The following is a 72,089-nucleotide window of genomic DNA, read 5'->3' as shown; positions in this document are numbered from 1 at the left end:
ATCTCCCACGGGATAGACACCCTCATCCAGACGGTCAACATACCTTCTGGAATGGCCATCTGCATTATCGTGACTCTTCCCTGGTCTGTGCTCTATGGTGAAGTCTAGCCCTTGCAGGCTAATGGACCACCTGAGCAATTTCGGATTCTCACCCTTCATCTGCATAAGCCGCTTCAGGGGCTTATGATCTGTTTGGACCTTGAAGGTAGACCCCGTAAGGTAGGGCCTAAAACGCCTAAGGCTCCAAACTATGCTAAAACACTCCTTTTCAACAGTAGCCCACCTAAGTTCTCTACCCTTGAGTTGTCTACTGATGAATATGATAGGATGTTCTCTCCCTTTGTCATCTAACTGGGACAAGACAGCTCCAATTCCGGTGTCGCAGGCATCCGTCTGGACGATAAAGGGTCGGCTGTAGTCAGGCGCACACAACACAGGTGCCCTACACAGACTTTCTTTCAAGCCATCAAAGGCCCTCTGACAGTCTTCGGTCCAATTAACCTTCCTAGGCTGTTTGGGTGAAGTTAGAGCTGTCAGGGGTGCAGCTATGGTTCCATAGTCTGCCATGAAATTGCGATAGTACCCAGTGAGGCCCAAAAAGGCTCTCACCTGGGTTTGAGTAGTGGGAGTCTCCCAGTTCTGTACGTCCTGTACCTTACTGGAGAGAGGTTGGATTTGACCCCCTCCTACCTCATGACCAAGATAGGTAACTTTCCCCTGAGCTATCTGGCACTTGGTGGCCTTGATAGTGAGGTTAGCCCTTTTCAAGGCCTGCAACACCTTATCCAGATGTGTCAAATGCTCTTCCCAGGTGGAACTGTAGACGGCAATGTCGTCTAAGTAAGCCACACAAAAGGCTTCCAGCCCACTGAGCGCATGGTTGACCAATCTCTGGAAGGTGGCAGGGGCATTCTTCAACCCAAAAGGCATGACCCTAAACTGGTAGAGTCCCTCAGGTGTTGAGAAAGCCGTCTTTTCCTTGGCATGGTCCGTCAGAGCTATTTGCCAATAGCCTGAGGTAAGGTCAAAGGTGCTCACAAACTTGGCAGCACCTATGGTGTCCACGAGCTCATCAGCCCTGGGCAATGGGTGCGCGTCAGTTTTGGTGACGGCATTGACGCCTCGGTAGTCCACACAGAACCTCCAATCCTTGGTACCCGCCTGGGAACTTGCCTTGGGGACAAGGACCACTGGACTGGACCAGGGACTGGTTGAGGGTTCAATAACACCCAGATCCAACATCTTGGCGACCTCAGCCTGGATGTGGTTCTTGACGGTATCTGACATACGGTAGCACCTGCTTTTGACAGGTACCCTGTCACCAGTGTCAATTTCGTGCTTACACCACGGTGTAAGGCCCGGTGTCAGTGAAAACAGAGAGGCATACTGTTGGAGCAAAGCCCTGCAGGCCCTCTGCTGCTCTGTTGTCAACTCTGGAGAGAGATGTACTCCCTCCACTGAGCCATCCTGAGGGTTGCTATGCAGCAAATCAGGAAGGGGCTCACTCTCATCCTCTTCTTGCCCTGAAGCTAGCAAGAGACATGAGACCTCTGCTCGCCTGTGGAAAGGCTTGAGCCTGTTGACATGGAATACCTGGGGGGCTACCCCAGAGGCTCCCATGTCAACCAGATAATTGGCTTCGCCCATCTTGGAGATGATCCTGAAGGGTCCAGTCCACTTGTCTGCCAAAGCTCTAGGCTTGGTAGGCTCCATCACAAGGATTTCCTGTCCCGGAGTCCAATCCACTTGCGACGCTTTAAGGTCATGCCAGTACTTATTCAATTCCTGGCTGGCCTTGAGATTTGCTGTTGCCTGACCCATCATTTGTGTCATCCTCCACCTGAGGCCTAACACATAGTCCCCCACTTGCTTGGCGGGACCGGGAGGGGTGGCTTCCAAGCCTTCTCGGATCAAGGCGAGGGGCCCCCTCACGGGATGTCCAAAGAGTAACTCAAAGGGGCTGAAACCAACACCCTCTTGAGGTACCTCTCTGTAAGCAAACAGCAGGCATGGCAGGAGGAGATCCCATTTCCTCCTTAGGGGTTCTTCCAAGGCCCCTAGCATGCCCTTGAGAGTTTTATTAAATCTCTCAACCAGACCATTGGTCTGGGGGTGGTAAGAGGTGGAGAACTTGTAGGTTACCCCGCACTCTTTCCACATGGTTTTCATGTAACTAGACATGAAGTTGGATCCTCGGTCAGAGACAACCTCCTTGGGGAATCCAACACGGGTGAAAATGCCTAGGAGAGCCCTGGCAACCACCTTGGCAGTAACAGTCCGAAGGGGTATTGCCTCAGGGTACCTGGTGGCATGATCTACCAAGACCAGAATGAACCGATGTCCACCTGAAGTGGGAGGGTCAAGGGGACCGACGATGTCGATGCCCACCCTCTCAAATGGTGTGCCAACCACTGGTAATGGCTGCAGTGGGGCAATGACCCTGCCTCCAGTCTTGCCAGACAACTGACAAGTGGGGCAGGTCCTGCAGTGGGACTCCACCTCTACTCCCATCCGTGGCCAGTAGAAATGGGCAGAGAGCCTCTGCTTAGTCTTCTTGGTCCCAAGATGACCAGCCAAGGGCACCTCATGCGCCAACTGCAGAAGGAAGGGCCTGTAAACCTGGGGTACCACCAACCTCTTGCGGGCAACAGGTTCAGGCTTAGTGGGCTCGCTAACAAGGAGCTCACCCTCCCAATAAATCTTGAAGGTCCTAGGCACTTCACCTTGTGCCTGGGACAGGGCCTGTTTCCTCAGACCCTCGAGAGAGTGACACTCTCTCTGTCCCTTACAGAAGTCTGCCCGGGAGGGTCCCCCTTCAGCTAACAAGCATTGAAGGTCGGGATGATCCTCCGGGTTGAGAACCTCTCCCACAGGAGAGTCTTCTGCCTCTTCTCCCAAAGGAGTTGAGTTTGGGTTTTCCACTGGACCCAGCCCGTCCGGAGCATGGATCCCAATGGGTGCAGCAGGAAGAGAAGGTGCTCCCTCCACAGAGGTGGCCTTCTTGGTCTTCCGCCTTCTTGCCTTAGGCCTCGCCTTTGGCTCGGGTACCTGACTCACAGCCAGACCCGGTGTCACCTGTGACCTAGTGACCGCAGCCGCAGTCATGGGAAGACCATCCGAGATCAACCCCAACTCTACTAGATCATTCCCTAACAAAATGTTAGCAGGGACATTGTCCTGAACCAGGACAGGAAGCTTCGCTGTCTTGTCTCCAATCATGAGTGTGACTAAGGCTACAGGTGATAATTTGGGAGGCCCACCAGCTAACCTGGTGGTTTGCAGAGGAGCACCTACATAGTCCTCTGGCTTGAGCAGGGTCCTGTCCACCACTGTCATGCTTGCCCCAGTGTCTCTCAAGCCAGTAGAAGGCTGGCCATTCAAGAGGACACTTCTCAAAAACCTACGGGTGTTCTGCGGGATAGTCGCCAGTACTTCTGCGTACTGGTCCCAGGCCCCAAGGGACACTAGGGAAATCTCTACCGGAGCACCAAATGTGATCCCGGTAGAGGAGGGGAGGACAGTGGCCTCCACCTCAGACACGGGGTAAGGGTAGGTCAGGCTGACAGCCTGTACTCCAAGTGCCTTACCTTTACACCTGGAGTCACCCCTTTTGTGATCCAGGGCCCCACAGTCCCAACAAGTGCCAGGAGTGCGGGGTACGGTACTGGAACCACTGGGAGCCTGCTTTGCAGCAGGTGGACCACTACTCTTATTCCCACCCCAGATGACTTATCCCCACTAGATTTTTGGGTCTTAGGAGAGGAAGGTTTTGGTTTACCCGACTGTGATTGCTTTTGGGACTCCTCAGCTTTCTGAGAGGTCCCCTTTTCTTTGTCCTTGTCCTTCCCACTGGAGTCCTTAGGGGACACCCGGTGGGAGACCCACTTGTCAGCCAACCTAGCCAGCTTAAAGGGGTCCAAAATGTTCTGGTCAGCCACATACTGACGCAGCTCTGGTGAACAGGCTTCAGAAAAATGCTCAAAAAACAACAGGTGGGATAATTCAGCAAAAGTTTTCACCTTGTAACCATCAATCCACCCCATCATGTTCATGTGCGCAGCACTCACCCAGTCAACCCAAGACATATTCTCTCTTTTCTTAAAATCCCTGAACCTTTTAAGATATTGGGTAGGTGTCTTGCCAAACTTGGCAATTAAAGCAGACTTCATACACTCATACTGACCCCTTTCTTCCACACTCAGCTTCAGAATACAGTCATATCCAGTTTGAGGCACTCTGCTTAACAAACACTTAGCCCAATCTCTTTTATCCACATCATGAATTGCACAAGCCATTTCAAACGCTTCAATCCATTGGAGGATATCTGAACCCTCCAAAAACACACCAACCAGGTCTTTCATAAACTTGGTGGCTGGGGACCTGACACTCTCACTGGTTTTAGCTGAAGTCTCCACTCTAGCTTTCTCTAGCTGGATTCTCTGACATTCAGTGTCCTTGTCTTTGAGCGCAAGATCCCTATTCTTGAGTTCCACTTGCTGTGCCAGCTCCTCTTTCTTAAGCTCAGCTTCTATTTCCAACTTGCGATATTCAAAGGCCAATTTCATCCTTAATAACTCAAGTTCCATGGAATTGCTGGGGTTTGGAACAGAGGCAGCAGGAATGGTGGCATTCCCAGAAACAGATTCAGCGACAACCCCAGGGGCAGAGTCCTCACTGGTTGCATCTCCCCCTTCATCAAGTGTTTCACCATCAGTATGGTAGTCCACCAGGGCAGCTATTAGCTCAGCCCTAGACTTATCCACAAAGTCTAACTCCCTGGCTTCACAAGCACTCTGGAGAGCCTCTAAGCTCATCCTAGTCAATTTACCATTCGCAATGGGCTCCATTGCTTGTAATGCAGTTATTTGGAACACACCCAAACCTTAATCTAATAAAGTGCGGATATTTTGTAAGTGGCACGGTTATACACTGAGTCTTAAAACCATAAGCATCCCACCGCTGCCACCAGCTTGTCAAGACCCGTGGGGGGGTCTGTACTTCCGCTCTCTATATGGTAGAGGAGAGGCACAGAGGACCCCAGCCAAGATTCTCAATTATGGTAGCTATGGGCGAGCAATCAAGGCCTAGCTTCTCAGGAGGTGATGCAGGCTGGTTCTTAAGTACAGTGTATCCCCAAGCCCCCACAAAGGAATGTCCACACACTGTATTACTGAAAACACAGTCTTTATATAATTAATATTCAAGGGTCATGTACACTTATCACAACAACGCACTTTGTGCTCAGGAAAACCAATAATGGTAAATATCTACAATTCTAAAGTGGTACCACTAATATTAGACCTCATTAAAGTGCATTCATAATACTGTATCAATGGCACGCAGATCAATGAGAAGGAAACCAGCAATAGAGAGAGGAGAGATAACAGATGGTTGAAACAATAGGCAGAAGACTGGCCCTCGCTACTGGACACAGTTCTGTGTGGAGATCCCCCCACCTGGGCAACCTGTAAAATAAAGAGATATAACACAAGCCCAGTCCATATATTATTCAATAGTCTTATTCTCTCCTACAATGTTTTTACCCCCCCCAATGTACCTGGTGGAGTCGAGTTCTTCGAAGAGGCGTCGACAGATCCTTCTTGAGCGACCCCCTTTCAAGCGGGAGTCACAGATCGTCGAGAGGCGTCGGGAAACGTCGAAGACCTCGGGGTTCGGCGACGGGGAATCGACGGCCCTTCTTGAATGCCTTCCCTTTCAAGCGGGAGGCACGGGGCGTCGAACGTCCGTCGACAAACGAGGTAGAACGATGTCGAAGAGGCGGCAGCTTCGTCCGAGCGGTGCTCGTCGGCGTCGGGGCGTCCTGCAAGGCGGAGGTGTGCGGGGCACCTCGATGACAATAGTTCTGGACCGCAAAGATTGTAGAGACGGGAGCCCAGCAAGGGCGTCGGGTCGTCCGAGTCTTTGAGGTCGTTGGGTGGCGGGAAACCCACCGGCAGGTTTCTCCTCGGCGCGTTGGTCGTCCTCGACTTTCTCCGGCAGGATAAGCGGTCGACGATGCGGTCGAGGGAGTCCTTCGATTGAATGTTCTTAGGCAAGGGAGCGGACGGCTCCGGTCGTCGGCGGCACGGCGTCAAGTGGTTCCCACGGCTGGGCAACACAACTTCGACGGGCCTCCAGCGGTTACACAAACCTGCGAACCCTGGTCGACGGCAATGGACTTCGACGGCGTCGATGTCCGGGTGCTTCACTTCGATCTCCTCGGCGGTCCCGTCTCGGGTCGGCAGCCTTTCGAGGGTCTGACTTCCAGGGCGCTTCGGTGAAGATGTAGCGGTGCTCGATGATCCCTCGGAGCACGGGAAGAGGGCGCCTTACCAGGTCCTCTCTCGGGTCAGTCCTCGACGAATTCGGCAACCTTCAGATCTGTCGAAGCAAATGCAGCAGCAAGTCTTCTTCTTCCAGCTGGATGTCGAGGATCAGCAGTTCCAGTTACTCTTGAGTGGAGACTCAGCTTCTGAACGCTTCTGAACAATTTCCAGTGGTGAGAGGTCCCCAGATATACTATTCCGTCTCTCATCCACACTGCTGGCACACACACAGCAGCCAATCACACAGAAGGGCATTCATGCAGTCAGTCAGCCAATCAGGCACACAGTGCATTCAGGCCACACTCCTCCCTTTCAGACACTCACAACAAGGAATGTGGATTGGGACAAGTACCCAGCCATTCAACACTACACACTGCATTCAGGCCAGTTTCGGGCAGGGCTGTCTCAGTCTTTGTCTCACATGCCAGAAACCAGACAACCACAACAAGGAGTGCATATTGGTCACACACTCCATTCACCCAGGTCCCACCCACAGGAGGTACCCACAACATACAGGGAATGGGAAGGCTCCAGTCAGTCTAGCTGGGCCTTCACAACAACACCATATATGGAACTTCCACCCAACAGCCAGTCAGGGGGAAGGGACAGAGTCAGGGCTTCCCAGGACTTTGGGAAAAAAAGGTAAGAGGCAATAGAAAGCAAGAGGCCACAGGGGCCATCTTGTTTTCCATCAGGAATCAACTGATTCCAATGGCAGGGCCTGGGTATCCCAAAATGGAGGACACCCAGAGCACCTGTCAATTTCAGCATGGAGCTGCCACCAGCCCATACCCTGCTCTGTGGGCCACCCACAGGTGCCCAAAAACATACACTAGGGGCACAGGGTTGTACCCCTACCCATGGGTGCCATAAGGGTATCCCATGGGTCTGTTCACCAAACCAAAAGAGAGAGCTGCACTGCCAGGAGTCCCAAATGGACTCATGGGCAGAAAACATGACAGAACACACGATAAGAGGCAGTAAAGGACAAGGATTCAGAGGCCCTGTCCCCCTGATGCATTTCCAGCATCACACCATGCAATCGGAAAATCGCCCCCAAAAAGACCTCAGCCATTTCCGAAGCAGTGGGCACTTTCTTTAGGGTGTCAAAGTTAGCCATCTTAGTGTAGCGATCCACTGTCACCATAACAGTTGTCATGTCCTCTGAGACAGGTATTTCCATGATAAAGTCAGTGGTAATCGCTTTCCATGGTCCAGAAGATACTGTAAGAGGGAGCAGTGGCTCTACGCTGGGGTGTGTGGAGTATTTATTATGAGCGCAGACTGAGCATGAAGAAATATAATACACAAAGTCCTTCCTCCACGCAGGCTACCAGAAATATGTTGATACAATGTTACAGGTGGACGTTCTTCCACGTTGGCCAGTGGCCAGGTAGTCATGACAACGATATAAGGCTTGTTGATGTAAGACCTCAGTGGGAACGAACACCTTTTTGTCGTTAAGGGCATAGTTATGGTGATCCAACAATTGCTGTACTACTTGATGTAGAGGCTCTGTGCCGACTCTAGCCTCTTTAGTAGCCTGTAATACTTGATCCAGAAACGCATGCAGATGAAAAACAAAACCGTTCACGGTTAACAGCAGTACAGTAGGTTCAGATGTTTGGGCCTGAACCATGCCTTTCCTAGAAAATGATGTTCTTGGAACCAGGTAAGTAGGTTAGGAAGAAATCAAATTGCACAAGAAAATAGGCCCAACTGACCTGTCTGCTGTTTCTACACTCACATTTCTGGAGAGTCTGATGGTTCTTGTGGTCAGTTTGAAATTCCACTGTGTAGCAAGTCCCCAGTAACAGGTGTCTGCATTCAAGGCAAGTTGATTTCAATAGCCGGTCAGACAGCACAGTGGGTAGAGCGCTCGCTTTGACATCCGTGCAGAGCTTTCTGGTGCAGGTTCGAATCCCGGCAGGGCCAAACTCAGCCTTTCATCCACCGAGGTCGATAAATGAGCACCACAGACAGTGGGAAATAAACAGCCCTCAGATACCTGAGGGTTCGTAGCGCTATCTAATTGCCCAAAACAAACAATGCTAAAAGCTCCCTTTCTAACCCCAAAGGGAACGAGAGTAGAGAGTAATAGGGTACAGGGTATTCCTGCTGGTCAGCATTGAGTTGAAGGAGAACTGCTCCTTATTTGGTGTCTCAGGCATCTGTATCTAGGATGAAATGTTCAAATGTGTTGGTTTGACACAGGATGGGACTTCAGTAAAGGCTTTCTTTAAATGAACAAAGGCCCTCTCTGCCTCCTTAGTCCTTGCTGAACCAATTGGGGAGTTTGCCAATGTACTATTTCACTGATCTTGTGGGAATCCATGTGTGGGCAATATGAATCCCAGATAGGGAACAGAAGATACAATGAACAGACGTTTTTTTCTGATGTCATGCTACTGTGTATAACGTTGAAGCTGACGTTGTGCTAGCGTGTATAACGTTGAAGCTGATGTCGTGCTAGCGTGTATAACGTTGAAGCTGACGTTGTGCTAGCGTGTATGACATTGAAGCTGACGTCGTGCTAGCGTGTATAACGTTGAAGCTGACGTTGTGCTAGCGTGTATGACATTGAAGCTGACGTCGTGCTAGCGTGTATAACGTTGAAGCTGACGTTGTGCTAGCGTGTATGACGTTGAAGCTGACGTCGTGCTAGCGTGTATGACGTTGAAGCTGACGTCGTGCTAGCGTGTATAACGTTGAAGCTGACGTCGTGCTAGCGTGTATGACATTGAAGCTGACGTCGTGCTAGCGTGTATGACATTGAAGCTGACGTCGTGCTAGCGTGTATAACGTTGAAGCTGACGTCGTGCTAGCGTGTATGACATTGAAGCTGACGTTGTGCTAGCGTGTATAACGTTGAAGCTGACGTTGTGCTAGCGTGTATGACATTGAAGCTGACGTTGTGCTAGCGTGTATGACATTGAAGCTGACGTTGTGCTAGCGTGTATAACGTTGAAGCTGACGTCGTGCTAGCGTGTATAATGTTTGGCATTCAGGGATGTGAAACTGAAAAATGTACTTCAGCATTGGAAGAAAGTAATGATGGTAAGTCGTATCCCCATCCTTCACCATTGTTCAATTTATGCTTGAATCTCAGAAATTCAAAGTCAATCTCGAGAACGCGCAGAGTACACTTTTTATTTTTTTTATTCCCGCCTACTGCGCATAACGCTTCTTATTCTTGATTGTTAAGGCTGAGTTTTTCTTTATGGGTGCATTTTGGCAGTGCATGCTGTTTCTCCCATCTTACATATACTGCCCATTTTTAAAAAACATTTTATTTATTGTGTTTTGTTTTCAAAATAAACCTTACACAAACCATAACATTGTACACATGATTACATAAAAAACAATAAAAAGAGATTACATTTGAACAATAATTATTATCATTTAATTCTTATACAGCACAACACAATATATATATACAAACATAATAATTTCAAGGCACATAGAGTATATCACCGCCCCCTTTCATTTCCCCCCACGTGTGGGATCGATGGTGGAGCCAAGGTTGCATATAGGGGCCTATAGTGGTCATCATTAAGAAGGGATCGAGGAAGTTTGGTGGGCTCACCGCTCTGTCCATGGAGATGTAGTTGGGTCATGAAGGACCACAGGTTTGTGTCCACCTGTGCAGACTTCTTACAAGATTTGCCTGGCGTTAATATTCATTGTAGGAAAACTTTTCATATTCGTTCCAGGACTTGCCATGTGCCCTCATTGCTTCTGCCTCATAAGTTGGAATAGAATGGGGGGATGCTTGCTGGTGAGGTCACAGATTAATATGCAGCCTTTTTGTTCCTCTCCGTATCAGAATCAACCCGCTAGGCGCTATAATCTTGGCGTATCTGTTCTTGCCACCTTCATTTCAGGAACAGGGCAGATCCCTACAATCTGAATGATTTGATCACCACTGCCCCATCAAGGCCTAGACCACACAATGCTCCCACGTGTGCCTCCCTCATCCGTCTTTTGTCACAGGTTGTGCATACAACAGAGCCTTCACTATTCACTAAGTGCATAGCCAGAGCATCTTCAGGTGGGCGGGGCACGTTCTCTGTGAGCTGATGGATGAGAAGGGCCTTTAGAAGGGCCTTTATTTGCAGTCTTACAAATAAAGGGCAACGTTGATCTTCTGGTTGACACTTGGGGCCTAATTCACAGAACATTTTCCACTGGGCTTGTGCCATTACACAATTGGACCCTTAATGAGGATTTCGACAGTTACTGAATATTCTTCTCCACATTTTAGTTTCATTGTATGGTGTGTATTTATTGAGGGTAATCAGTGTTTTGGCTGTATACACTTGTAACGAGATAAGTTGTCAATAGCGCAATAGAGGGTCAGGTGCCGTACATTAGCAGCGGGAAGTGAGCAACAGACCAGTGGATAATGTTGAACGCATGGTAGATAAACCAGGGACAGAAGAGACATTATATAGAGTGTATCATTGGGGGGCGGGGTAGGTTGTGTTGGTTTATGGTAATTCCATCGAATTTTAACCATCGAACGAACATTCCATCTAAAAAAAATGCATCAAAAAAATGACCATTGAATGCATGTTTTTTCCTTTTTTTTAAACCCCCCAATGACCAGATACCGGTTCTGTTGGTATATGTTCTATGTTTGTTTGTCTCTCAGCACTCTGAGGCCTTCGGTTGTGTGGCGTTCAACGGTATCGCGTTTATTTTCAGAGAGCATATTTCAATTTCCAACTTCGGAATAAAACTCAACGAAATATATGGGGAGGGGGTAAAAATGGGTGAGGAAGGGGTTGGGTAGAGGTCAAACAATAGAGAAAGGGGCTTTTGGGGGGAACCCCGCAAAATTAAAGAATAATAGTAGATGTCGGAAAGTACTTTGAAATAAGTCAGTCGGAAAATTAACACAGAACCCGCTCAATAGATATTGAAATAAATAAATAATTAGTCTGAGACGACTGGCTATGTATAGGTTATTTTGCATCGCAGAGTTACAGTGTGGTTAGAGAGGGGAGGTAAAGTGAGAGTGGGTAGGGGGCGCTCCTACTTCTCTGGTGAGGGGGAGCATTAGGGAAAATGTGAAGGAGTGGTCAGTAGAAGCGTTCTTCACATGAGACAGAAGGCAGTTCCAGAAGGAGCGGAAGGGAGGGAGCTGCATGGTGGTCCGGGGATGGAGAGATTATGGAGTGAAATAAAGCAGAGGATTGGCAAAGGCGCATAGTGGGAGGCAGGGTCACCTACGCATGAAAGTGGGGCTGAAAAGCCATGCGAGGATTTTGAGACAAGCAGTAGGAATTTAAAGAGGGACCGGTTTTCCATGGAAACCAAATCACAATGGATGCAGTGTTTAGAGATGGGAGAAGAGCTGAGGAGGTTTTAAAGTGTGCTGATGGCGGTGATCAGTACTTTGCCAAGTGGGAAGAAGGTGTAGGGGGGAAGGGCAAGGCGAAGGCTGGCAGAGTGTTTAAGGTGCTTGAGTACTAAGGTTAGCTTGTGTGTGTGGACATGGAAGTGAGAAGGAGTCACATTATTTTAAGCAGCTTAATCCTTGCCACAGTCCTGGGAGAGGTAATAAGGTGATGCAAGTTATGGCCGCTGCCAAAAAGGACCCCAAGATCATGTGCCTTTGCTGGTGGGGAGTCGGGGGGTTGTCAGGCAGGTGGAAACATAGGTGTGTTGACGAGGAGAGGTGATTACTGACGGGCCCATTGGTCAGCACTCACCCTCGAAAACTAGTAATACAAGATAGCTGCACCATGCAAGGACAGAGTGCAGGATTCACATACTCCAGCAAGATTTAATAATCAGGACTCAGTAAATTGGCAAAGGGAAGTCCGTTTAATGATACATACATCAGCTTATGCAAATCAGCAGCATCACGAACACCGGCCTCACCCCGACTTCCCCGAACATTAGTCCAACAGCCTCTTTTATGGGCAAAGTCTGTCATCATTGACGTCTAATTCTACAAAAAATCATCATGCAATACAATTGGTTGCGAAAGGTAACTTAAGTATAGGTCCTATAACTGTATATGGAAATAATGCAAGTGGATTGGATAACTTTTATCGGGTGGGCTTCTATGCCATTCCCTCTACACCACACGTGATTGACGTCACTACAAGTACGACGTCTCATTGGTTACAATGTCTATAGTACCCTAGATTACATGGTCCCTTGTGATTGGGCAAGTTACACCCCTAAACATAAATCTCCATTTTAATTAGCAGCATGCAGAATAGACACCCAGGTGCCTAGTGTCCCAAGATTCACCCTGCCTCCCTTCCATCAATCAGTGGTTTAGGGCTATGTGTCAATTAGTTGGCTGGGTATGGCCTCGGATCTGTAGTCTCTTATCAGGAAAAGTTATGGCACCTTCTGGCTCTGGATGACATCAGGTGGTGGTACATCTTCGCACCTGTCTGGTCACGTGTTGGTCCACCATGAATCTGCTTCAGTTCCAATCCTTTGTGCATTTAATTCTGTATGCGCTTAGCCACCTGCATGGGCCTCTCTTATCTTGACCTTCACGGGCGGGCTGGCATGCTCTAAAGTTGGAGCCTCGTGAGCTCACGCTCACCTCCCCTTCTCTGGTTGACCTTGATTTCCCCGGCATGAGCCATCCTTTGTTAAGTTTCGATCCCTCTCCTTTCCTCAACTTGGGCTTGGATATGAAGCTTGGCCAGTCAGGCCTTGGCCGCTTGGGAGTACTTCTGTTTATACAAAATGGAGTCGCACGTGTACATTGTGCTGTGTTGAGGTAGATGAATACAGTCTAACTTCTACTAAGCATTGCAAGCAGAATCGATTACTTAGCATCTTGCGTTTCAAGCTTATTTACACACGTTCAATAAGGCGGTTGCTTCCATCTTGTCTCATGGCACCATTCTCATACGTTTTTCACAGTGTCTCTCCCCTTTGTCCTTTACAATTATCCTCGCAGTTGTCAGTACTGGTATGCATGCTTTCAGTACTCCTTCAGTTTGTTCTTGGAGCTGCTCTGGTCCTTGTTTCATCTCCACTGGCCTTCCATTATGGCTTTTGGAGTCTCTTCATGGACCGTGTGTAGGCATTCCTCCTCGTTCTGTATCAACGGCTGGTATGGTTGTCTGATTGGGTACCGTGCTGCCCAGGGTTGCATGGTTATGGGCATTTCAACAGGTATTGATCTCCTAATGTACACAGGGCAGAGGCCCATTGCAGCACTTTGTTGATTCAGCTGCTCCTCGTACGTCACATACCTTGGCGAGTACTTTACTGGCACCTCGAAGCGAGGGGCAGAGGTGCAGGCCACATCTGGGGTCTCCTCTACACTCCCCCCTCTGGTCGGTTCATCGACCACTCCTGCTTCCTCCTTTATATTCAGTTTCTTTGATTCCTCAGCTTCTTGTTCATCGTCTCCTGGGTTTACACAAGATGGCATGAATGTATGCAATTTGGATGTCCATATCTTTATCACTCCTTTCAAACTTCCTGCTGTTCTCACATGCCCATCTTTGTTCCAGGTCATCAATTGGCATTGTCCATTTGGACTGCAGTAAATCCATTTGCCTTCATACTTTCTTCGTTTCTTGGGATACGTGAATTTTGTTCCCTCTGGTGCAAATTCACTGGTCTTCACAAAGTCCTTTATCTCCTTATCTGTCAGGTCTCTGGGCTTTCAGCCTAGTTCGACATCGACCATAATTTTCATCCCGATGGCCGTCTTTGCAGTTTTCTGGCACTGTGGGATGATTACCTTGATAACACAGAATCCTAGCAGCACCATTGCTAGCAAGGCTCCCAGAAACATGAATATATCGGCCTCCATTGTGGGACCCATGAGAATAGGTTCCCAAACCAGCTGTCATCATCTACTTCATCTGTTTCCTCGGTCATCTGGTTTTTCAGGGTTGTTAACATGCTTATGGCCTCTGTGAGGGTTCCATTTTCTTCATCGTGTGATGGTATGAAAGTGCAGCATGATTCTCCAATTTTTGCGCAAACACCACCATCCATTGCGGTGATCATGTCAAGCACATATCTGTTCTGGAGGGTCATCAGTCTGACTGCTCTCAGCTCTTCTTTGATTGCATTGAACCCTTTTATTGTGGTGTTGATAGCCTGCAGTAATTCCCATCTCGTTATCTGCAACAACTTGGTGTTTGCAGAAACTTGGATATGCGGCAAGAGTATTGTTGTAAATACTGATGAGGTTAGGCTAAACAGCCTGTGTTCATAGGGAATGGCATAGAATGCGTCCTCTGATTTGGAGGAGAAATAATTCTCCCTCTTCATTCTTGACTTTAGTTCCACAGACCTCCTTTTCCTCAGGTGAGCATCTGCTTTCGGAAAGATGTCCAAATTCAGTTCACTTTTTGGGATCATTAGTGCAGGAACATGGACGTTCACCAGTGTGCATCGGCCTCCCCAGTTCTTTGGTAGTCTTATGTAGGCCTTGGATCCACATGCCCAATAATGGTCCATTAGGACTGCGGTTCCTTGTGCCATTCCTGGGGCTTCATATATTCGTCCACAGTTTTGATTCTCCCCCATTTTCCTTGTGCCATTACTTCTAAAGCATAGTTACGGGTTTTCCAGCGGTACTATTTGCAGGGGGCCTCCTCTGTCTTCGACCCACGTTAACAACTTTACCAATTTTGGCCAAAGTGGTTTACAAAGTCTTTGTGAATTTTCTATTGCTTCTTGGCAGGCTCCAAGGACCATCCAAGCTCGGCAGATTATGACTCCTTCTTCCCAACCGTCAGGAGACACTACTTATCCCCAGATCTGCATTTGGCCTCGGTTTTTCCAAATTTGAGCTTCTTCTACCGTTTTCCCTTGGACGTTCAGTCTTGAGTTTATTTCCCACCTTATTCCAGACCCTTTGACGCCAGGATTTTCCTATCTAATCACATGATTCTTGGTGTGCGCCCTATTTCTTGTTTTGATGTCCTGGACAAACCCGTCTTCATCAGGGTAGTCCTTTTCGTTGGCCCATATCAATGAGGTATCTCTTCCCATGAATTGTCCTCTGCTGTTGCACATAGCTACGTGTGACATACAGTTGTTGTGGGGACATCTACTTCTACAGCCATGAAGATCTTGGACTTTCCCATGCTGTATGGCAGGAGTGCACAGACGAAACATTCTCCTTCTGATTATCTTCGTCCAACTTCCTTCATGTGCTGGTACCATATGTTGTTTCCAAGATGGGCTGTGCTGTCCAAGTAGTCGTTTAGTTCATTGTCCGTTTCATAGGGGCTTCTCTTGATTCTTAACGTTTTTCTGTAGTTGGCCATCACTATGTCTCTGAATGCGTCTGTACTGCTCTTTCGTTCAGGTAGTTTCTCGGGTATTATCCTTGGAGAGGCAGGTTTCATTTCCTGCCCTGCAGTAACATGGGGAGGTTTTGTGTTTCTTTTCCTTCCCTCGTGCATTCTTTTGTAGATTTCCTCCCACCACATCTGGCTTACCATTCTTCCAACACTTGGCAGCGTCGTAGGCTCGGTAGTTGCTTCTTACATTGGAGCTGGTGTGCTCGCTATCATAGTTGTGGTAGCTGTCTTGCTCAGCTCCTCATGTAGCTCCTTTGCTCTATGTATTAGTGGTAACACATACTCAGCTATCGCATGCGTTTTCTCAGTGAGTTCTTTCGTTGCTTCCTTTGTTCTATCGAGTGATTTTGCTATTTCACTTCGGTTTGGTTTTTCGTGTTGATCCCTGCCTTCTGGAGCTGCTTGTTCTACAGGTAATTTTTCTCTTTCAGTTGGTTTAGCCTGCGGGTTCATAGCCGTTGACACTTGCCCTTGTTCATGTGCACTCAGTGTATGGGTGCATGCCGCGGACAGTGCTATGTTATCATACATTCCGTGCTGACCCTGTCCCCAGCCCTTCTCACCATTCATTGCTTCAAGTGTATACGTGTTACTGCTAATTGCATTCAACTGTAAATCATTTGCTTTACCATCAGTTTTTCTTGGAACAGGGATGACAATATAAGGTCTGGGTGCTTTTGTGGGCCACCGATGTTCATTACCTGGTGGATGCACAGACATTGGGACGCTTCGTGCACCAATAAAAAATGCAGTTCTAATAGTTAACGATAAAAATACTACAATAATTACAATGCATATACATATGATGGCCTTGAAAGACAGCTTGCAGCATCTCCTTCCAGGGAACCGTGGGTGCCCTTCTGCTGGTGGCACAACTAAATTACTGTTTTGGGCCCCCATCTCAAATACGTCCACAGTCAATAGTTTATTTCTCTTCTTATTCTGTTTTCATCGTCCAAAGTTCAATAAACACTAAAGTGACAAGTGCAGTTCAATGTCCCCCCTCATACGAGTAATGATGATGATAGTCTCTGAGTATGGAGTACAGTTCCTTTACTAGACTATGGAAAAAGGTTAGACTATCGTTTCCAACACATCACAATTCATTTTGTATTTCTATGATGAACGTAGTCCCAGGGCACTCTTCCAATTCGCCTTGACCCTGAGGACAAGCACGAATCTGTTCGTAGTGACACCATGAAATGATGGCTTCGCTACACATCATGCATAGATAAACCATTGAAAAAATAAAAACAAAAATAAAAGTAAAAGCGAACATATGAGGAGGTAGGAAAAATAAGAAAAAGGTTAAAAAAGGTAAACACGGCAGTGAAGTTCATGTCGCTGTTCCTTTCACTTGGTCGTTCGAGGTCGAGTTGAGGAACAGTCTCTCTCTTCCCCATTTACTCCACTGCGGAATGATAAATGCACAAAATAGGGAAAAATAAGAAAAATAGGAGAAGAAGTTCAAAATGTAGTTGTGCTCTTTCGATTCGTTCTACGTTGGAAGCATGAAGAACTGTGTCTTTGTTTACTTGCTCTGCCCCGGCTGGGCATTCTAAAGGGTTTTATCTTGGATCTCTCCTTTCTAAGGCTCGCCTCAGCAGCGGATGTCCACAATTGCTTCTTAATTGTGATGCAATAGCTCTTAGGAGCCTGTTCAGTTGGGCATTCCTTGCTGGATCATTAAGAAAAGTGGGCACATCAATGTTGCGGGGTCTGCCCACTAGTTCTGGAAAGTTTTCAATGAGATGAAAGAAAACGCAAAATGCATACCAAATGTCTTCCGGTGTTAATGACATTTGTCTGGTTCTTTGGCTCTAAAGTCACAGGCCTTCTCTCGCAGTGTGCTTTCAGTTGTTTTTTTTTCTTTCTTTTTTTTCCATCGATCTGTCCCTCGTCAGCTAGTCTCACTGAAATCTCCTCAGGAATTCTGACTGGAAATTGGACAGCTCCACCTGGAGCATGATGCCTTGGAGGAGTGCGCCCATGTGTGGGGCGTTGGCCGGATTCCTAAGAAAGGTGATGACGTCACCATCTGCAGGTCTCCCCACCATTTCCGGATAGTCTGTGACTAATCGAAATAAAACGTTGTGTGCCAGCCGTGTATCCTCAGGTGATAGGGACATTTGCCTCGTTTGCTGGGTCCTAATCACAGTCCCTTCTTTTGATGCAAACAAGTTTTGCACTTTCCTGCTGCATGAGTTGCAACCACGTGGTTCAGCTTGTACCACACTTGGTTGAGGAAGTAATTGTTTTTTGGATCTCTAATGAATGTCAATATATCTGTAGTTCTCGCGATAAGTCCTGGACATTCTTCGATGATGCGGAAGAACAAAGAATATGTGATCTCGTCAATGATTACTTGAGGCGGGAGCACTGGCCTTTGAGTCACTGTGTTCGGGCAACTCGGCGAAGACCTCTGAGATGACAGTCAATAGTTGCCAGATTATCTTCTTGTTTGCAGGGTCTTGAATGAATTCAGTAACACTGGCTTCTCTGCCTATAAGTGAAGGGTAAGACAGTGCCACCAGTTGGAAGTAGGTTAGCACATCACACGTGAGGCTTCTGCTGGGATGACCATTTAATATCAATTTACTGTTGGTTTAACCTGCAACAGTTACGAGCTCCGAGTCAGTGTGGAGACGTTTTCTACTGATCGCTGCATTTACAAGTTTTTTGCACAACAGGAGGCGACGGCTTAAGAACAGTGGCACGATCTAGACTGCCTAAACAAGTAAGTGTCTGGGTTGTTTTTCCCTCACATTTCCATTTACAACTACAGGGCTAATACAGCGTTGGTTAAGGGCATTGCTTTAAATATTATAGTGCCCCATTTAAGTTGCCTTCTTTTGTAAAGCTTACCTTGTTATAGGGTGTATTTTCTTACGAACATTGACAGCTGCTGAGAAGGCAATTCGTTTTATACAATTATCAACAGAACGGCCGGACCTCGAGTATCCATTCACATAGAGTGTGAGTGTTTCTTTCGAACAATTTCTTTATTGTGAAACGTCCATGACATGGGAAACGTATCTTGTACCATGCTGGCTGTTGACAAACTTATGTTTGGTTATAATTATGCTACCATCAGCGCCAGTCTTTTTAACCACAGATTATTGTTCTAGTGAAGTTAATATAACTGGATGTTTTAGCTGTACTCACTCTTTTTATGAGTAGAGTCATATTCTGTGCTAGACCGTCTCATCATGTCTTTTTTGGGGAATATTTGTAGTGGTGATACGGGATGGAGTGCAGTATTGATTGCTTTTGAACAGGTAGTGTGTAGCCATTTTCTGGGGGTGTGTTTCTCACTCTTACAAATAGTGCATTAAGCAGGAACGAAATGTAACTAGTTCTTTGTTGAGATGGCTGTATTAATTAATTAATTTAGCAACTGAGTTTTAGGTATTTGGGCAATTTAGCCGCCTGCTGGTGACTCAATTATAGAGCCATATTACTGACCTCAAATAATGACAATTTGTATGAGATCAGTAATTTTTTGCTTCTTCGTTTAGGTGTAAGGACAAGGCAACAGCTATTGGTGCATTTTAACAACTCGATTTCATTCCTCTCCGAATACTTCAGACTTCAGAACCTCTGATGAATTTCCATAAAAATAATTAATAATCAAGATGGAAAGAAACATGTCGGGTCTCTTTTTGTTATGAATATGTGATAAACTGATATAATAAGCTGTGACAGTGTTATGATTGTTTGTTACTGATTATAGTATGTTTATTTTTGTTAATGATTATATCACTGTGGGAGATTAGTTTTTTTGCTACATGATATTAATGTTGTAGGTCTGTTTTTTATATATTCTTTTGATTATATTTAGACTAATAGTATGTATAGTATGTTGTCGTTGATTGAGTGTAGTATGGATGGGGTGTTGTGGTGATGTGAATGTGTTTGGGTTTGTTAGATTTTGCACTGTGAAGAAGAATATGAATTAATTGTATATTTATGATTTATGTGTTTTTCTAATTTACTCCATATTGACATATGTTAATAGATTTTATTATCCATATGGCATTTTTTATGACTAAATAAATGTATTCTTATAAGATGCATATGGAAGTGAATTGAATTCTTTCACTTCTGAACATGAGATGAATAGTTTTACCAATGAATAGTTTTACCATTTTTGGTGTGGGTATGTAATAGTTGCTTTTGTTTTTCTCTGCCTTACACCTAAATTGAAGCAGTTGAATCCCGACCTCTTAGTTTTCATATATATGAGTGTTTCCCAGGTGTGGTCGGGTTTCATTTGAACATGGGGTTCCTATTTGTGTTTGATGGATCTGCTGGGATGAACCATATGTCCATGAACAAAGTCTTGATCTTACTTTTACTATTTATCAGAGTCTTTAGGTTTTAAATGCTTTGTGTGGCTTTCAATGTTCATGAGATTAGCGCTTTTGCTGATATGAGTACGTGATTTTCTTCCTTTACCCTGCACCTTTGGCTGCACAGAGTGTTTGCTTGCTTACTATTGTCTCTTTTAGTGTATACAAAAAAGTTCAGTCGCAGGCACAATTTTCACAATAGTTCTTTTGTTGGCTAAACATGACTTGTTCGTGTAATTGTTCGTTTGACACGTTTCACTTGGCTCGAGGAGATGTCTTGTTTTACGAGTCTCTCTTTCCTAACGTTCTCGTTACTTGTCTGCTCATGCGTCCTTCTTCCTCGCCATAGATCTTGTCTGCATGTGCTGAGGTTCTCCCTCCTTATCTGTAGGTTCTTCGTCGCTGGGTGCAGCAGGAGTGCCCTCTCCTATGAATAGCTTTATGTCGTTCATGAAAATCCAGGCTCTTCGGCCCACGAGGTTGACAGCGGACGGGGTGCAGTCCTCTACGATGAAGGGGCCGTTAAACCTCGGTTCGTCCCATTTCTTTCTCGTAAAGTTCTTCACAAGAACTCTGTCTCCAGGGAAGACAAGGGGTGCGCCTGCATCAGCTTTGTCTGTTGTGGTTCGTGCTGTCCCCTTTCTGCCGTTGCTGCAGCTGGCCTGAAATGATAGAGGTGCTGGCTATGAGACAGTCTAGGTACGCTTTCATCTCATCTCCCAGAACCTCCCTAGTTGACTAGGCATCACATCTAGTTCTGTTTCATGGGGTAAGAGGAGTCCTCATCCTTCTCCCAGTGACTATTTCGTGCGGCGTAAGATAATGGTTGGAGCCTGGTTGGTTCTGAAGCGCATACAATGCCAGTGGTAGGCAGTGCATCCATCCCTTTCTTAATGTGAGTTTCAAGTTGGCTATCCTTTCCTTAAGCAAGCCGTTGATTCGTTCACATATCCCATTTCCCTCTGGGTGATACGCCGATGAAAACGTATGCTTTATACCCAGCAACAAGCTAATGTGTTCGAACACTGCGTTCACAAAATGAGGCCCATTGTCTGATCTCATAACCTCACACACCCCCCATCTAGGGAAGACCTCCCTCACCAAGAATTTGGCAGCACAGGCAGCATTGGGGTGTGTACAGGGACCTGCTTCTATCCACCTGGAGAAGGGGCACACCACCACAAGTAAATACCTGTACCCATTACACACCTGGATCATATCGATATAATCAATATGTAGGTGCTGGAAAGGTCCATTTGGTCTGGGGATGACTCCTCTCACTACTTTCAATGTGTGCCCAGAAGTGAATTGCTGGCAGATAATACCGTTTATCATGAAGAATGCAACATGCTCTGCTAAATTCGGTGTAAACCAGTCTTCGGCAAGTGTTGCGGCAAGATTTTCCTTAGTCATATGCATTGGGTAATGGAGCTGTTCTATAGCTATTTTTAGGAGGGCGACAGGCATTACAGGTTTACCAGTGCTGTCTTGCCTCCACAATCCGTCTGAGGGGTTTAAGGAACACCCTCAACGCTTCCATAGACTTTTCTCCTCCTGAGGTGCCTCCCCCTGGAGCTCCATTAATTGAGACTGCCCCATATTGCTATAGGCTTCTGGAGGGGCTTGTGCTACCATCATTCGTTCATGAGTACGTGCCATCTCCACGTCCATGATTGTTTCAGTTTTGGATGCCATACGTTTGGCTTCCGTGTCTGCTTCATGATTTCCACGTGACACAAAATCTGTCCCTTTGGTATGAGCGGCGCATTTCACGACCGCTATGCCCACTGGGAGCTGTAGTGCTTTTATCAGCCGGTCCAATAAGGCTGCGTGTTGCACTGGCATGCCGTTTGCTCGGAGGTAGCCCCTCCTTTTCCAGCATGCTAATCCTGCGTGCACTGTTGACGTCACATAGGCGGAGTCGCTGTTTACTGTTACTTCGTGGTCAGCATGATTCTCAATGGCGAGTATCAGCGCCACTAGCTCTGCAGCCTGTGCCGAATAATGAGATGGTATTTGTGCACTGACAAGTACTCAGAACTCTCCACTCGCTATGTGTTTTATCATGGCCACGCCTGTATACCTTTGTCTGTCTTCTTGGTCGATTCTAGAAGACCTGTCAATAAAGAAAATCTCCCCACCTGCCAGGGCATTTTCCTTTACCCTGGGGAATTCATCATAAAATTCCTCATAGTTTGCACAGTCATGCACAGGTTCTCCCTCTGTGACTGTCTCAGCTATAAACATGGCAGGGTTCACAATTTTGCATCGCACTATTTTGATCGATGGATTAGAGATAATCACCTCGTAGGCTGATGCTCTCTGAGAAGTCAGCGTGCCCTTTGGCTTTTCCAGTATGGCAAATAGCAAGTGCTCAACATATAATGTCATGTAGCACCCCATCACAGTGGATAACGCCTTCTCAATGGCGAACGCGGCAGCAGCTAGGTTTTGTTTGCATGGGAAGTGGCCCTTCATTACCGGGTCCAAACTCCTTATGCTAGGGGTTTATATCCCAATGAGGTTGGCTGCGCGAGCACTGCAGTCATAAAGTTGCCATCAGTATGAGAAAACAAATACAATTCCTCAGCATAATTAGGAATCCCGAGAACTGGGGCCTTACAAATTGCCCCCTTGAGTTCGGTAAACCCCTTCTCCATATCTTCACTCCATTCAATTTCTTCCCTCGTCGCATGGGCCTTTTTAAGGGCCTGCAACAAGGGCTTGGTATCTGAGCTGTAGTCGAAGACCCATGCTCTGACATAGTTGCACAGGCCTAAGAAGCTTTGCATTTGTTTTATTGAGCGCGGCTTGGCTGTGTTCATGATAGCCTCGGCCCTTTCTGGGGTTACCTTTTTCCCCTCATGTGAGATCAGTTGCCTTATGTACAACACCTCCCGTTGGCAGTACTGCAACTTGTCCATGTCCACTTTGTATCCCTTCTCAGCCAGTATAGTTAATAGCTGGACTGAGTCATGTCGGCATAGCTCTTCAGTGATGCTGCAGATTAGAATGTCATCTACATACTGCAAAACAACACTGTCCACCGCAATATTGCTTAGGTCCATTTGCAGGACTCTGTTGAAAATAGATTCGCAATACCCCTTTGGCAGCCTGGTACTTTTCAGGCGCATTGTCTGAAAGTAAATGACGTCAGGTCTTGTGAGTCACGGTGCAATGGAATCGAGAAGAATGCATTTTTCAAATCGATCACCGTGAAATATTTTACCTCAGTGGGTATGTTGCACAAAATTGTGGATGGATTCGGGACTAAAGGGAACTTGACTTCGACTATGTCGTTTAGGGCTCGTAAATCCTGGATTAAATGCCAGGACCCTCCCTTTGATTTCTTGACAGGATAAATCACCGTCTTGCAGGGTGATTCCGATGTCACTAGAATGCCCTGCTCCATCATGGCGGAGATTGTCTTTGCAATCCCTTCATCCACTTCTCTGGACATGGGATATTGTCGTGCCCGTGGCAGAATTGCTCCTGGTTTCAATTTAATTTTTACTTCACCGGCTCTAGTCCATACTTTGGCCGGCACTAGGGTCATATCGTCATCAAAGTACTCTGGGCGTACTAACGCTAACATCATCCTCTGTGGTACCTCTCGCCTGATAATTTTGACCCAAAATATGAGACTCACTTGCACCCGTGTCTCTTCTAGGTCAGGGGAACAGATAGTCATCGGTGACGTCAGTCACTCGATACCCTTCTTCTATAGCGACAATCGCACACCAACGTCTACCCTCGTCGTCACATCCTTCAACCAATACTACCATTCCTCGCACTGTCGCGGATTGTATCATTAAGGGAAACACCTGTCCCTCCTCTTCGTGCATGGGTATTCTTGGCCTGAATAGAAACTCATTAGGGGTTTTCATAGTGTTGTCTGCGAGGCCTGGCAATCCTGCCATGAGCACTCGTACTCCATATGCGAAAACTTCTGGTTCCAACGGTACAGCTCTCATGGCTGCACGTCCAGAGTATGCTCTGATCTTTTCGCATACGTTTGAATAATGCATTCCTGGGGTGGAGCACACTATGCCATCCTCAGTGAACAAGCTGGTCATATTCAACTTCGTCATCAAATCCCGACCCATGATATTCACCGGGGACTGACGCGAATACAATAAAGGTACATTCATGTCGCACTCTCCCACTGAGACTGGGAGTGCATCAGTAAAGGGAACTCTGCTGTGAGCTCCAGTAAAACTCTGGGTGTCTATTGCCTCGCCGGACAAGGAGAACTTGCCTTCTCGTATGCACGAGCGCCTTGCACCCATATCAACTAAGAAGGAATATTCTTTCCTCCCTATCGTGACATTTACCCTAGGTTCCCTGTTAGGGTCTGGTGTCACTGATAGGATAGAACACATCAGAGATACCTGTGAGCCGTCCTATTTCATGTAGAGGTTCGGTCCACTGTATACCTGTGGGTTTCCCCCACTAGTGTTGGTGCTCTGAGCCACTTGCGACAGTGTCTGCTGGGGTTGTCCCTGTGGTACATTCCCCATGTTCAGTGATTGGACCACTTGCTGTGCACCTTGCTGCAAGCCAGCTGCCTGCTGCTGCATGGTATAGTTTTGGGCATTGTCCTGTTGTAGGGTAGCAGGTTGATTCACCGTGCCTGCCCCATCCCTTGATTGTTCTGCCACATGCCTTGGCTTCTGCATATGCGTGCCACATGTCCTGTCACTCCACACAGCCAACACACTGGTGGTGGTCGGGCCATCTGTCCATCTCGCATAGCTGGACTGCCCATTGGTGCGCTCTGGATACCAACTTGAACATTTTGAAAACCACCTTGGTTACTTCTAAAGCCTCCATGATTGCCCTGCCATCCTTTTCCTCCAAATCCCCTTCCTCTCGGATAATATCCCGCGTTACCCTGATTATTTTGCGGCTTGTTAGTGGCACATTGCGCACTCGAATCAGCTGGGCTTGTTAGCATGGCTCCCTCGAGCGCATACTTCGAGAGCTTCCTTTGCACTAGCTTCGCCTCTTCTCCCTTACGCGTTGCCGCTTTCTTTCGATTCTTTTCTTGCAACAGCCTACAATAATGGGCAATTGTCAACTGGATTTCGGCCCACTATTTAGCTTCTATTCCTACTAATTTTTTTAGTTGTTTTTACACCGGTTCTGGTAACCCTCGGCACAGCATATAATAGAATACAGGGATAGATTTCGTCCAAGACTCACGCGTTTCAAGCACCCACGTGTCTTGAAAATTCTGGATATAAAGCAACGCATCCTTCGACTCCTTCATTTTTCGAGTCATTATAGCTCCCATATAAGATGTGTCTGGATATATCGTACATAGCGCTTTCCATACAGCTGCTCTACAGTTATTAAACAGTGCTCTGTCATGAGAGGTGTTAGTTATGGTTACCCTAGGGTAGCCTGCCATTTTCCACACATCGTCTGCTCTTTCTCCGAGTATAGCAATTAGGAGACCCTTGATGTCCCCTATGGCTAGGGTGACGCCCCCGTCATTTTTTCTAGCTCATGTATCCACTTCCCAGCTCCTGATGTAAACATTGGAAGCTTAGTTTTGAGATTCTCTCGGTCCATGTGTGGCCATGGAATATATTGCGGTCTTGCTCCCCCTTTTTCCAGCAGTGGAAATTGGAATGCGCAATCCTCCTTTTCCTTTTACTTTACCTCCTCGGTCTCTTGCTGGGGTGGCGTTCCCGCCTTGCTTTCTACCTGGCAGTGCCCTTAACCTATCTGTATAGGCAGGTGCCAACGCCCCCCTCTGAACGTGGGGTGTTTCTTCATGTCGGCTGGACTGTCCAGCGGACTTCGGTGTCCTATTTATGGACCTGCTTGCGTCTAACCTTTGTAACTCTCGGTTCCCTGGGAGCCGCTTTTCGCATCGTCTCCCTTCGTCATACATCACTTCCTCCGCTTCCCCATCTGTGTCAGACTCTGAATACTCCCAGTTCGCACAGCTTCTCACATCATCTTCATTCTGCCCAACTTCTAGTCTATCTAGGGAACGTCCCCTACTCTCACTACTTCGGGTGACATCCTCAGTATCGTATAACTGAGTGCTCTCTAAGCGCTCATCTTCCCTTCCTTCTTGGGAGATTCGTTCCAGTCCCATCTCATCATATATTTTATCAATCGTTTCTCCGATGCTTCTGGTGTCGAAGTCATCATCAATAATTGTCCCGCTTGTACCTGGTACTGCATCATTTGCTGGAAAGAACTCTTCTATGTCTTCCCAGTCTACAACAGGATTGGGGTTTTTCACTTCCCGCTGCAAATATTCTAAATCTCGCGCCCTTTGCCTGCGCTTACGCTCTGCTTCCTCAACCATTTCTCTTCGCTTCTTCGCCTCCTCTCTAGCCTTATCTACTTCCCTCATACGTTCGTTTCTACGCTCTTTTGCCCTTCTACTTTCCTCATCTTCTCTCTTCTTCACTTTCATTTTGTGCACCCTCCTTTCTTCCTCCAACATTAGCATGTTCTGCCTGCACCTTTCATAGGCTGCATATTGCGTGCGACTGAGCGGTATACCCTGCTCTTCGCGATATAGTTGGTCTCTCCTCAACCTATCCTTTTTTCATGCCCTCTCTTCTCTCATAGCCATTTCTTTCTTCTCTTCCGTACTTTGCGCCTCAACAGACCGTTCACTCGGCCTTGCATCATCACTTCCTTTTCCATCTAATTTCAATAGTATCTGCCCTCCCATCCATTCGTCCTTTGCAAATGTTACCTCATCGGTTCCTTTCCGATTCTTTCCCTCTCTCTCTCTATCGAGAGGTGCACTCGTTTGTGCCTGGCCCTTTCTTTCTTCATCTCGCCTCTCTTTGTCCTACGGGATCGTGGAGGCCTGGTCAATTTCCTGTTCGTTCTCTTTTGTCTCGTCACTGCTACACGCAGGTGACTCGTATGCAGGGTTGCTATAACCTGTGGCTGCCTTAAGTTCTCGTAGTGGGTAAAGGCCTTCCGACTTACTTCCCTCAACAACTGGTTCCGGCGGGGCAGGTGGCGCGGTGGGCGTCTCACCCCCCACCGTAAATACATTTAATATCCAGTCTGCGAGAGGTTCTTCTTCCTTTACTTGTTCAAACATTTTCCAAAGCTCGAGAACGGCAAGGCGTTTCTCGAGTTTCTTCCCGCTATATGTGGCATGTAGGAACGTGGTCATGTGCTGTGAGACAGCCTTAGACAATGACCCATTCTGGGGCCATGGCATAAACCTTTTATTTGCGGTGCCCTTAACCCACTCCTGGCTGTATTACTTCAGCTTTGCTGCATGTTTTGGCAATTGCTTGCACAAGTGTGCAAGTGGGGTAACTTCTTCCATTCTTAATTTTGTCACCAACAATGATCACACAGCGTTTCAACTTTACACTATTATGAGCGAGCACCACATACGCAAGCTCCAATCCCACTCTTGCGCAAACTTTTACACCAACAGTTTTACTCGAAACACATCAATTCAGTGGCGATTCCCTCTCATTTACAGAATCACGAAAACCGAAATGCATTGCCATCATTTAATATAACAATAATTCCACATTCAGCACACACAGAACATGTACGACAGACACTAGACAGACTAGACGGACACCAGCTGGTCAACGTATACCTGCCTTCTAGTTATCACCCCGTCATGGGATTTGAACTAACCCCTTTATGATGTCTTTAAACATCATCGCAGCCTAAAGTCCCCCCTCTGTGGGCTCTGGGTTCAAGTTCCTTCTGACCACTCTTTAAAGCGCAGGAACAAGGCGAATTTACAGTTTTCTCTTGGGTGCCCCCCCCCGGTATTCCTTACAGTTTTTAATCTCGGGTGCCCCCCGGAATTCCTTACAGTTTTTAATCTTGCGTTCCCCCCGGTATTCCTTACAGTTTTTAATCTCGGGTGCCCCCCCGGTATTCCTTACCCCAGTTCCTTCAGGTGACCAGGTATTTTGCCCCATATATATATATATATATATATATATATATATATATATATATATACAGTCTTTTCTGCTTCTAGCTGTATTATTTTTTCTCTGCCACCTACCGTTACCTTACCCTTCTTACTCCTATAAGACCTTTGCCAGGATAACGAGTTTCGTTGTTTCACTCACCAATCGACTCTTTTCCTCTCTGTAACTTCAGGATCACCGCCCCGTCCTTCCTGCATTTTAAGGTTTTTCATCCGATCCGTTGCCCGTGGGAATGAGAAGGGTTGTGCTTGGAAAGGTGGGTACCTTCAGACCCACTGTTGATTTTTTGGGAAGGATTACACTATCATTGTCCACGGGGAGCTTCTCATCCTACTCAGCCGGAATGGCGAAAGGACTCGTGATGTAACCGAAGGCCCAGAAGCACTTCGTGCCGTCGGTTTAAAGGTGTCTTATAACTATATTAATCGATTATCAATAATCGATGGCCGTAACCATCCTCACGCTACCAAGTGTTGACGAGGAGAGGTAATTACTGACGGGCCCATTGGTCAGCACTCACCCTCGAAAACTAGTAATACAAGATAGCTGCACCGTGCGAGGACGGAGTGCAGGATTCACATACTCCGGCTATGATCAATAATCAGGACTCAGTAAATTGGCAAAGGGAAGTCCGTTTAATGATACATACATCAGCTTATGGAAATCAGCAGCATCACGAACACCTGACTCACCCCGACTTCCTCGAACATTAGTCCAACAGCCTCTTTTATGGGCAAAATCCGTCATCATTGACGTCTAATTCTACAAAAAATCATCATGCAATACAATTGGTTGGGAAAGGTAACTTAAGTATAGGTCCTATAACTGTATATGGAAATAATGCAAGTGGATTGGATAACTCTTATCGGGTGGGCGTCTACGCCCTTCCCTCTACACCACACATGATTGACGTCACTACAAGTACAACGTCTCATTGGTTACAATGTCTATAGGACCCTAGATTACATGGGCCCTCATTACGACCCTGGCGGAAATCGAAAAACGATGGCGGAAATGCAATACCGCCATCGAATACCGCTCGTTGCGACTATGACCCGTCACCGTAAAGTACGATGCCATTAGCGACACCGTAGTGAACGCCAACGCTAACTGCACCAAGTACGCGCACGCGCGCCATGCAAAACCGTAATTACCACCATGGCGCAACGGTACGCGAATGCTGACCCTAGCGGACATTTACATAACGCCATCAAGCATGGCGGAAAGTACCAATCCGCCATGGCGAGAAATACGGCATCGTGAACCAACCGTAAATGGCCCAACTGAGTGCCTGTACACCACTCCCTGGCCACATTGCACAACACCTCGTAGGTGCAATGAAGTAAAATGCAACCAGTGAAATGCACAAGTCACCCACGCATGCCAACGAACAAATGAATGTAGGGGCTCCAAGTGCCTTGATGAGTGGCCATCCATATTTGGCATGTCACCATTGCCGTACTGATGCAGCACAGGCATGCGAAGGCTCAAGTACAGCAAAATGAACTGAAAGATGAGACAAAACAACAACAGGCCCCCATCGCCTGACACCAGTGTAAGGCAACATTCAAAGCAGTATCCTTAGGGAGACTGCACCAGCCCTGTACACATGCCAGTAAACAAACCAACCATCAGCATAAGCATGTACCACACAAGTTGGCAGAGTGACTGAGCAGCCAGGCTCATCTCAAGAGGGGCCAATGGGAGCTGCAGGGCACAGATGGCACGAATACAGAAGCTATTCCAATGGACATGACCTCAGTCTCCCTCCAAGAAACGCACGCAAACACAGGCACCTGTGACCAGCCATTATCTGATAATCACATCATTCCACCAATCCACCTGGCTGACCGGCATCTGTTACACAAAAGCTAAACCCCCGCCCCTAAGCATGACATCATTAAAACAGTCATGATGGCAGCCCCTATCCCTGACCTTAGTGGGCTTCGTAGGCAAACGCGGCCAGTACAGTACCACGCAACTATACTCAGAAGCCGGAACCCAATGCAGATCTACTCACAATACATCGCTCCACAAATAGGAATATGCTACATTACTTCCAAAGAATAACGCTACACGGTCAACATCAGACTAAAATTTTAATGCACATCAAATTCACCAAGCCCATACAGCTATTAGGTCATAAACCCCAAAATATCTACATTACTGTGTGCTGCATCCGCAATAAATGACCAGCTACTCCTTGTGTGACGCCCTGTTCCCTCATGGTACACAGGGGCTACATTCACATCCAAAAAGGCAACATGGAAGCGCCTAGAACCGCAGGCCCGTCCCATTAGGTAGGCACTAGTCCAGCTGAAAGGTAGATATGTTGCTCCTAGCCACTAGTACTGCGTAAGGGCATGTGGCCCATTGGCGATCGTCCCATAAGATCGTAATGGTGCTCCACTTATTAACTCGAAGCAGCAGGTGTCGGGAGTAAAAGCCATCTGCAGGAGTGGCATACAGATGGCAGCGGCAAAAGGGGAGGAGATACCTGTCACCCAAATGAAATGAAAAAGAATAGTATGGCCATCAGAACTTCATTTGAATCACTCACTTCAATGATCACACCAAGTCTACAGCCATATGCATGCTAGCCCACTCAAAAGGATTATTTCCACCCATGAATCACTTGCCAATCATAACAATATCAATCGAGGTGAAAACACTATTACAAACGAGTGTTTGTGTGCATGCGTCTGTTAAAGCAGAATCCATGAGATGGGATTAGTAACGTGCATAGACACAAGTGTTGGAAGGCGCGTCGTGACAGGGAGGGTCCAACAAGGGCAGATAGACGATGGTCCCACTATGGCAGCTCTGCATCACATAGCGCAGGGGAAGGGGATAGATACCAATAAGCCATGTACATGGCAAACTCTCTATTAAATCATCTGTCCATGCATCCATACATCATTCCCTCATCCCGGTATTAAAACGCCTGATTATTTACTCACATAACATTTGAAATCTCCATTGAGTCTGTGCGTAATGCAGCCTGCAAAATCCACTGTGCTCCAGCCCGGAATTCTAGTGATGTGAAGTAACATGTATTTGGGAACATCCTGCCTTATCGTCCACTACGCTATTGCGCATCCCATACTATTCATATCAATCATTGCATTCTCGCCATGGCCCCTGTCCCAAGGACATTAAACAATAGAACGTTATATTTGCAGTCAGACCTGTGGGCGTCTCCTCGCCGCTAGCTGAAAACCGAAAGCGCTGTCCTTCGAATTCCTCATTTGCAACATCACGTCGAAAAGGCATCCGTGGGCGCTCGAAATCACAAAATCATCCATGTAGTGCGGCAGTGTGTGAAAATGGCAACTGGCTTCACTCACAAATGGGACGCCCCGCCCGTCGGTGAACCTCGGTACAGTGCTCGCCCAAAGGGGATTGCAGCTGGCACAGGTGGAATGAATCACCACAGGTGGAGGCTATACAGCCTGAGAACACATAAATTGCACACCCAACCCCCTCCCACAACCACACCCACTCCAAAATGCTACCGGCAGGCCTAGCGATGTTGGGCCTGGGGGACCTGATAGCACTGCAAGTACTCCAACTCCAAGAAGAAGACGAACACCAACTACTACAACAACCGGCCGCACAGAGGAGACGCAGGAGGAGGAGGAGGGCAAGGCAGGGCCAGCAAGGCCCACCAGCACAGCCACTACCACCACGCAGGCAGCCCGCAATCCCACGCCTCCGAGCTCATCCGTTCAACCTCACTGCTGAGCAGATCCACACCCTCTACCGTTTGGACCGGGACACCATAATCTCCATTGTGGACATGACACACGCTGACCTTGTCAGCATGATAGATAGCCCAACCGCCATCCCACCCCTACTGAAGGTGGTGTCTGTACTCCACTTCCTGGCCACAGGCACCTACCAGCACACAGTCGGACAGTTGCATGGCATTTCACAGCCACTGTTCTCACGGACACTATTGCAAGTGCTCGATGCCCTCCTGAAGCACGCAGACGACTACATCTCTTTACCACGCTCGGAGCAGGAGATTACAAACACAAAAGTTGGATTCCATGCACTGGCCGGCATACCGGGTTGCATTGGTGCCATCGACTGCACCCATGTGGAATTGGTTGTCCCACATGCCATGGAGGCCCAGTACCGCAACCGGAAGCAATATCATTCTCTTAATGTACAGATGGTGTGTGACTCCAACAGGATCTTCACACATTGTTGTGCCCGATTTCCTGGATCAACCCATGATTCTATGGTCTTGAGGAACTCTACGATACCACGCTACATGGAGCGACACGCAGGGAACAGATCCTGGCTACTCGGTGAGTCTCATTCCATGCATGATAATGTGGGGTATGTGATGCGGCAATGACCTGGCAGGAAGGGGGGGGGATGCGTACGTAGCAATGTCATTCCACAAACATCCTTTCTTGTCCACATACAGGTGATGCCGGGTATCCACTGAAGAGATGGCTCCTTACACCACTCCGGAACCCACAGGACCAGCATGAGGAGGACTACAACCATGCCCACTCACGTACCCGTGTAGTCATAGAACAGGCATTCGGCCTACTGAAGGCTCGTTTCCGCTGCCTCAGCAGGTCTGGCGGGGCACTCCTGTACCGCCATGAGAAGGTTGCAAAGATAGTCATGGCATGTGTCATGCTACACAACATGTGCGTACGTAGAAATGTGCCCATGCCCCCTGACGCAGAACTGCACGCACCTGAAGATGGTCATGATGAGGCTGGGGATGTGGCAGCACCTCAGAGAGTCCGCGAGGCACAGGAGGCCCGTGAAATTCGTCAGAGTATCATAGATTCATGCTTCTAGCACTCATGCCTGGTGGCTGATACATGGACACGGGACTTGTGGCACTGTGTGTGTCTGGAACATGCACAATGTGGACTGTACGCCTATGAAGGCCTCGTACACAAAGATCAATGTCCACACGTCTCATTGGATGATTATGAAATGTTTATAGCATATGTGAAATTATATTACACACCCCATCGACCCGCCACCCAAGAAAGCCCAACACCCCCCCTCCACCCTCCTACCTCCCCCCCGAACACCAGTGTCCAAAGATGCTCATTGTCAGTGGGCAGACGCTATTGCAAGCCCCCTCTCCGGGTATCAGGGGCACCCCTGCCTGTGGAGCGCAGGTTCCTCCCAGATCTACGTTGGGGGCTTCCCTGGACGGAACTTGCAACGGATGATGTCTCTGCCTGCTCACGTCCATGCATGTCCCTAAGGGTTTGTGAGAGCTCAGTGAGCACACGGCGCACAGCGGCAAGTTCAGCACATACGTCTTTGGACGTCGCATGCAGTTCCCCCCTCAGGCTCTCGGTGCTTCTCTCCATTTGTACCCTCAGGCTCTCGGTGCTTCTCTCCATTTGTACCCTCAGGCTCTCGGTGCTTCTCTCCATTTGTGCCCTAAGTGTCTCAGTAGATGTTTCTATGGCTGCCTTAGTACCCCCACATTCATCAGCATGGTCCTTGAGGAGCGTGGCCAGTTGCTGCTGTTGCACGATCACCTGGTCGAGGGACTGTTGCCTCTGCTGTGCCATGGCCATTTGCGGTGGTGTCACAGAGGGGCTGATCAACTCATGTTGCCTTGCCACAGGGCTTGTGGGGGATGGCCAGTCGTCGTCTTGTGGGTGCCCCTGCGTGGTATCCTCATGGTGTAGGGGATGAAACAAACAGGGGGATTGAGACAGTTCATGGATGGGTCCTACATCGACAGCACCGTTGTCTGTGTCGGAGCATGCTGGCATTAATGCAGTGTCACCTATGGTGCTGCTGCCATCAGAAGCAGTGCCTTCTGTGGCATCCATTGGGGGGACCTGTGGTGCTGCTGGTGTGGGCATGCTGGCTGCTGGGGTGCCTGTTGAAGTCCCCTCCTGTGTGCTGCCACTTGATTTGGGCTGCTGCTGTGTCTTGATCCGTGCAGCTGAGGTGGAGGGTCTTTGGCCGTTGGTCTTGGCCCTCTTTGCAGGTGTGCTGGTAGGGGTGTCCTGCAGCTCGTCGTTTGACTCGGACCCTGTGGTGGAGTAAAGGAGGGCGAGCGTTATTTATGGGTCTGTGGAAATTGGAATGGCAATGTATCACATGCATTGGGGTGGTACCTGAGGGTGATTTGGGTCAGGGCCTTGGAGGTGGTTTCATTTCTGTGTGGATTGAGGATGCAGTTGTTTTGCAGCCTGCAGTTAGGGTGTGCATGCTGCACGTGTAGAGGGTGTTTTTAGGATTTTTAATTATTTATGTATTTAATGTGACTTTTAAAGTGCGCTATCAGGCCAATGTATGTGGCCGTTCTCCTGGACATGTGTTTCTGTTGCACTATGTGGCCACATGGTACTTCACATGATTGGACATTGTGGATTTAGCATTGTTTTATTTGGCCCACCTACCTGATTCTTCGGATGTCTGCACTCCTTTCTCCATCCCTCCGACTCCCTCTATGCTCTCCATTCCAATGGTGGAGGCACAGATTTCTTCCCAGGGGGTCAACTTGATGGGTGATTCCGATCCTCCCCCGGTAGCTGTGGCAATGTTACGGTTGGCTGATAGTATGCTCCGTACGCGTATCCGCAAGTCGTCCCATCGCTTTCTGCATTGCTGTGGGTTGCGGGGTGCGGTCCCCACCGCACTTACACGCTGTGCCACCAGGGCCCATGTGGCCTTCTTGTTCGCAAGTGCCATCCTGGTCATTTGCGTCGAGTAGACGACGGCAGCATTCTCCTGGAGGGTCTCTGTGAGCACGGTGAGTTCCTCATGGGAGAAGTGGACCTGCCGCTTGCGGTCGCACGCTTTTTTTGCTACTTTTCCCATTTTGTTTGTTTTAACTAGGGTGGCTGTCGGGTTGGGATGTGTCTCAGGGTCGGATTTTTAATGGTTGTGTTGGGATTCTGATTTTATAGGTGTGCGGCGTGCTGTTTCCCGTTCCGGCCCCATGTTTTTACTTCCGTTTCCGTATATTTACGGTCACCGTATTTTGCGATTGGCGCTCATTACGGTGACCGCTATGATGGGTGGCGGAATTGCACCTAGGGCGCCGTACGACGGCGGAGAGGGGCGTTTTGGGGACATTTCCGCCATCGCGGACTTTGCACTTCCGCCATGGCGTAATGCTCGTGCCCGATGGGTCATGATTGGCCGCACTTTACTCCATCGTGCAATGGCGGAAACGCTATTTACGCTATGGCGGTCGGGTCAGTTACTTTCCGCCAGGGTCGTAATGAGGGCCATGGTCCCTTGTGATTGGGCAAGTTACAACCCTAAACATAAATCTCCATTTTAATTAGCAGCATGCAGAATAGACACCCAGGTGCCTAGTGTCCCAAGATTCACCCTGCCTCCCTTCCATCAATTAGTGGTTTAGGGCTATGTGTCAATTAGTTGGCTGGGTATGGCCTCGGATCTGTAGTCTCTTATCAGGAAAAGTTTTGGCACCTTCTGGTTCTGGATGACATCAGGCGGTGGTACATCTTCGCGCCTGTCTGGTCACGTGTTGGTCCACCGTGAATTTGCTTCAGTTCCAACCCTTTGTGCATTTAATTCTGTATGCGCTTAGCCACCTGCCTGGACCTCTCTTATCTTGACCTTCATGGGTGGGCTGGCATGCTCTGAAGTTGGAGCCTCGTGAGCTCACGCTCACCTCCCCTTCTCTGGTTGACCTCGATTTCCCCGGCATGAGCCATCCTTTGTTAAGTTTCGATCCCGCTCCTTTCCTCAACTTGGGCTTGGATATGAAACTTGGCCAGTCAGGCCTTGGCTGCCTGGGAGTACTTCTGTTTATACAAAATGGAATCGCATGTGTACATTGTGCTGTATTAAGGTAGATGAATACAGTCGCTGCTTGCCGCTGTAACTTCTACTAAGCATTGCAAGCAGAATCGATAACTTAGCATCATGCGTTTCAAGCTTATTTACACACGTTCAATAAGGCGCTTGCTTCCATCTTGTCTCATGGCACCATTCTCATACATTTTTCACAGTGTCTCTCCCCTTTGTCCTTAACAATTATCCTCGCAGTTGTCAGTACTGGCATGCATGCTTTCAGTCCTCCTTCAGTTCGTTCTTGGAGCTGCTCTGGTCCTTGTTTCATCTCCACTGGCCTTCCATTATGGCTTTTGGAGTCCCTTCATGGACCGTGTGTAGGCATTCCTCCTCGTTCCGTATCAACGGCTGGTATTGTTGTCTGATTGGGTACCGTGCTGCCCAGGGTAGCCTGGTTATGGGCATTTCAACAGGTATTGATCTCCTAATGTACACTGGGCAGAGGCCCATTGCAGCCATTTGTTGGTTCAGCTGCTCCTCGTACGTCACATACCTTGGCGAGTACTTTACTGGCACCTCGAAGCCAGGGGCACGGGTGCAGGCCACGTCTGGGGTCTCCTCTAGAGATGTGAGAGGGCAGGTGGGGTCCATAGTGAAGGCAGGATGGAAGATTACTTTGGTTTTCTACAAGATCAGCATTAGACAACAAAGTGCCACCAGTGGCGAACATCAGGGCTAGGAGCCTATCTGCAGGCAGAGAGGTCAGGAGTAAATGCAGGGAAGGAGTAGTAGAGGTGTATGTTGCCTGCAATGAGGTGGTTGGAGAAATCAAATGAGGATATCAGGTGTATGTGGGAGGGGGTGCATTGCATTGCATTTATTTATTTATTGAGGAGGCTACAGGGTGTTTCACCCAGAAAAACGTACATGCGACATAAGAGCGAACCGGGCAGGTCTCAATCAGGTGCCTTACAATAGTGGGAAATGACTAGGGATGAAATGACCAGTTGATGATGGAGAATACATGGTACAGAAACCGCAGACAAGACTGACCTGTTGCAGACAGTAGTACGAGGCAGTGGCTATCTACAGGTTACAAATGTACAGTTCAGATAGGTGTTAGGTGTTGGGTGGCAAAGGGGTGTCTGATGTGGCAGTAGGTTGAGGGAGCAACATTCAATATGAAGGATCTAGAGCTTCAGTGAGGACTTGTTGGAATGGATTGTAGTTGCGTTTCGACAAGGGGAGAAAGGGAGTTCCAGTGGTGCAGGGAAAGAGGGGTGATGGCGCGGAAGCAAGAGGAAGTGCATGGTGGTCAGGAGACGGAGAGATTGAGGAGTGTACTAGAGCAAAGGGTGCCTGGAGAGGAGTCGTGGGAGGTAGTGTTAGCCAGGTAGGGCAGTGCAAGCCATGAGGTCAATTCAAGAAACGCAGAAGGAATCTAAAGAAGGACCAGTGTTTCATGGACAGCCAACTGGCATGGAGGCAGTGTTAGGAGCTGTGAGACAAGCTGTTAAGATTGCAGAGGGTATGGGTGTCAAAGTTCAGTACTTGGTAAAGTGGGGAGAAGGAGAAGAGAGAGTGGCCAAGACGGAGGCCACCACAAGTCAAGAGAAATAGTAGGGGGTACATAAAAAAGAACCCTGAGAAACAGCAATGGTAAGAGGAAGGATCAGAAATGACCATGCCCCATGAGATGGAGAATAACTGATGAAAGAGGAAGAGGCCACCCAAGCAGGGCTATGCATTCCAGGGTCAGTGAGTCTCAGAAGAAGAAAGGAGTGGTCCATCACTTCAAAGGCTTCTGAGAGGTCGAGTAGTATAAGGTAGAGGCGCGTTTAGAGTGTTCAACAGAGTTCACAAAGTTTAAGACGTGGATATGGGCTCACACAGTAGAATGATGGCTGCAAAACCCTGATTGGAGAGGGTTGTGGTGATCATAAGGGTCCTGATTCGAGGAGATCCTATTGAAGACCATAGGTTTGCCACAGAAGTCGGCCATGTTTATCAGTAAACATAGTGCAACTCTTGTTTAGATCCCCAATGTCCAGACTATCTTCCGGCTCATCACTTTACCTGTTCTCTTCCTCCACATCCTTCAACAGTAGCAGGCGCACTCTCCTCCCAGACACTCTTTTTGTAGTGGTGCCCGCACACTCCCTGATGAGGTGCACAGGCAGTGCTTAAGTGAGAGGTACCACACCTTTACGTTTACCTCTGGGAGTTTGCCTGATGCTGCTCCAGGGTCAGCACATGTCTGCATGTGGCTGAAATGGGACCCATCCCCCAGCCACCATCCATTCTCGGGAGGATAGCTCAGAGGCAACGTGCTCGATTTGGAAGCAAGACGACACTGAGCAACACAGGTTTGATCCCCGGGTTCGCGCTTAGAAACCTCTGGGTATTAAACATGTCATAAATAACCTATCATCATCATTTACTTCTCAACAATGTGCAGCTAGGCCACAGCACCAATAGAGATGGCAGTGTTTTTTCATAAAGTCGAAGACACCCGCCCATTGTAGACTGCCACCCTGCCTTTCCTCAGTGTGTTTGATGGAGCCATAGCCACCAGGGTTCACCACCAACTGTGGGGAGCCCGGATTGGTTGATGTCTTTAGCCAGGCCACTCTGAGCAGGTGGCAGCCTGAGACTTCATCAATGATGGCCTGGTTTTAGCTATTCGGCTAGGTCCCATTCCACCTCCAGCCGGGTCCATCCATGAATGCAGCCGAGGTGCTGTGATTATGCACCCTCGCTACTCCTTCTTACTGTCCTGGGCTGCCCAGTTCCCACATGGCACGGGAATGATCGGTTTGGCAACTTCACCCTGTAGATGCTTGGAGGAGCATGATCTTGAAGCAACGGGCCTGGTTTACACATACATCTGTCTGCCCCCTACCTTATTTTTTTCTCTTCTCCTCAACCCTTGTTTTCTCTTCGGCTTTTCGTTGCCGGGCACAGTTATTTCCAGCCAATCAGTCCATTGCCCTCCAGCTACAGCATTCCATCCAAACCACCCCCACAAGGGAAGGCCTTTGGAACAGACCTGCCAGACCCAATACAGTCAGTGCCATCATGATCAAACACCATCCAGCAACCAAGACCAACATGAATTAACATAGCTTCTGAATAAAACAAAGACTTACATAACAACCCATACACCAGTGTGAACTTCAATTATCTATTTGGTACAGAACAAAGGACAAAAGATGACCCGGGAGTTACACCAGTTCACCAAGAGAAGTACCGGGCAAGGAAAAAAGGCATGAGGTAGTGAGGATAGGTGGTGGAGGGAGAAAGAAGCGGGGTGAGGGATTCCAAGGTGACAGTAGTTTAAATTATTTAAATATTTTGATGAGAAGTAGTGCACAAAGTCCTTTGCAGATAATTAAGTAGAGATAGCATGAGGGCGACGGGTGTAGTGTGGCTTGCAGTGTGGAGGAGAATGTATAGGATCAAGGTCGAAAGGAGAAGATGTGATTGATGAAGTTGGATGATTTGGTCAAGCTGAGGGTCCTAGTGAAGGAGAGGTGTGTTTCTTTTAGAATGTGGATGGACAGGCCACGTCTATAGCTTGTATTTCAAATCAGTTTTAAGGAGGCAGATCGGATAGTTATCCAGGGCTAAGGGTGAGGGGCAGAAGGGGAGAAAGTGAGGGAGGAGCAGTGATGATTAAAGGGGGAGTAAAGCGGTCAATAGAGGAGGTTTAGTGCGGGCAACAGAGAGGAGAGAGGGCCTGCATTTGGATAGGTAAGGGGCCAGAGAGGCAGGTTAGAATTTGCATTTAGAGATGGGTAGGGAGATAATAGAGGGACAGCGACACTGGAGTGGAGAATAGAGTGGTCAGAAAGGTTGGGGCTAAGAGTGAGATTTGAAGTGTGGAGGAGAGGAAAACAAGGCCAAATGAGTCATCTTGGTAGGGAATTGATAGATTGTGAAGTGAGTAAAGGAAGTGGTCATAGAGGAGAGAGTTGAGTTGAAGATGGTGGCTCGTGGAGATTTTGTGATGGTTGAAGCCTCCCATGAGTACATTAGGTGCTCAAGGAGGCGTGCACATCAGAGAAGAAGGACTTATGAGGGCCTGGGTGCATTGGATCAGGAAGATGGTAGGTGGGTGTGTTGGAGTAGTTGGGTGGTGGTGACTTTGAATCAGTTGTAGAAAGCTAGTGGGTGGAAGGGAGCAAGAAGATGGGCCTTGTTAACCATCATCCCAAGCACGCTAATTCTTTTGGAGGAGTAGAAGGAGTAAGAGAAGATAGCAGAATCAGTGTGCAAGGCAGCGGGGGCGAGCAGTCAAGAGGAGCGGTCCATGACTCTGTGATGCCCATAACCGCTGGGAGGTAGGGGAGGTGAAGCACAGTGATCAATGATGAAGGAGGTTCTTTTGCAGATTGACTGGCATTCTAGAGACCGATTGCGTGATTGTGGTGCATGAAGGTGGAGAATAGGGGATTATTGAGGTGAGAAAGGGGCAACAGATGAGGCTCGAGAAGGTGGTGTGGGCAGAAGGTCTTTTAAGTGTAGGGCGAGAGGCAGGGACATAGACTCAGTAGGAAGAGGTGGGGAATGAGGAGAAAGGGGATGGGCAGAAGGGAATGAGTCCATTTAAAGGTAAGAAAACAGAGTGGTAACTGTTAAGGGAGTGTTAAGAGTGTGTGGTGATCACTAGTTCTCCCTTGGAGGGTCTCAATAGCCCACCCCAGACAGCACTCAGGGCTTACTGGGCATCTAGATTGTCAGAGAGCCCTGCAGCTTTCCATGCACCTCTGTCTTCAGAACCTAAGACTTCGTGTCCAATAGCTCACACGCTAAGTGCTTGCCACAGATATAGAGTCAGCCTACACTTTGCAAGTTTGACATTCTGCAGCGGGATAACTCAGCCCTTCATTATTCTGACGTTGATAAAGTGAGTGTGATATTACATTGGGTATTAACAACAGCTGTTGATATAGTGCTTAGAAGGATGAGGAATCGCTATATAACAATTAAATTTAAGATATACAATTCTGCTTAGGTGCCCTGCTTCTCATGTGGCCCAGCAACTTCAGCCCCCAGCCGCTTTTTGAATCCATTCTAGCCACCTGTGCTGTTCTCCTTTCTTCCAATGTGTCATACACAGGAGGATGCCACACCTTAGACCTGCCCTTTACCTGGGCATCAGAAGCGGCCAGCTAAACCTCATCACAATGAAGAGGAGGCCTCCACCATCCTAGTATGGACTCCCACCAGTGGTGCATTCATTTGTTTTCCAATCTTTTTGTGGATGTTCTGTCCACGGATTAGGGAATGTAAATATAACTTGTCCCGGACCCACCCAGTGTCTTCTACTCGTAGAAGGAAAACCCCAGTGAGCAGGGGGAAACTCCTAAACCCCCTACTTACACAGAGTTAAACACCTTCCAGCTCTCTGCTCCACCTTCTCTGGTTAAAGTCTCTTTGCAAACAGTGATTTCACTGCAGGCCTTCTGCTGACATTCATATACTCTCTCCACGGAGCACAGTCCACTTTCCTCCTCAACCATAGCAATTGGCTCATAGCACATACCTTCCTCCCTGAACCACCTTTCCTGAGAGCCAGTTCCATTGATGGCATCTTTACTGCAAATGAAGCACATCAAAGCTATCCAGCTCTCTTTATGGACCCAGCGCACTGTTGCTTCCATCATCAAGGGCCGGGAGGATAGCTCAGGGGCAACGCGCTTGCTCGCCTTGGAAGCAAGACGGCGCGGAGCAACACAGGTTCGATCCCCGAGTCCGCGCTTAGAAACCTCTGGGTATTAAACGCCTAGAAATAACCAATTATAATTATAAAATGTATAATTATAATCTCTTCCTTACATTCTGCAAACAACTCTGTACTCCCAGCAACTGTCATCTAATCCCAATGAAAGATGCATACTCAGCATTCACCAGACAGACTCAGGCCAGTGTACAGGAACCTCAGGATCTTCCCAAAATAGACCTGCTATGGATATTCCAAAACACTCATCCGAAAGGAGTCGTTAGGGGTGTATAATGCGGTCAACTACAGGATCCTAATTCTAGGGTGACCTCTGTGACAGTCATTATTTCTATCAGGGAACAGAGTTTGATGCTGGCCACATGTTTAACTCCCATCATTAGCGCTACCTTCCAGTGTCCAGTGATGGTCAACATTGTCCCCTTAGCCAGGATGAATCGTTCACTAGGGACCTCTTCAGGATACCTCCCTGTCTCCCCACTGTGTTTGTAGCCTCGTCATCTTTGGAAAATGATGAGGTGCAGACAGAGGTTTGAATATTGAGGTCTTCAGACATCCGCCTGCATCTTCAATTGAACTCTTCAGCTGGATGGATTTAGATGAAATTATCAAAACAAAATGTTTGTCAAGATTACTCCCCCCACCCCCAAATGCAAATTTCAGGAACAAAACTTTATAAAATGAAAAAAGGTATTAAGAAAACAGAACACCACCGTTTTACTGCTTTCAGTCCATTTATTTACCAATAGAGAAAAAGTGCAGTTTTTGAACAGTGGAAACCGCTGTACGAATTTGGACCAAATAAGACACAATTTAGGCACAAAGAGTTACTTAATTTCCTTGATTGGTTTGGGGTAAATCCATCCAGTACTTTTAAACATATGCAACAGGGAAAGGGTTGCCCCCTGCGCCGTGAACTCTTTATGTGGAAGACTATGGTACCCAGATACTCAACTGTTGAAGGACACACCTGCTTGATTGACAAGCAACTGGGATCAACGGGTCTCCACGGAATCTGAGCCATAATTAACACGCCGCATGTCCAGTTAGTGAGACCCTAATTTGATAATAAAATGTGATGATAATGCAGCAGTAACAGTGGTGGTAATCATTACTCCCAGTTTTACCACCACTTTTACGATCGTACAGATTTTACAGACGTCACCTGTCTGCCCTCTTTCCCACTCTGCCTGGCAAATTCTCCAGGTTTGCCACCAGCATCCGGTTTTCATGCTGGCTGTACATCAATGCATTCCACTGGCATCGACCTGTTTTTCCACCTGGTGAAAGCAGGTGGATCTGGAATCCATTGTACATTCCTGTGGTAAGTGTACACCGTCCTCGGCATTTACACTTATTTGTATTCGGAGGTGTAAAAGAAACGTGTAAAGGAGACTTTGCCTGTTTTCACGATCCCCTCTTATCCAATTTAGATTTATTCATGTATTTATTTTATTTATTTATTGTGCATTTGATAGGCTGTTGATTAGCTGTCTCCACTACACCAGGCCCACAATTGTATTGATCCTAGGAAAGTTTGAAGTTATTTCTGGCTCCTCTGTAACAATGGAACAGTTGAAACTGTAACTTTGCTCACCATGCAAATTGCCAATGTAACCATGTACTGTCGTGTATCAGGTTCACTGTAACCAAGAACCATAGACAGACGTTCCGGTTGCTTTCATGTAACTAAGTAAGCCTTGTTGTAACAGCGCCACGATGCCCCAGGGCCGCCTTGTGCGCTTTATAAATGTAAAAAATAAATAAATAAAGGCGCTTATACTTCAAGTAAATTGTCTTTCAAAGCGCCCAGAGGGCAACAAGGAGAGAACAAGGGAATGAAAATCAAATATAACAATGAAAGAGTGAGACGCAGCTACTAGGCCTTGTGAGCATTCAGAACGTGCATGTGCAGAGAGAGAGAGAAGGGATGAGGGAGTGGGGCTGGGAGGTAAGTGCTCGGTGTACCAAGAGGGAAGTGCTAGGGAGTGAGCAGCTGACCCCCCACGACCCACTCATTATTCTGAAATCCAGGCTTGTGTACGTCAGGCTTAGTGGTGCGCCCACCTCACCATGCTCGCCCGCGGCCTGTTAGCTTTAGACACTTCTATGATAATATTCCAGGCAAATATAAAACATGTATCTTTTTCAATGCCTTCCTAGTTGCAGTTCTTCCTGGGGATGCAGAGTTGTATTTGTCAAGAGTGAGACCCTCAAGGTGATTAAATTATCAGAAATGTGTAACCCAAGCATTAAAAAAGCCAATAAGTATAACACAAGCCTGTCTCAGAACAGCTCCCACACAAGTGCTGCCTCGGTTCCACGTCGTTTTATTTGGCCATTCTTTGCTAGAAGGTTATGTTATGTTATGTTAATAGAATTTTATAAAGCGCGCGTACACCACAAGGCGGTCTCGATACACATCTTCATTAAAGGAAAAAAAGAAAACCCAGAAAAGGGGTCCGCGAACCCCGAATAACAAACATAAGAGCAACCCGGCTTGACGGGCAACCAAGATGGAGGCACACATTGTGGCGTAGGTACCCATTTTGTGAGACATAAAAAATGTGACCCAATGGCGTGGACTAAGCAGAAAGAAATATGGAAAATGAGAGAGTAACAGGGGCAGCAGTCTGGAAAGAAAAATCAATTTCTGCGACTGAAGTATTGTGTCGTCGAGTAAATTGAGCCATATGTCCCCTGCGTGGCTTCGTCTTTCTTCCCCCTTCCTCTTTGAGGCATAAATTGATATTAAGGAACATTTGAGTCATAACGCGCGGCTAGCCAGGCATAAACGAGGCAATAACCCATATAAGTTGTCACGGTAAAGGCGGCGCTTTCGCGAAGAGGTTGGCCTTGTTTTTGGAGCACCGGCACGCTCGGCTGGGCAAGGATTAGCGCGATTATGCAGCCGCGGTGACTTGAGTGTGTTTTCAGAGTGTCAGTAATTTTTATGTTTAAAAATCACTGGGGCAGTATATTAGCTATAATTTATGTTTATCATCCAGCGTGGCCTAATAGGCTTCAACAAACCATTTACCTCTGGAGCAGGAGTGGCAAGGATTGTAACTGAATGCTCTGGGGGAGGATGCTGCATTTTGATGCAATAATTAGTTTTCTTCCAGTAACCAGAGCTAGTTTTCACTGTGTAAGCTTACTCTCAGGGCTTCCGTGTATGTCTTCCATACCTTTAAATTAGATGGCAGGCCTCATGTCCACTTCAGACAAAAGAGGGAGAACGAGTGTGTGTGTGTGTGTGCATGTGTGTGTTTTGACACAGCACAGTCTGAACTAAACTGGTCTCACAGATTATATTTGCGAGTATTTTATCAAACACATGTGAGATTTCACAAAGAGAACACTGTGAGCTTAAATCATGCATAGAAATACTGAACGGGTACTGCGGGGGCAGAAATAGCACAAACTTCGCTTACAAACCGTGCATATAAATACTGAACTGGTACTGCGCGGGCAGCAACAGCACCGGCTTCCCTTGCAAACCATGCATAGAAATGCTGAACAAAACTGGTGCTGTTACTGCACGGGCAGCAACAGCACCAGTTTCGTTTTCAAACTATTCATAGAAATACTGAACTGGTACTGCACGGGCAGCAACGGCACAAACTACGTTTTCAAACCATGCATAGAAATACTTAACTGGTAATGCGTGGGCAGCAACAGCACAAGCTTTCCTTTCAAACCATGCAAAGAAATACTGAACTGGTACTGCACGGGCAGCAACAGCACCAGCTTCCCTTTCAAACCATGAATAGAAATACTGAACTGGTACTGCACGGGCAGTAACAGCACTAGCTTCCCTTTCAAACCATGCATAGAAATACTGAACTGGTACTGCACGGACAGCCCACACAACAAGCTTCCCTTTCAAACCATGCATAGAAATACTGAACTGGTACTCAGGGGGCAGCAATAGCACAAGCTTCCCTTACAAACCATGCATAGAAATACTGAACTGGTAAGGCGCGGTCAGAAAAAGCACAAGCTTCCCTTTGAAACCATGCATAGAAATACTGAACTAGTACTGAGGGGGCAGCAACAACGAAAGCTTCCCGTTCAATCCATGCATAGAATTACTGAACTGGTACTGCGGGGGCAGCAACAGCACCAGCTTCGTTTTCAAACCATGCGTAGAAATACTGAACTGGTACTGTGCGGGCAGCAACAGCACCAGCTTTGTTTTCAAACCATGCGTAGAAATACTGAACTGGTACTGTGCGGGCAGCAACAGCACAAGCTTCCCTTTCAAACCATGAGTAGAGTTACTGAACTGGTACTGCATGGGCAACAACTGCACAAGCTCCCATTCAAACCATGCATAGAATGACTGTACTGGTAGTGCACAGGCAGCAACAGCACCAGCTTCGTTTTCAAACCATGTGGAGAAATACTGAACTGATACTGCGCGGGCAGCAACAGCACAAGCTTCCCTTTCAAACCATGCATAGAAATACTGAACTGGTACTCCACGGGCAGCAACAGCACCAGCTTCCCTTTCAAATCATGCATAGAAATATTGAACTGGTACTGCACGGGCAGCAATAGCACAAGCTTCCCTGACAACCCATGCATAGAAATACTGAACTGGTACTGCGGGCGCAGCAACAGCACAAGCTTCCCTTACAAACCGTGCATATAAATACTGAACTGCTACTGCGCGGGCAGCAACAGCACCAGCTTCGTTTTCAAACCATGCGTAGAAATACTGAACTGGTACTGTGCGGGCAGCAACAGCACCAGCTTTGTTTTCAAACCATGCGTAGAAATACTGAACTGGTACTGTGCGGGCAGCAACAGCACAAGCTTCCCTTTCAAACCATGAGTAGAGTTACTGAACTGGTACTGCGTGGGCAACAACTGCACAAGCTCCCTTTCAAACCATGCATAGAATGACTGTACTGGTAGTGCACAGGCAGCAACAGCACCAGCTTCGTTTTCAAACCATGTGGAGAAATACTGAACTGATACTGCGCGGGCAGCAACAGCACAAGCTTCCCTTTCAAACCATGCATAGAAATACTGAACTGGTACTCCACGGGCAGCAACAGCACCAGCTTCCCTTTCAAATCATGCATAGAAATATTGAACTGGTACTGCACGGGCAGCAATAGCACAAGCTTCCCTGACAACCCATGCATAGAAATACTGAACTGGTACTGCGGGCGCAGCAACAGCACAAGCTTCCCTTACAAACCGTGCATATAAATACTGAACTGCTACTGCGCGGGCAGCAACAGCACCGGCTTCCCTTTCAAACCATGCATAGAAATGCTGAACTGGTACTGCACGGGCAGCAACAGCACCAGCTTCGTTTTCAAACAATTCATAGAAATACTGAACTGGTACTGCGTGGGCAGCAACAGCACAAACTTCCCTTTCAAACCATGTGAATAATTAATGAACTGGTACTGCACGGGCAGCAACGGCACAAACTACATTTTCAAACCATGCATAGAAATACTTAACTGGTAATGCGTGGGCAGCAACAACACAAGCTTTCCTTTCAAACCATGCATAGAAATACTGAACTGGTACTGCACGGGCAGCAACAGCACCAGCTTCCCTTTCAAACCATGCATAGAAATATTGAACTGGTACTGCACGAGCAGTAACAGCACTAGCTTCCCTTTCAAACCATGCATAGACATACTGAACTGGTACTGCACGGGCAGCAAGAAAACATGCTTCCTTTTCACACCATGCATAGAAATACTGAACTAGTACTGCGCGGGCAGCAATAGCACAATCTCCCCTTACAAACCATGCATAGAAATACTGAACTGGTATTGCGCGGGCAGCAACAGCACAAGCTTCCCTTTCAAACCATGCACAGAAATACTGAACTGGTACTGTGCGGGCAGCAACAGCACAAGCTTCCCTTTCAAACCATACATAGAAATACTGAACTGGTACTGTGCGGGCAGCAACAGCACCAGCTTCCCTTTCAAACCATGCATAGAAATACTGAACTGGTACTGGGCGGGCAGCAACAGCACAAGCTTCCCTTTCAAACCATGCATATAATTACTGAACTGGTACTGCAGGGCAGCAACAGCACAAGCATCCCTTTCAAACCATACATAGAAATACTGAACTGGTACTGTGCGGGCAGCAACAGCACCAGCTTCATTTTCAAACCATGTGTAGAAATACTGAACTGGTACTGCGCGGGCAGCAACAGCACAAGCTTCCCTTTCAAACCATGCATAGAAATACTGAACTGGTACTGGGCGGGCAGCAACAGCACAAGCTTCCCTTTCAAACCATGCATATAATTACTGAACTGGTACTGCAGGGCAGCAACAGCACAAGCTTCTCTTTCAAACCATGTGTAGAAATACTGAACTGGTACTGCACGGGCAGCAACAGCACCAGCTTCCGTTGCAAACCATGCATAGACATACTGAACTGGTACTCCATGGGCAGCAACAGCACCAGCTTCCCGTTCAAATCATGCATAGAAATACTGAACTGGTACTGCACGGGCAGCAATAGCACAAGCTTCCCTTACAAACCATGCATAGAAATTCTGAACTGGTACTGCGCAGGCAGCAATAGCACAAGCTTCCCTTTCCAACCATGCATAGAACGACTGTACTGGTAGTGCACGGGCAGAAACAGCACAAGCTTCCCTTTCAAACCATGCATAGAAATACTGAACTGGTACTGCACGGGCAGCAACAGAACAAGCTTCTGTTTCACACCATGCATAGAAATGCTGAACTAGTACTGCGCGGGCAGCAATAGCACAAGCTTCGCTTACAAACCATGCATAGAAATACTGAACTGGTACTGGGCGGGCAGCAACAGCACAAGCTTCCCTTTCAAACCATGCATAGAATTGCTGAACTGGTACTGCACGGGCAGCAACAGCACAAGCTTCTCTTTCAAACCATGTGTAGAAATACTGAACTGGTACTGCACGGGCAGCAACAGCACCAGCTTCCCTTTCAAACCATGCATAGAAATACTGAACTGGTACTCCACGGGCAGCAACAGCACCAGCTTCCCCTTCAAATCATGCATAGAAATACTGAACTGCCACTGCACGGGCAGCAATAGCACAAGCTTCCCTTACAAACCATGCATAGAAATACTGAACTGGTACTGCGCAGGCAGCAATAGCACAAGCTTCCCTTCCAAACCATGCATAGAATGACTGTACTGCTAGTGCACGGGAAGCAACAGCACCAGCTTCATTTTCAAACCATATGTAGAAATACTGAACTGGTACTGCGCGGGCAGCAACAGCACAAGCTTCCCTTTCAAACCATGCATAGAAATACTGAACTAGTACTGGGCGGGCAGCAACAGCAGAAGCTTCCCTTTCAAACCATGCATAGAATTACTGAACTGGTACTGCAGGGCAGCAACAGCACCAGCTTCCCTTTCAAACCATGCATAGACATACTGAACTGGTACTCCACGGGCAGCAACAGCACCAGCTTCCCTTTCAAATCATGCATAGAAATACTGAACTGGTACTGCACGGGCAGCAATAGCACAAGCTTCCCTTACAAAGCATGCATAGAAATACTGAACTGGTACGGCGCAGGCAGCAATAGCACAAGCTTCCCTTTCCAACCATGCATAGAATGACTGTACTGGTAGTGCACGGGCAGAAACAGCACAAGCTTCCCTTTCAAACCATGCATAGAAATACTGAACTGGTACTGCACGGGCAGCAACAGAACAAGCTTCTGTTTCACACCATGCATAGAAATGCTGAACTAGTACTGCGCGGGCAGCAATAGCACAAGCTTCGCTTACAAACCATGCATAGAAATACTGAACTGGTACTGCGCAGGCAGCAACAGCACAAGCTTCCCTTTCAAACCATGCACAGAATGATTGTACTGGTAGTGCAGGGCAGCAACAGCACCAGCTTCCCTTTCAAACCATGCATACAATGACTGTACTGGTAGTGCACGGGCAGCAACAGCACCAACTTCGTTTTCAAACCATGTGTTGAAATACTGAACTGGTACTGCGCGGGCAGCAACAGCACAAGCTTTCCTTTCAAACCATGCATAGAAATACTGAACTGGTACTGGGCGGGCAGCAACAGCACAAGCTTCCCTTTCAAACCATGCATAGAATTGCTGAACTGGTACTGCACGGGCAGCAACAGCACAAGCTTCTCTTTCAAACCATGTGTAGAAATACTGAACTGGTACTGCACGGGCAGGAACAGCACCAGCTTCCCTTTCAAACCATGCATAGAAATACTGAACTGGTACTCCACGGCCAGCAACAGCACCAGCTTCCCTTTCAAATCATGCATAGAAATACTGAACTGGTACTGCACGGGCAGCAATAGCACAAGCTTCCCTTACAAACCATGCATAGAAATACTGAACTGGTACTGCGCAGGCAGCAATAGCACAAGCTTCCCTTTTAAACCATGCATAGAATGACTGTACTGCTAGTGCATGGGCAGCAACAGCACCAGCTTCATTTTCAAACCATGTGTAGATATACTGAACTGGTACTGCGCGGGCAGCAACAGCACAAGCTTCCCTTTCAAACCATGCATAGAAATACTGAACTGGTACTGGGCGGGCAGCAACAGCACAAGCTTCCCTTTCAAACCATGCATAGAATTACTGAACTGGTACTACAGGGCAGCAACAGCACAAGCTTCTGTTTCAAACCATGTGTAGAAATACTGAACTGGTACTGCACGGGTAGCAACAGCACCAGCTTCCCTTTCAAACCATGCATAGACATACTGAACTGGTACTCCACGGGCAGCAACAGCACCAGCTTCCCTTTCAAATCATGCATAGAAATACTGAACTGGTACTGCACGGGCAGCAATAGCACAAGCTTCCCTTACAAACCATGCATAGAAATACTGAACTGATACTGCGCAGGCAGCAATAGCACAAGCTTCCCTTTCCAACCATGCATAGAATGACTGTACTGGTAGTGCACTGGCAGAAACAGCACAAGCTTCCCTTTCAATCCATGCATAGAAATACTGAACTGGTACTGCACGGGCAGCAACAGAACAAGCTTCTGTTTCACACCATGCATAGAAATGCTGAACTAGTACTGCGCGGACAGCAATAGCACAAGCTTCGCTTACAAACCATGCATAGAAATACTGAACTGGTACTGCGCAAGCAGCAACAGCACAAGCTTCCCGTTCAAACCATGCTTAGAATGACTGTACTGGTAGTGCAGGGCAGCAACAGCACCGGCTTCCCTTTCAAACCATGCATACAATGACTGTACTGGTAGTGCACGGGCAGCAACAGCATCAGCTTCGTTTTCAAACCATGTGTAGAAATACTGAACTGGTACTGCGCGGGCAGCAACAGCATAAGCTTCCCTTTCAAACCATGCATAGAAATACTGAACTGGTACTGGGCGGGCAGCAACAGCACAAGCTTCCCTTTCAAACCATGCATAGAATTGCTGAACTGGTACTGCACGGGCAGCAACAGCACCAGCTTCCCTTTCAAACCATGCATAGAAATACTGAACTGGTACTCCATGGGCAGCAACAGCACCAGCTTCCCTTTCAAATCATGCATAGAAATACTGAACTGGTACTGCACGGGCGGCAGCAATAGCACAAGCTTCCCTTACAAACCATGCATAGAAATTCTGAACTGGTACTGCGCAGGCAGCAATAGCACAAGCTTCCCTTTCAAACCATGCATAGAATGACTGTACTCGTAGTGCACGGGCAGAAACAGCACAAGCTTCCCTTTCAAACCATGCATAGAACTACTGAACTGGTACTGCACGGGCAGCAACAGCACAAGCTTCCGTTTCACACCATGCATAGAAATGCTGAACTAGTACTGCGCGGGCAGCAATAGCACAAGCTTCCCTTACAAACCATGCATGGAAATACTGAACTGTTACTGCGCAGGCAGCAACAGCACAAGCTTCCCTTTCAAACCATGCACAGCATGACTGTACTGGTAGTGCAGGGCAGCAACAGCACCAGCTTCCCTTTCAAACCATGCATCGAAATACTGAACTGGTACCGCACGGACACCCCACACAACAAGCTTCCCTTTCAAACCATGCATAGAAATACTGAACTAGTACTGCACGGGCAGCAATAGCACACGCTTCCCTTACAAACTATGCATAGAAATACTGAACTGATACTGCGCTGGCAGCAACAGCACAAGCTTCCCTTTCAAACCATGCATGGAATGACTGTACTTGTACTGCGTGGGCAGCAACAGCACAAGCTCCCCTTTCAAACTATGCATAGAATTACGGAACTTGTACTGCGCGGGCATAAACAGCACAAGCTTCCCTTTCAAACCATGCATAGAAATACTGAACTAGTAATGCGCGGGCAGCAAAATCACAAGCTTCCCTTTCAAACCATGCATAGAAATACTGAACTCTTACTGAGGGGGCAGCAACAGCGAAAGCTTCCCTTTCAAACCATGCATAGATTTAATGAACTGGTACTGCGTGGACAGCAACAGCACAAGCTTCCCTTTCAAACCATGCATAGAATTACTGAACTGGTACTGCGTGCGCAGCAACAGCACAAGCTTCCCTTTCAAACCATGCATAGAAATACTGAATTGGTACTGCGTGGGCAGCAACAGCACAAGCTTCCCTTTCAAACCATGCTTAGAAATACTGAACTGGTACTGCGCGGGCAGCAACAGCACAAGCTTCCCTTTCAAACCATGCGTAGAATTACTGAACTGGTACTGCGTGGGCAACAACAGCACACACTTCCCTTTCAAACCATGCATAGAAATACTGAACTGGTACTGCGTGGGCAGCAACAGCACAAGCTTCACTTTCAAACCATGCGTAGAATTTCTGAACTGGTACTGCGGGGGCAGCAACAGCACAAGCTTCCCTTTCAAACCATGCGTAGAATTACTGAACTGGTATTGAGTGGGCAGCAACAGCAGTAGCTTCCCTTTCAAACCATGCATAGAATTACTGAACTAGTACTACACAGGCAGCAAAAGCACAATCTTCCCTTTAGATCCATGCGTAGAATTACTGAACTAGTGCTGCGCAGGCAGCAACAGCACCAGCTTGGTTTTCAAACTATGCATAGAATTACTGAACTGGCACTGCACGGGCAGCAACAACACAAGCTTCCCTTTCAAATCATGCATATTAATACTGAACTGGTACTGCGCGGGCAGCAACGGCACAATTTTTCCTTTCAAACCATGCACAGAATGACTGTACTGGTAGTGCAGGGCAGCAACAGCACCAGCTTCCCTTTCAAACCATGCATAGAAATACTGAACTGGTACCGCACGGACAGCCCACACAACAAGCTTCCCTTTCAAATCATGCATAGAAATACTGAACTGGTACTGCACGGGCAGCAATAGCACAAGCTTCCCTTACAAACCATGCATAGAAATACTGAACTGGTACTGCGCAGGCAGCAATAGCATAAGCTTCCCTTGCAAACCATGCATAGAATGACTGTACTGGTAGTGCACGGGCAGAAACAGCACAAGCTTCCCTTTCAAACCATGCATAGAAATACTGAACTGGTACCGCACGGACAGCCCACACAACAAGCTTCCCTTTCAAATCATGCATAGAAATACTGAACTGGTACTGCACGGCCAGAAACAGCACAAGCTTCCCTTTCAAACCATGCATAGAAAAACTGAACTGGTACTGCACGGGCAGCAACAGCACAAGCTTCCATTTGACAACATGCATAGAAATGCTGAACTAGTACTGCGCGGGCAGCAATAGCACAAGCTTTGCTTACAAACCATGCATAGAAATACTGAACTGGTACTACGCAGGCAGCAACAGCACAAGCTTCCCTTTCAAACCATGCACAGAATGACTGTACTGGTAGTGCAGGGCAGCAACAGCACCAGCTTCCCTTTCAAACCATGCATAGAAATACTGAACTAGTACTGCACGGGCAGCAATAGCACAAGCTTCCCTTTCAAACCATGCATAGAAATTCTGAACTGGTACTGCGTGGGCAGCAACAGCACAAGCTTCCCTTTCAAACCATGCGTAGAATTACTGAACTTGTACTGCGTGGGCAACAACAGCACAAACTTCCCTTTCAAACCATGCATAGAAATACTGAACTGGTACTGCGTGGGCAGCAACAGCACAAGCTTCCCTTTCAAACAATGCGTATAATTACTGAACTGGTACTGCGGGGTCAGCAACAGCACAAGCTTCCCTTTCAAACCATGCGTAGAATTACTGAACTGGTACTGGATGGGCAGCAACAGCAGTAGCTTCCCTTTAAAACCATGCATAGAATTACTGAACTAGTACTGCACCGGCAGCAAAAGCACAATCTTTCCCTTTCAATCCATGTGTAGAATTACTGAACTAGTGCTGCGCGGGCAGCAACAGCACCAGCTTGGTTTTCAAACCATGCATAGAATTACTGAACTGGCACTGCGCGGGCAGCAACAACACAAGCTTCCCTTTCAAATCATGCATAGAAATACTGAACTGGTACTGCACGGGCAGCAACAGCACCAGCTTCCCTTTCAAAACATGCATAGAAATACTGAACTGGTACTGCGCGGGCAGCAACGGCACAAACTTTCCTTTCAAACCATGCACAGTATGACTGTACTGGTAGTGCAGGGCAGCAACAGCACAGCTTCCCTTTCAAACCATGCATAGAAATACTGAACTGGTACCGCACGGACAGCCCAAACAACAAGCTTCCCTTTCAAATCATGCATAGAAATACTGAACTGGTACTGCACGGGCAGCAATAGCACAAGCTTCCCTTACAAACCATGCATAGAAATACTGAACTGGTACTGCGCAGGCAGCAATAGCATAAGCTGCCCTTGCAAACCATGCATAGAATGACTGTACTGGTAGTGCACGGGCAGAAACAGCACAAGCTTCCCTTTCAAACCATGCATAGAAATACTGAACTGGTACCGCACGGACAGCCCACACAACAAGCTTCCCTTTCAAATCATGCATAGAAATACTGAACTGGTACTGCACGGCCAGAAACAGCACAAGCTTCCCTTTCAAACCATGCATAGAAAAACTGAACTGGTACTGCACGGGCAGCAACAGCACAAGCTTCCATTTGACAACATGCATAGAAATGCTGAACTAGTACTGCGCGGGCAGCAATAGCACAAGCTTTGCTTACAAACCATGCATAGAAATACTGAACTGGTACTACGCAGGCAGCAACAGCACAAGCTTTCCTTTCAAACCATGCACAGAATGACTGTACTGGTAGTGCAGGGCAGCAACAGCACCAGCTTCCCTTTCAAACCATGCATAGAAATACTGAACTATTACTGCACAGGCAGCAATAGCACAAGCTTCCCTTTCAAACCATGCATAGAAATACTGAACTGGTACTGCGTGGGCAGCAACAGCACAAGCTTCCCTTTCAAACCATGCGTAGAATTACTGAACTTGTACTGCGTGGGCAACAACAGCACAAACTTCCCTTTCAAACCATGCATAGAAATACTGAACTGGTACTGCGTGGGCAGCAACAGCACAAGCTTCCCTTACAAACCATGCATAGAAATACTGAACTGGTACTGCGCAGGCAGCAATAGCATAAGCTTCCCTTGCAAACCATGCATAGAATGACTGTACTGGTAGTGCACGGGCAGAAACAGCACAAGCTTCCCTTTCAAACCATGCATAGAAATACTGAACTGGTACCGCACGGACAGCCCACACAACAAGCTTCCCTTTCAAATCATGCATAGAAATACTGAACTGGTACTGCACGGCCAGAAACAGCACAAGCTTCCCTTTCAAACCATGCATAGAAAAACTGAACTGGTACTGCACGAGCAGCAACAGCACAAGCTTCCATTTGACAACATGCATAGAAATGCTGAACTAGTACTGCGCGGGCAGCAATAGCACAAGCTTTGCTTACAAACCATGCATAGAAATACTGAACTGGTACTACGCAGGCAGCAACAGCACAAGCTTCCCTTTCAAACCATGCACAGAATGACTGTACTGGTAGTGCAGGGCAGCAACAGCACCAGCTTCCCTTTCAAACCATGCATAGAAATACTGAACTAGTACTGCACGGGCAGCAATAGCACAAGCTTCCCTTTCAAACCATGCATAGAAATACTGAACTGGTACTGCGTGGGCAGCAACAGCACAAGCTTCCCTTTCAAACCATGCGTAGAATTACTGAACTTGTACTGCGTGGGCAACAACAGCACAAACTTCCCTTTCAAACCATGCATAGAAATACTGAACTGGTACTGCGTGGGCAGCAACAGCACAAGCTTCCCTTTCAAACCATGCGTAGAATTACTGAACTGGTACTGCGGGGTCAGCAACAGCACAAGCTTCCCTTTCAAACCATGCGTAGAATTACTGAACTGGTACTGCATGGGCAGCAACAGCAGTAGCTTCCCTTTCAAACCATGCATAGAATTACTGAACTAGTACTGCACCGGCAGCAAAAGCACAATCTTCCCTTTCAATCCATGTGTAGAATTACTGAACTAGTGCTGCGCGGGCAGCAACAGCACCAGCTTGGTTTTCAAACCATGCATAGAATTACTGAACTGGCACTGCGCGGGCAGCAACAACACAAGCTTCCCTTTCAAATCATGCATAGAAATACTGAACTGGTACTGCACGGGCAGCAACAGCACCAGCTTCCCTTTCAAAACATGCATAGAAATACTGAACTGGTACTGCGCGGGCAGCAACGGCACAAACTTTCCTTTCAAACCATGCACAGTATGACTGTACTGGTAGTGCAGGGCAGCAACAGCACCAGCTTCCCTTTCAAACCATGCATAGAAATACTGAACTGGTACCGCACGGACAGCCCACACAAAAAGCTTCCCTTTCAAACCATGCATAGAACTACTGAATTAGTACTGCACGGGCAGCAATAGCACAAGCTTCCCTTACAAACCATGCATAGAAATACTGAACTGATACTGCGCGGGCAGCAACAGCACAAGCTTCCCTTTCAAACCATGCATGGAATGACTGTACTGGTAGTGCACGGGCAGAAACAGCACAAGCTTCCCTTTCAAACCATGCATAGAAATACTGAACTGGTACTGCGTGGGCAGCAACAGCACAAGCTCCCCTTTCAAACTATGCATAGAATTACGGAACTGGTACTGCGCGGGCATAAACAGCACAAGCTTCCCTTTCAAACCATGCATAGAAATACTGAACTAGTAATGCGCGGGCAGCAAAATCACAAGCTTCCCTTTCAAAGCATGCATAGAAATACTGAACTCTTACTGAGGGGGCAGCAACAGCGAAAGCTTCCCTTTCAAACCATGCATAGAAATACTGAACTAGTAATGCACGGGCAGCAACAGCACCAGCTTCCCTTTCAAACCATGCATAGAAATACTGAACTGGTACTCCATGGGCAGCAACAGCACCAGCTTCCCTTTCAAATCATGCATAGAAATACTGAACTGGTACTGCACGGGCGGCAGCAATAGCACAAGCTTCCCTTACAAACCATGCATAGAAATTCTGAACTGGTACTGCGCAGGCAGCAATAGCACAAGCTTCCCTTTCAAACCATGCATAGAATGACTGTACTCGTAGTGCACGGGCAGAAACAGCACAAGCTTCCCTTTCAAACCATGCATAGAACTACTGAACTGGTACTGCACGGGCAGCAACAGCACAAGCTTCCGTTTCACACCATGCATAGAAATGCTGAACTAGTACTGCGCGGGCAGCAATAGCACAAGCTTCGCTTACAAACCATGCATGGAAATACTGAACTGTTACTGCGCAGGCAGCAACAGCACAAGCTTCCCTTTCAAACCATGCACAGCATGACTGTACTGGTAGTGCAGGGCAGCAACAGCACCAGCTTCCCTTTCAAACCATGCATCGAAATACTGAACTGGTACCGCACGGACACCCCACACAACAAGCTTCCCTTTCAAACCATGCATAGAAATACTGAACTAGTACTGCACGGGCAGCAATAGCACACGCTTCCCTTACAAACTATGCATAGAAATACTGAACTGATACTGCGCTGGCAGCAACAGCACAAGCTTCCCTTTCAAACCATGCATGGAATGACTGTACTTGTACTGCGTGGGCAGCAACAGCACAAGCTCCCCTTTCAAACTATGCATAGAATTACGGAACTTGTACTGCGCGGGCATAAACAGCACAAGCTTCCCTTTCAAACCATGCATAGAAATACTGAACTAGTAATGCGCGGGCAGCAAAATCACAAGCTTCCCTTTCAAACCATGCATAGAAATACTGAACTCTTACTGAGGGGGCAGCAACAGCGAAAGCTTCCCTTTCAAACCATGCATAGATTTAATGAACTGGTACTGCGTGGACAGCAACAGCACAAGCTTCCCTTTCAAACCATGCATAGAATTACTGAACTGGTACTGCGTGCGCAGCAACAGCACAAGCTTCCCTTTCAAACCATGCATAGAAATACTGAACTGGTACTGCGTGGGCAGCAACAGCACAAGCTTCCCTTTCAAACCATGCGTAGAAATACTGAACTGGTACTGCGTGGGCAGCAACAGCACACACTTCCCTTTCAAACCATGCATAGAAATACTGAACTGGTACTGCGTGGGCAGCAACAGCACAAGCTTCACTTTCAAACCATGCGTAGAATTTCTGAACTGGTACTGCGGGGGCAGCAACAGCACAAGCTTCCCTTTCAAACCATGCGTAGAATTACTGAACTGGTATTGAGTGGGCAGCAACAGCAGTAGCTTCCCTTTCAAACCATGCATAGAATTACTGAACTAGTACTACACAGGCAGCAAAAGCACAATCTTCCCTTTAGATCCATGCGTAGAATTACTGAACTAGTGCTGCGCAGGCAGCAACAGCACCAGCTTGGTTTTCAAACTATGCATAGAATTACTGAACTGGCACTGCACTGGCAGCAACAACACAAGCTTCCCTTTCAAATCATGCATATTAATACTGAACTGGTACTGCGCGGGCAGCAACGGCACAATTTTTCCTTTCAAACCATGCACAGAATGACTGTACTGGTAGTGCAGGGCAGCAACAGCACCAGCTTCCCTTTCAAACCATGCATAGAAATACTGAACTGGTACCGCACGGACAGCCCACACAACAAGCTTCCCTTTCAAATCATGCATAGAAATACTGAACTGGTACTGCACGGGCAGCAATAGCACAAGCTTCCCTTACAAACCATGCATAGAAATACTGAACTGGTACTGCGCAGGCAGCAATAGCATAAGCTTCCCTTGCAAACCATGCATAGAATGACTGTACTGGTAGTGCACGGGCAGAAACAGCACAAGCTTCCCTTTCAAACCATGCATAGAAATACTGAACTGGTACCGCACGGACAGCCCACACAACAAGCTTCCCTTTCAAATCATGCATAGAAATACTGAACTGGTACTGCACGGCCAGAAACAGCACAAGCTTCCCTTTCAAACCATGCATAGAAAAACTGAACTGGTACTGCACGGGCAGCAACAGCACAAGCTTCCATTTGACAACATGCATAGAAATGCTGAACTAGTACTGCGCGGGCAGCAATAGCACAAGCTTTGCTTACAAACCATGCATAGAAATACTGAACTGGTACTACGCAGGCAGCAACAGCACAAGCTTCCCTTTCAAACCATGCACAGAATGACTGTACTGGTAGTGCAGGGCAGCAACAGCACCAGCTTCCCTTTCAAACCATGCATAGAAATACTGAACTAGTACTGCACGGGCAGCAATAGCACAAGCTTCCCTTTCAAACCATGCATAGAAATACTGAACTGGTACTGCGTGGGCAGCAACAGCACAAGCTTCCCTTTCAAACCATGCGTAGAATTACTGAACTTGTACTGCGTGGGCAACAACAGCACAAACTTCCCTTTCAAACCATGCATAGAAATACTGAACTGGTACTGCGTGGGCAGCAACAGCACAAGCTTCCCTTTCAAACAATGCGTATAATTACTGAACTGGTACTGCGGGGTCAGCAACAGCACAAGCTTCCCTTTTAAACCATGCGTAGAATTATTGAACTGGTACTGGATGGGCAGCAACAGCAGTAGCTTCCCTTTAAAACCATGCATAGAATTACTGAACTAGTACTGCACCGGCAGCAAAAGCACAATCTTTCCCTTTCAATCCATGTGTAGAATTACTGAACTAGTGCTGCGCGGGCAGCAACAGCACCAGCTTGGTTTTCAAACCATGCATAGAATTACTGAACTGGCACTGCGCGGGCAGCAACAACACAAGCTTCCCTTTCAAATCATGCATAGAAATACTGAACTGGTACTGCACGGGCAGCAACAGCACCAGCTTCCCTTTCAAAACATGCATAGAAATACTGAACTGGTACTGCGCGGGCAGCAACGGCACAAACTTTCCTTTCAAACCATGCACAGTATGACTGTACTGGTAGTGCAGGGCAGCAACAGCACAGCTTCCCTTTCAAACCATGCATAGAAATACTGAACTGGTACCGCACGGACAGCCCAAACAACAAGCTTCCCTTTCAAATCATGCATAGAAATACTGAACTGGTACTGCACGGGCAGCAATAGCACAAGCTTCCCTTACAAACCATGCATAGAAATACTGAACTGGTACTGCGCAGGCAGCAATAGCATAAGCTTCCCTTGCAAACCATGCATAGAATGACTGTACTGGTAGTGCACGGGCAGAAACAGCACAAGCTTCCCTTTCAAACCATGCATAGAAATACTGAACTGGTACCGCACGGACAGCCCACACAACAAGCTTCCCTTTCAAATCATGCATAGAAATACTGAACTGGTACTGCACAGCCAGAAACAGCACAAGCTTCCCTTTCAAACCATGCATAGAAAAACTGAACTGGTACTGCACGGGCAGCAACAGCACAAGCTTCCATTTGACAACATGCATAGAAATGCTGAACTAGTACTGCGCGGGCAGCAATAGCACAAGCTTTGCTTACAAACCATGCATAGAAATACTGAACTGGTACTACGCAGGCAGCAACAGCACAAGCTTTCCTTTCAAACCATGCACAGAATGACTGTACTGGTAGTGCAGGGCAGCAACAGCACCAGCTTCCCTTTCAAACCATGCATAGAAATACTGAACTATTACTGCACAGGCAGCAATAGCACAAGCTTCCCTTTCAAACCATGCATAGAAATACTGAACTGGTACTGCGTGGGCAGCAACAGCACAAGCTTCCCTTTCAAACCATGCGTAGAATTACTGAACTTGTACTGCGTGGGCAACAACAGCACAAACTTCCCTTTCAAACCATGCATAGAAATACTGAACTGGTACTGCGTGGGCAGCAACAGCACAAGCTTCCCTTACAAACCATGCATAGAAATACTGAACTGGTACTGCGCAGGCAGCAATAGCATAAGCTTCCCTTGCAAACCATGCATAGAATGACTGTACTGGTAGTGCACGGGCAGAAACAGCACAAGCTTCCCTTTCAAACCATGCATAGAAATACTGAACTGGTACCGCACGGACAGCCCACACAACAAGCTTCCCTTTCAAATCATGCATAGAAATACTGAACTGGTACTGCACGGCCAGAAACAGCACAAGCTTCCCTTTCAAACCATGCATAGAAAAACTGAACTGGTACTGCACGAGCAGCAACAGCACAAGCTTCCATTTGACAACATGCACAGAAATGCTGAACTAGTACTGCGCGGGCAGCAATAGCACAAGCTTTGCTTACAAACCATGCATAGAAATACTGAACTGGTACTACGCAGGCAGCAACAGCACAAGCTTCCCTTTCAAACCATGCACAGAATGACTGTACTGGTAGTGCAGGGCAGCAACAGCACCAGCTTCCCTTTCAAACCATGCATAGAAATACTGAACTAGTACTGCACGGGCAGCAATAGCACAAGCTTCCCTTTCAAACCATGCATAGAAATACTGAACTGGTACTGCGTGGGCAGCAACAGCACAAGCTTCCATTTCAAACCATGCGTAGAATTACTGAACTTGAGAACTTGTACTGCGTGGGCAACAACAGCACAAACTTCCCTTTCAAACCATGCATAGAAATACTGAACTGGTACTGCGTGGGCAGCAACAGCACAAGCTTCCCTTTCAAACCATGCGTAGAATTACTGAACTGGTACTGCGGGGTCAGCAACAGCACAAGCTTCCCTTTCAAACCATGCGTAGAATTACTGAACTGGTACTGCATGGGCAGCAACAGCAGTAGCTTCCCTTTCAAACCATGCATAGAATTACTGAACTAGTACTGCACCGGCAGCAAAAGCACAATCTTCCCTTTCAATCCATGTGTAGAATTACTGAACTAGTGCTGCGCGGGCAGCAACAGCACCAGCTTGGTTTTCAAACCATGCATAGAATTACTGAACTGGCACTGCGCGGGCAGCAACAACACAAGCTTCCCTTTCAAATCATGCATAGAAATACTGAACTGGTACTGCACGGGCAGCAACAGCACCAGCTTCCCTTTCAAAACATGCATAGAAATACTGAACTGGTACTGCGCGGGCAGCAACGGCACAAACTTTCCTTTCAAACCATGCACAGTATGACTGTACTGGTAGTGCAGGGCAGCAACAGCACCAGCTTCCCTTTCAAACCATGCATAGAAATACTGAACTGGTACTGCACGGACAGCCCACACAAAAAGCTTCCCTTTCAAACCATGCATAGAACTACTGAATTAGTACTGCACGGGCAGCAATAGCACAAGCTTCCCTTACAAACCATGCATAGAAATACTGAACTGATACTGCGCGGGCAGCAACAGCACAAGCTTCCCTTTCAAACCATGCATGGAATGACTGTACTGGTAGTGCACGGGCAGAAACAGCACAAGCTTCCCTTTCAAACCATGCATAGAAATACTGAACTGGTACTGCGTGGGCAGCAACAGCACAAGCTCCCCTTTCAAACTATGCATAGAATTACGGAACTGGTACTGCGCGGGCATAAACAGCACAAGCTTCCCTTTCAAACCATGCATAGAAATACTGAACTAGTAATGCGCGGGCAGCAAAATCACAAGCTTCCCTTTCAAAGCATGCATAGAAATACTGAACTCTTACTGAGGGGGCAGCAACAGCGAAAGCTTCCCTTTCAAACCATGCATAGATTTACTGAACTGGTACTGCGTGGACAGCAACAGCACAAGCTTCCCTTTCAAACCATGCATAGAATTACTGAACTGGTACTGCGTTGGCAGCAACAGCACAAGCTTCCCTTTCAAACCATGCATAGAAATACTGAACTGGCACTGCGTGGGCAGCAACAGCACAAGCTTCCCTTTCAAACCATCCGTAGAATTACTGAACTGGTACTGCGTGGGCAGCAACAGCACAAGCTTCCCTTTCAAACAATGGGTAGAATTACTGAACTGGTTCTGCGGGGGCAGCAACAGCACAAGCTTCTCTTTCAAACCATGCGTAGAATTACTGAACTGGTACTGCGTGGGCAGCAACAGCACAAGCTTCCCTTTCAAACCATGCGTAGAATTACTGAACTAGTGCTGCGCGGGCAGCAACAGCACCAGCTTGGTTTTCAAACCATGCATAGAAATACTGAACTGGTACTGCGTGGGCAGCAACAGCACAAGCTTCCCTTTCAAACCATGCGTAGAATTACTGAACTGGTACTGCGGGGGCAGCAACAGCACAAGCTTCCCTTTCAAACCATGCGTAGAATTACTGAAATGGTACTGCGTGGGCAGCAACAGCAGTAGCTTCCCTTTCAAACCATGCGTAGAATTACTGAACTAGTGCTGCGCGGGCAGCAACAGCACCAGCTTGGTTTTCAAACCATGCATAGAATTACTGAACTGGCACTGCACGGGCAGCAACAACACAAGCTTCCCTTTCAAATCATGCATAGAAATACTGAACTGGTACTGCACGGGCAGCAACAGCACCAGCTTTCCTTTCAAAACATGCATAGAAATACTGAACTGGTACTGCACGGGCAGCAACGGCACAAACTTTCCTTTCATACCATGCACAGAATGACTGTACTGGTAGTGCAGGGCAGCAACAGCACCAGCTTCCCTTTCAAACCATGCATAGAAATACTGAACTGATACCGCACGGACAGCCCACACAACAAGCTTCCCTTTCAAACCATGCATAGAAATACTGAACTAGTACTGCACGGGCAGCAATAGCACAAGCTTCCCTTACAAACCATGCATAGAAATACTGAACTGATACTGCGCAGGCAGCAACAGCACAAGATTCCCTTTCAAACCATGCATGGAATGACTGTACTGGTAGTGCACGGGCAGAAACAGCACAGGCTTCCCTTTCAAACCATGCATAGAAATACTGAACTGGTACTGCGTGGGCAGCAAAATCACAAGCTTCCCTTTCAAACCATGCATAGAAATACTGAACTCTTACTGAGGGGGCAGCAACAGCGAAAGCTTCTCTTCAAACCATGCATAGATTTACTGAACTGGTACTGCGTGGGAAGCAACAGCACCAGCTTCCCTTTCAAACCATGCATACAGTGACTGTACTGGTAGTGCACGGGCAGCAACAGCACCAGCTTCGTTTTCAAACCATGTGTAGAAATACTGAACTGGTACTGCGCGGGCAGCAACAGCACAAGCTTCCCTTTCAAACCATGCATAGAAATACTGAACTGGTACTGGGCGGGCAGCAACAGCACAAGCTTACCTTTCAAACCATGCATAGAATTGCTGAACTGGTACTGCACGGGCAGCAACATCACAAGCTTCTCTTTCAAACCATGTGTAGAAATACTGAACTGGTACTGCACGGGCAGCAACAGCACCATCTTCCCTTTCAAACAATGCATAGAAATACTGAACTGGTACTCCACGGGCAGCAACAGCACCAGCTTCCCTTTCAAATCATGCATAGAAATACTGAACTGGTACTGCACGGGCAGCAATAGCACAAGCTTCCCTTACAAACCATGCATAGAAATACTGAACTGGTACTGCGCAGGCAGCAATAGCACAAGCTTCTCTTTCAAACCATGCATAGAATGACTGTACTGGTAGTGCGCGGGCAGAAACAGCACAAGCTTCCCTTTCAAACCATGCATAGAAAAACTGAACTGGTACTGCACTGGCAGCAACAGCACAAGCTTCCGTTTCACACCATGCATAGAAATGCTGAAATAGTACTGCGCGGGCAGCAATAGCACAAGCTTCGCTTACAAACCATGCATAGAAATACTGAACTGGTACTACGCAGGCAGCAACAGCACAAGCTTCCCTTTCAAACCATGCACAGAATGACTGTACCGGTAGTGCAGGGCAGCAACAGCACCAGCTTCCCTTTCAAACCATGCATAGAAATACTGAACTAGTACTGCACGGGCAGCAATAGCACAAGCTTCCCTTTCAAACCATGCATAGAAATACTGAACTGGTACTGCGTGGGCAGCAACAGCACAAGCTTCCCTTTCAAACCATGCGTAGAATTACTGAACTGGTACTGCATGGGCAACAACAGCACAAACTTCCCTTTCAAACCATGCATAGAAATACTGAACTGGTACTGCGTGGGCAGCAACAGCACAAGCTTCCCTTTCAAACCATGCGTAGAATTACTGAACTGGTACTGCGGGGTCAGCAACAGCACCAGCTTCGTTTTCAAACCATGTGTAGAAATACTGAACTTGTACTGCGCGGGCAGCAACAGCACAAGCTTCCCTTTCAAACCATGCATAGAAATACTGAACTGGTACTGGGCAGGCAGCAACAGCACAAGCTTACCTTTCAAACCATGCATAGAATTGCTGAACTGGTACTGCATGGGCAGCAACATCACAAGCTTCTCTTTCAAACCATGTGTAGAAATACTGAACTGGTACTGCACGGGCAGCAACAGCACCATCTTCCCTTTCAAACCATGCATAGAAATACTGAACTGGTACTCCACGGGCAGCAACAGCACCAGCTTCCCTTTCAAATCATGCATAGAAATACTGAACTGCTACTGCACGGGCAGCAATAGCACAAGCTTCCCTTACAAACCAAGCATAGAAATACTGAACTGGTACTGCGCAGGCAGCAATAGCACAAGCTTCTCTTTCAAACCATGCATAGAATGACTGTACTGGTAGTGCGCGGGCAGAAACAGCATAAGCTTCCCTTTCAATCCATGCGTAGAATTACTGAACTAGTAATGCACGGGCAGCAAAAGCACAAGCTTCCCTTTCAATCCATGCGTAGAATTACTGAACTGGTACTGCGTGGGCAACAACAGCACAAACTTCCCTTTCAAACCATGCATAGAAATACTGAACTAGTACTGCACGGGCAGCAATAGCACAAGCTTCCCTTTCAAACCATGCATAGAAATACTGAACTGGTACTGCGTGGGCAACAACAGCACAAACTTCCCTTTCAAACCATGCATAGAAATACTGAACTGGTACTGCGTGGGCAGCAACAGCACAAGCTTCCCTTTCAAACCATGCGTAGAATTACTGAACTGGTACTGCGGGGTCAGCAACGGCACAAGCTTCCCTTTCAAACCATGCGTAGAATTACTGAACTGGTACTGCGTGGGCAGCAACAGCAGTAGCTTCCCTTTCAAACCATGCATAGAATTACTGAACTAGTACTGCACGGGCAGCAAAAGCACAATCTTCCCTTTCAATCCATGCGTAGAATTACTGAACTAGTGCTGCGCGGGCAGCAAAAGCACCAGCTTGGTTTTCAAACCATGCATAGAACTACTGAACTGACACTGCGCGGGAAGCAACAACACAAGCTTCCCTTTCAAATCATGCATAGAAATACTGAACTGGTACTGCACGGGCAGCAACAGCACCAGCTTCCCTTTCAAAACATGCATAGAAATACTGAACTGGTACTGCGCGGGCAGCAACGGCACAAACTTTCCTTTCAAACCATGCACAGTATGACTGTACTGGCAGTGCAGGGCAGCAACAGCACCAGCTTCCCTTTCAAACCATGCATAGAAATACTGAACTGGTACCGCATGGACAGCCCACACAACAAGCTTCCCTTTCAAACCATGCATAGAAATACTGAACTAGTACTGCACGGGCAGCAATAGCACAAGCTCCCCTTAGAAACCATGCATAGAAATACTGAACTGATACTGCGCGGGCAGCAACAGCACAAGCTTCCCTTTCAAACCATGCATGGAAATACTGAACTGGTACTGCGTGGGCAGCAACAGCACAAGCTCCCCTTTCAAACTATGCATAGAATTACGGAACTGGTACTGCGCTGGCATAAACAGCACAAGCTTCCCTTTCAAACCATGCATAGAAATACTGAACTAGTAATGCGCGGGCAGCAAAATCACAAGCTTCCCTTTCAAACCATGCATAGAAATACTGAACTCTTACTGAGGGGGCAGCAACAGCGAAAGCTTCCCTTTCAAACCATGCATAGATTTACTGAACTGGTACTGCGTGGACAGCAACAGCACAAGCTTCCCTTTCAAACCATGCATAGAATTACTGAACTGGTACTGCGTGGGCAGCAACAGCACAAGCTTCCCTTTCAAACCATGCATAGAAATACTGAACTGGTACTGCGTGGGCAGCAACAGCACAAGCTTCCCTTTCAAACCATCCGTAGAATTACTGAACTGGTACTGCGTGGGCAGCAACAGCACAAACTTCCCTTTCAAACCATGCATAGAAATACTGAACTGGTACTGCGTGGGCAGCAACAGCACAAGCTTCCCTTTCAAACCATGGGTAGAATTACTGAACTGGTACTGCGGGGGCAGCAACAGCACAAGCTTCCCTTTCAAACCATGCGTAGAATTACTGAACTGGTACTGCGTGGGCAGCAAGAGCACAAGCTTCCCTTTCAAACCATGCGTAGAATTACTGAACTAGTACTGCACGGGCAGCAAAAGCACAATCTTCCCTTTCAATCCATGCGTCGAATTACTGAACTAGTGCTGCGCGGGCAGCAACAGCACCAGCTTGGTTTTCAAACCATGCATAGAATTACTGAACTGGCACTGCACGGGCAGCAACAACACAAGCTTTCCTTTCAAATCATGCATAGAAATACTGAACTGGTACTGCACGGGCAGCAACAGCACCAGCTTCCCTTTCAAAACATGCATAGAAATACTGAACTGGTACTGCGCGGGCAGCAACGGCACAGACTTCCCTTTCAAACCATGCATAGAAATACTTAAATGGTGATGTGCGGGCAGCAACGGCCAAGCTTCCCTTTCAAACCATGCATAGAATTACAGAACTGGTACTGCGTCTGCAGCAACAGCACAAGCTTCCCTTTCAAACCATGCATAGAAATACTGAACTGGTACTGTGAGGGCAGCAACAACACAAGCCTCCCTTTCAAACCATGCATAGAATTACTGAACTGGTACTGCACGGGCAGCATCAGCACCAGCTTCCCTTTCAAACCATGCATAGAAATACTGAACTGATACTGCGCGGGCAGCAACAGCACAAGCTTCCCTTTCAAACCATGCATGGAATGACTGTACTGGTAGTGTAGGGCAGCAACAGCACCAGCTTCATTTTCAAACCATGCATAGAAATACTGAACTGGTACTGCGTGGGCAGCAACAGCACAAGCTTCCGTTTCAAACCATGCGTAGAAACACTTAACTGGTACTGCGGGGGCAGCAGCAGCACAAGCTTCCCTTTCCAACCATGCGTAGAATTACTGAACTGGTACTGCATGGGCAGCAACAGCACAAGCTTCCCTTTCAAACCATGCGTATAATTACTGAACTAGTACTGCACGGGCAGCAAAAGCACAATCTTCCCTTTCAATCCATGCGTAGAATTACTGAACTAGTGCTGCGCGGGCAGCAAAAGCACCAGCTTGGTTTTCAAACCATGCATAGAATTACTGAACTGACACTGCGCGGGCAGCAACAACACAAGCTTCCCTTTCAAATCATGCATAGAAATACTGAACTGGTACTGCGCGGGCAGCAACGGCACAAACTTTCCTTTCAAACCATGCACAGTATGACTGTACTGGCAGTGCAAGGCAGCAACAGCACCAGTTTCCCTTTCAAACCATGCATAGAAATACTGAACTGGTACTGCACGGACAGCCCACACAACAAGCTTCCCTTTCAAACCATGCATAGAAATACTGAACTAGTACTGCACGGGCAGCAATAGCACAAGCTTCCCTTACAAACCATGCATAGAAATACTGAACTGATACTGCGCGGGCAGCAACAGCACAAGCTTCCCTTTCAAACCATGCATGGAAATACTGAACTGGTACTGCGTGGGCAGCAACAGCACAAGCTCCCCTTTCAAACTATGCATAGAATTACAGAACTGGTACTCCGCGGGCATAAACAGCACAAGCTTCCCTTTCAAACCATGCATAGAAATACTGAACTAGTAATGCGTGGGCAGCAAAATCACAAGCTTCCATTTCAAACCATGCATAGAAATACTGAACTCTTACTGAGGGGGCAGCAACAGCGAAAGCTTCCCTTTCAAACCATGCATAGATTTACTGAACTGGTACTGCGTGGACAGCAACAGCACAAGCTTCCCTTTCAAACCATGCATAGAATTACTGAACTGGTACTGCGTGGGCAGCAACAGCACAAGCTTCCCTTTCAAACCATGCATAGAAATACTGAACTGGTACTGCGTGGGCAGCAACAGCACAAGCTTCCCTTTCAAACCATCCGTAGAACTACTGAACTGGTACTGCGTGGGCAGCAACAGCACAAACTTCCCTTTCAAACCATGCATAGAAATACTGAACTGGTACTGCGTAGGCAGCAACAGCACAAGCTTCCCTTTCAAACCATGGGTAGAATTACTGAACTGGTACTGCGGGGGCAGCAACAGCACAAGCTTCCCTTTCAAACCATGCGTAGAATTACTGAACTGGTACTGCATGGGCAGCAACAGCACAAGCTTCCCTTTCAAGCCATGCGTAGAATTACTGAACTAGTACTGCACGGGCAGCAAAAGCACAATCTTCCCTTTCAATCCATGCGTAGAATTACTGAACTAGTGCTGCGCGGGCAGCAACAGCACCAGCTTGGTTTTCAAACCATGCATAGAATTACTGAACTGGCACTGCACGGGCAGCAACAACACAAGCTTTCCTTTCAAATCATGCATAGAAATACTGAACTGGTACTGCAAGGGCAGCAACAGCACCAGCTTCCCTTTCAAAACATGCATAGAAATACTGAACTGGTACTGCGCGGGCAGCAACGGCACAGACTTCCCTTTCAAACCATGCATAGAAATACTGAAATGGTGATGTGCGGGCAGCAACGGCCAAGCTTCCCTTTCAAACCATGCATAGAATTACAGAACTGGTACTGCGTGGGCAGCAACAGCACAAGCTTCCCTTTCAAACCATGCATAGAAATACTGAACTGGTCCTGTGAGGGCAGCAACAACACAAGCCTCCCTTTCAAACCATGCGTAGAATTACTGAACTGGTATTGCACGGGCAGCAACAGCACCAGCTTCCCTTTCAAACCATGCATAGAAATACTGAACTGATACTGCGCGGGCAGCAACAGCACCAGCTTCCCTTTCAAACCATGCATAGAAATACTGAACTGATACTGCGCGGGCAGCAACAGCACAAGCTTCCCTTTCAAACCATGCATGGAATGACTGTACTGGTAGTGCAGGGCAGCAACAGCACCAGCTTCACTTTCAAACCATGCATAGAAATACTGAACTGGTACTGCGTGGGCAGCAACAGCACAAGCTTCCGTTTCAAACCATGCGTAGAATTACTTAACTGGTACTGCGGGGGCAGCAGCAGCACAAGCTTCCCTTTCCAACCATGCGTAGAATTACTGAACTGGTACTGCGTGGGCAGCAACAGCACAAGTTTCCCTTTCAAACCATGCGTATAATTACTGAACTAGTACTGCACGGGCAGCAAAAGCACAATCTTCCCTTTCAATCCATGCGTAGAATTACTGAACTAGTGCTGAGCGGGCAGCAACAGCACCAGCTTGGTTTTCAAACCATGCACAGAATTACTGAACTGGCACTGCACGGGGAGCAACAAAACAAGCTTCCCTTTCAAATCATGCATAGAAATACTGAACTGGTACTTCACGGGCAGCAACAGCACCAGCTTCCCTTTCAAAACATGCATAGAAATACTGAACAGGTACTGCGCGGGCAGCAACGGCACAAACTTCCCTTTCAAACCATGCATAGAAATACTGAACTGGTTATGTGCGGGCAGCAACGGCACAAGCTTCCCTTTCAAACCATGCATAGAATTACAGAACTGGTACTGCGTGGGCAGCAACAGCACAAGCTTCCCTTTCCAACCATGCATAGAAATACTGAACTGGTACTGTGAGGGCAGCAACAGCACAAGCTTCCCTTTCAAACCATGCATAGAAATACTGCACTGGTACTGCGTGGGCAGCAACAGCACAAGCTCCCCTTTCAAACTATGCATAGAATGACAGAACTGGTACTGCGCGGGCATAAACAGCACAAGCTTCCCTTTCAAACCATGCATAGAAATACTGAACTAGTAATGCGCGGGCAACAAAATCACAAGCTTCCCTTTCAAACCATGCATAGAAATACTGAACTCTTACTGAGGGGGCAGCAACAGCGAAAGCTTCCCTTTCAAACCATGCATAGATTTACTGAACTGGTACTGCGTGGACAGCAACAGCACAAGCTTCCCTTTCAAACCATGCATAGAATTACTGAACTGGTACTGCGTGGGCAGCAACAGCACAAGCTTCCCTTTCAAACCATGCATAGAAATACTGAACTGGTACTGCGTGGGCAGCAAGAGCACAAGCTTCCCTTTCAAACCATCCGTAGAATTACTGAACTGGTACTGCGTGGGCAGCAACAGCACAAACTTCCCTTTCAAACCATGCATAGAAATACTGAACTGGTACTGCGTGGGCAGCAACAGCACAAGCTTCCCTTCCAAACCATGCGTAGAATTACTGAACTGGTACTGCGTGGGCAGCAACAGCACAAGCTTCCCTTTCAAACCATGCGTAGAATTACTGAACTAGTACTGCACGGGCAGCAAAAGCACAATCTTCCCTTTCAATCCATGCGTAGAATTACTGAACTAGTGCTGCGCGGACAGCAACAGTACCAGCTTGGTTTTCAAACCATGCATAGAATTACTGAACTGGCACTGCACGGGCAGCAACAACACAAGCTTTCCTTTCAAATCATGCATAGAAATACTGAACTGGTACTGCACGGGCAGCAACAGCACCAGCTTCCCTTTCAAAACATGCATAGAAATACTGAACTGGTACTGCGCGGGCAGCAACGGCACAGACTTCCCTTTCAAACCATGCATAGAAATACTGAACTGGTGATGTGCGGGCAGCAACGGCCAAGCTTTCCTTTCAAACCATGCATAGAATTACAGAACTGGGACTGCGTGGGCAGCAACAGCACAAGCTTCCCTTTCAAACCATGCATAGAAATACTGAACTGGTACTGTGAGGGCAGCAACAACACAAGCCTCCCTTTCAAACCATGCGTAGAATTACTGAACTGGTACTGCACGGGCAGCAACAGCACCAGCTTCCCTTTCAAACCATGCATAGAAATACTAAACTGATACTGCGCGGGCAGCAACAGCACCAGCTTCCCTTTCAAACCATGCATAGAAATACTGAACTGAT

The sequence above is a fragment of the Ambystoma mexicanum genome, chromosome 2q, assembly GCF_040938575.1.
Source record: "Ambystoma mexicanum isolate Mex_15411 chromosome 2q, UKY_AmexF1_1, whole genome shotgun sequence".
NCBI lineage: Eukaryota > Metazoa > Chordata > Amphibia > Caudata > Ambystomatidae > Ambystoma > Ambystoma mexicanum.
The sequence above is the reverse complement of the archived record's forward strand: the minus strand, read 5'-3'. Positions refer to the sequence as shown.